A 72,089-nucleotide genomic window follows, 5' to 3' on the forward strand; every position below is an offset into this window, starting at 1 on the left:
TCTGTTGGGGAAAAAATAGAAGGGCTTCAACTGTTTTTCTGGCTAGGGAATTATGGTAGTTGAAGCCCACTGCTCTTAAAGTGGCCAAGGTTGAGAAACACTGATGTATGTCATTTTCTGCTCCTAGAAACATAATCTAATAAATACATAAATGTTATCATCATCATTATCATCATCCTAGGCCATATACCATCTTGCCTCTTTTTTTCCAGTGTTATGGAAGCTTATCTGCTCTGGAACTGAATTCAGAATTGGGATTAAGAGCCTATTCTTCAAATATTAGTAGAAATTTAGTGCTAATATGGATACTAGTATGGATTCTATTTCTAAGTTTCAGTTATTTCAGTATACAATGTATTATCTGTAGCTTTTCATCATTACACAGCAGCTGAGGGAAAACCAAACTTGAACCAGTTTACTTAATCATCCGCCATTATTGTTCCATTTTATCTTAAACCCATCATCTCAGTTGTGATGACCCAGGGTGGAATACAAAATAAACACAGTCCCAAAAAACAGGTGAAGCCCCTTTTATTCCTTCACTTTGCTTCCAAGCTCTAAATATCCTTGAATGGAGACAAAAAACTCCCACACAAGCAGTTACAAGAAGGAGGAAATGCCTTTTAAATTATAAAGAGTAAAAAACAACACAAACCAGGCAAGATAAGGGCTTGAAGATGTCCACAGATATCAGAACACACAATGGGAAGGACGCCAAACTCAGAGAGGAACAATAAACTAGAGATATTTCCATGCTTTGTTTCCAGCACTCGCCCCTACACATGTCCGTCCTCTTATCCAGTTTTCACAGCTGCAGCCCATGAAGAGGATCAAGGTCCTCTCCTCCCCAGTAGACAACATCTCTCCCTTATCCTCTCCTTTCTGTGTGCCCTAGGATGGAGAGAGGATGGGCCTGGGTCCTCCTCTGACTGCCCAGCTAGTCTCTGCCTTTCCCCAGCTTCTTCCACAACCTCCAGAGCCACACTTCCACTCCCTGTTGGCTGTTCCTCCTCTCCTTAGAGTCAGTCTCCACCAGGAGCATGACACCAGTTATAGTAGTGTGGATTATCAGACTAGCCTTAAATGTATCTGTAACATGAAACTAAACTTTGGTAAGGGCTGCCAAAGCCAGCCATATTACCTGTGATATGCTCAGAAACCATTTGTGGGATTCCTCAAAAATATACAATTAAAAGACTAAAAACTTGCATTTTGGCCAGGTTTTAACTATTTTAACTTCTTAATTGTTGTACTAGCACTTCTTGCAAATTATGCTATGGTGCCAGTTACCAGAAAATGATATGTGTTATGGAGTTAGTAACATAGTAATGCTGTTCTGAGTTTTGTTCATTCATACTGAAAATGTTTTGGTTCCCAGATTATGGAACAAGGCTTACTCTTCAAGAAAACTTCTGCATTTCTCAGAACGATGTGAATGTTCACCCACGCATGCCACTTGTGTGAAGAGAAATTACAGGGTATGCTTTGATGTTGCTTCTCTATAGTGCACATTCATGGATAAAACAATTTTCAGTTAAGAACATTTTATTTCACGGCCATAAAAGTATGTACAATACAGCCAGTTTTTGCTGGAAGGCTCCTTGAATGATTCAGAGATTGGATGTGAATGGTTCACACCCCTCATTCCAGCATCCTATCATTTATATTTTTTAAAAAAGTGGTGCTGGAAATGTTCACAATAGTTATAAAGGTATAATGTTCCTTCCTGTGAGGCTGATAAACTTCCTCTTAACAAATTTTCAGCCAGGTCCAAGCATATACCGTGAACGTTTAAAAGGGCCTTTTTTCACTTAAAGTTCAAGGAGAGAAAACCATGAAAAAAACTGTTATCTTTGGTCAAAAAATCAGCAGCTTATTTCCAAGCCACAGTGGTACTTTAATTATTCTACTAAGCTCACTGGCTTCAAGGAGAAAATTGGAATTCTTTTTAAGAAAAAACCCAGAAACAAATAATAAGACCTACATGAGATGATACACACAAGACAATTATTCTGCATATTTTCAACAAACTGCAATCAGTTGGTGAAGGAGAATATAGCTAAAATTCTCATGGATGGTGGGTACTGTTCTCACATTGAGATATATTATGGTCTAATGGCTTTCAGGATTTGAAAATAAGCTCAAAAACACCACACAGAGAAATTTGGGAGAAATTCTCAAGCATCCTGAAAAATGAGGCCTTTTTTTTCCCTCAGGGCAAGAATACTTCTCAAAAACTGGAGATTTGCTACAGTATTATACAAATCAAACTTCTTTATCAGATACTTTATTGTTATAAAGTAACATTTTTCATCAAGTATTTTAGTTGACATTAAATAAAAAACAGCTATTTAGCCGTGGTGTCACAGTGATTAGAATGCTGTATTGCCGGCTAACTCTGCCCACAGCCTGGAGTTCAATCCTGACCGGTTCAAGATTGACTCAGCTTTCCATTCTTCTGAGGTTGGTAAAACAAGGACCCAGATTGTTGGGGGCAATATGTTGATATTTGTAAACTGTTCGGAGAGTGCCGTAAAGCACTATGGAAAGTTATATAAGTCTAAATGCTATTGCTATTGCTATGCAAAATGTATTATTTCTTAAAAAGATGTTGGAAGACAATAAGCTGTTCTTATCTCCTGTTTCTCAAGCAGTATAAAAAATAATCAATAAATTTCCCAGGAAAATGTTTGTTCTATTTTTTGATGTGGAAAAATTGTTTACCATTATGTTCAAGATGAAAAATCTTCATTGGCATTGTAAGAGTGTGAAAAGATGAGTGTTTGAAGAGTAAAATAGTCAGATGATCTGGGCTTCATTGAAATATGGTTTGGGATCTGTGCTGTTGAAGCAGATATGATCAGAAACTCCCCAGGTTTGAAATGATTTCACAAATCACAGTTCCTGGCAAACCAGTTTTAAGGTTTAGACATCTCAGCAAGTAGTTAGTGCACTATCAGCTGAGATATAAAGCATTGAATAATTCAGGAAGAAGGAGGGAAGATGAAAAACATTTTTAAGTTGAGGAGTTGATATTTTAATGCAGATATTATGGATCTACAATTATTACTATGATGACTGTTACTATTTCCTCAGCTGAATATTATTGCATCAACAATTCAGATGAAACCAATTCAGTCTTGTTTTTCCTAGTGCTTATCTTTTGAGGCATCTGTGCTATGGAGTTCTGCTTCCTACTGTATATTTTTGAATAAATTTGACCTCTCCTTCTTGATTAGCTATATAAAGTTTATGAAGGAAGACAGTTGAAGTATGTTAACTAGGATTTATTCCCCAGAGTACTATATTAACATGCTAGAATATAGTGCTTAGCATACAGAAATAAGGATTCATAATCCATCTATTTGGTTGTCTCAGAGTCTTGTGGATTCCCTTATATTGGTTGCAAATATGTGCAAATTTAAGGACAATTAAACATTTAATTTGAGCTCAGTAAACATTATATAGCAATATCTAGAGATTACTGTATAAATAAGAATACTACATGTTTTATGTTAAGAGTTTATACAAAGCCTAAATAGCAAATAGTTAATAGGCTCAGAACAGAGCATTTGCTGCAGTAATGTATGCTTATTTGGAGAGATCACAACTGCTAGTTATTAAACCATGTTAACAATTACTTTAAGTGGACATTAATCTGGGTTCAATTATAATAGGATTACTTTTATTACTCTCGTTTTCTTCTCTAAAGACTTCCATTGGTTTAATGACATTGAAATAAAACCAGATTAATTAGCAATTTTGCAATTTATTTAAAAATTGCCTGAGTTGAAAAGAATTAACCAGCAATTACAGAAAAGTCTAATTATATTACCATATTACTATATAACAGATACATAAGATCTTAGCTCCTGCTGATATTAAGAGTTATGAGGAGCTATCCATCTTTCAAATGCAGTGTAACAATATCTATTGCAATGCAGTTATTCCTAACACAATATATTTCAAAACCATCTGCCTGTAAGTTCAAATCTTCAGTCATTGTCTATGTCTTTCATTCCTCTTTACACAGCCCATTGACAACTTGTGTTGTATTATCAAATCTTTGCAGAAGGCCAGGTCAGGAAATAGATAAAAGGATTCCAGGAATGTTACCTTATTGTTTAAGGATGTAATTACAGGCTATCAATGTTTGACTGTACCCTCAGTCAGTGTGGCATTATTTTGAATTCCTTTGTATTCTTCTACTTTTCTAAATTTGAATTGTCATTTTAACCAACCTTAATATAAAGATCATCTTTATATTTTAACCACTCTTTCAGGACCATATCTGCATTATTTTGTGTGTGTAATGTTTATATTGATTAATTAGGATAGAGGATAGAATCTAAATTCCAGTCCATGCTCAGCCATGGTACGGTACTAATTTCTATGGGCCAGTCAGTGCCTTTTAATCCAACTTATGCCACAGGGTTGCTGGATGTGTGGTAGTGGGAAAAATACATCCTGTATTCTGCTTTAGACTCCTGAAGTAAAAATAGTATATAAATCAAATATATTGATTCATTCTAATGGTTAATCTTCTCTAGGAACTCACCTGAAGGGCCACAACAAGTAAGAACAATCTGACAGAGAAATGGATGTGAAAATGTCAGAATTTGCCAAAATGGCACGACTAATCTGTCTGGCCAGAGAATAAACAACAAAAACATTTTTGAAAGACTGGAAAACTTATAAGGATTGTTTGCTGAAAGAAGAAAAAAAATGATTTATGGATTTGAATATTAAAAGAGATGTGGACTAAATGACTTAGTGATAGGATTTGTAGACTTAGAATAACTTTATTTTCACTTTAAATGTACACTAAAATGAAATTTCTTTGCATAAAGCTCTCAAAGAGGCATCATCTACATAAACATGACAGAATAAATAAATATGCATATACCCAGATATTATATGACACAGAGAAACAACAGTCAAGTTCGGATGTATACATGTACATGATGAGATAAACATTCTAAAACATTACAAAATAGTTAAGAGGAAGGAGGTGCAATAAAATTAGTATTATATGTTGAAAAGAAGATCAGAAGTTATATATTTTTTAGCTTTTTTGCAGTTTTGTTTTGGTTTTTTTCTTTTTTTCCTTTTGATTCATCTTCTATTATATGAAAATCTTTAATGAATATTAATAAATAGTATAGCCTTGCCAACCTCCACAGGTAGACTAGAGAGATTGAAAGGAAATGTATTTGTTTGGCCCTAAGTAAGTTCTCCATGTTTTTAAATGACTATGTTAAAGCAAGCAAATCTGAGAATAAATTTTCTTCACAACCTCTTCTAAGAGCATAAAATTTGAAGAGAAAAAGGAAGGGAGACAGCATGAACATTTCATTTCTATCTCTATTCAAGTTCTCATACATTCACAATAACTCCTGCAGAGAGATAATATAAGTTTTAAGTCCTACATGAATATATCCAACTATTTGGAACCTGCTAATAGATTTGTTTTCATGGGGCAGGGGCAGAAGTCAGTAGCAAAGGAAAGGCTTATAGTCACAATTCCTCATCTTGCTTCATTTCCAAGCTGAATAATGTAAAAAGGATGACCCTTTCTTATCACAGAAGCCAGGTAAGCTACTCACAGAGGAACTGAACATTCTCTTCTTCTACCTTATAAGCAGTTTGTTGTGTTTCCCTACTGGCCTTGAGAAAAAAAAAATCTACTTCTTTTAAAGGACCAATCATGTACTGTATTATGGTTCTGATGTGTAGGAATTATGTGTTTAATGGGATCTGTGGGAGAAGGAAATGTGTGTAAATATATGAATGAGTATGTGCATGTATACATGGACTCTCCCACTCCTGATAGGTGATTCTTAATCATGTCAAACTGAATGTTTCAGGATATAAAGTAAAAAATAAATAAGGTATTCTAGCATTTAGTTTCCAAAGCTTGTTTCCTCATGACCTTCCTCGTGACCCTGAGAATGGAAAGAAATGTGGTTAGTGAAAATAATCTTGTAATAAAAAAAAATCTCAAAGATATATAAAGCAGCTTCTTATATTCTGCTGTTTTATAATAGTATTCTTCTCAGGAACTCTGAAATATGTTTTGACCTATTAATTTGGAGTCTTCTTTTTTGACGGACTCCTGCTACTTTAAATTTCACAACAGCTTGGTCTGCTATGCAGAGATAGTAGATCTGTGCCCAGTTGGTCCAATTTAACCAAATCATGTAATATACAAAAGATAATGGCTGAAGTTTTACAAATTAAAAGGAAAATACAAATGATAAATCAAGAGAATAACCTGTAAAATGTTTTCTTATTGCATCTACAAAAGAGACTTGTAAAAGCCTTGAAGAAATCTGTGTGATGGGATAAAGAACAATTGGAGAGAAATCCATGAGGTGCACTGAGTGCTGGTTTGCTTCTGGGTCTAATTCAAGATATTGGTTATTACTTTTAAAGTTCTTCATAGTGTGTGGGACCAGGTTGTCTGAAGAACCAGCTTATCCCTATTATATCAACCTATATAAGACAGGAAGGCATGTTATGGACCTTTTCAGCAAAAAATAATAACTGGGGGTGGGTGGGTTATTAAATCGGTTTACAGTTGTTACAATGAAAGTAAGAGGTCTCTATATATTTATTTTCTCTTTATTATATTCTCCTTTTCTTTTCTTTTCTGTTTTTCCATTCTCTTTTCTTCTCTAAGTTTAGGTTGTAGTAATTTTTACTACCATAGTTAAAATTCTTGATCAAGTTTATATCTGAAAAAAGTGGACAGTTGTAGCCTAGGAATATCTGAATGGACAAAGTTTCTCCACCATTGTCTGAGAGATTGCTAATAATATTCACTTTAGTTTTGCACAACAAATTACAGAATTTAATAACATACTGATTTTCCACTGGTTACAAAAGCCTACCCAGGCCCAATTAAAAATATTACCTTGATCTCTACATTCTTAAATAGTTTTCTGAGTTATTTGAAAGGCTGTCTATATTTTTATAAAATATAGTTCATTATTCTTGTTTTTCAGAAGGTTTTAAAAATATTTTACTTTTCTTTGTTCTTAGCAAAATATGTTGCTCTAGATTTGTTAATTTATTTCAAACTTATTTATTTTTCTATGAACATAATATACTGAGGATGACCTTGATGTAATCATTTCTGTGAATGATCCTTGAAAAATGATGAAGAAAGAAAGCTATGGGAGAAGAGGGAAAGAAAAAGATATGAACAAATTAACACAATACAAAAAGTACACCGGAAGTAATTTTAAATAATACTTCCTTTCCTCATAAGAGTCCATCATCATGTCTACATTTGTCAAAATTACAGTACAATCTTAATTCAGAGATTAATTCTGCTGGTAGAGCTATCAAGGTGCCAACAAGAATGGGTCCAGCAGAATTCTAGTCCAAATTTCAATCAACCTTTTTTGTATGGTAGCTGACTGAGTGACTTTGGGCCAGCCATATTTCTCCCAATCCAATCTACAGATGATTACTTTAACGAGGAAAAAAAAGAAGAATGAGTGTTATGCACAACACCTTGACTTCCTGGAGGAAAAATTTACCAAATAAGTAAACAAAATCAAATTTAGCTCAATTTAATTTGTGCCAAATAAATGTAAACAGGACTGTAATCTGAGAGAACTTCTTGAAAAAGTGGTACAACATCTTAAAATCAGTCAGAATTAGACTTTACTAGTACTCAGTAGACTATTGATTTCTGAGTCTTAAGAGACAGTAAAAGAACTTTATGTTGCTGACTCATGCACTTCTTATGTATTATTTATTATTTTTTCAAAGTTCTATCTTGCATTGAGATCCTGTCTACTATCTCAGCAATATTATTTTTCTTCTTTGTTAGATGAAATTATGTTGCCACTATATTTGTAATTCTCAACATAGTCTGCTGCTCTATCCATTTTGATATTTTATGCATCCATTTGCTAACCTTGCCAGCTAGGAAGTTATCAAAGTTTCATCTTTTTTAGATGGAAGAGTAAATTTGAAGTCTGAAGTCTTTTTTTTTCTTTTTTTTCATCTTCAATTTAACAACGATTTCTTCTTTCATTACATAGTCACACACAATTAAAGTCAAATCCTGAAGAATGGCATCCTAGTTAATGAACTGTTGGATGTTATATTTTTAATTTATTTCCTGCCTTTATTATATTCATAAATAACAGCATATTTAATCCTCCTCCTTCTATTTTGCTCACAACAACAACTTTGTGAAGTGAGCTGGGCTGGGAGAGAGTGACTAATTCAATGTCACCCATTTGACTTTCATGCTTAATGTAAGTCTAGAACTCACAGTCTCTTGGTTTCTAAAATTGGCTGAGAAGTTGCAGCTTTGCAGCCAAATGCAACTGGATTTGTTAGTATTTGTGATATGGGGATAGCAATGGAATCCTTTACATTTCCAAGGAGTTTTTTTATATATATTCTTTGAACACTTAAGTCTTCTGGTTCAGCCTCATGATAGATGTTCACTATCTAGAAGCAGAATTTTGGCAGAAAAGGAAAGCCTGCTGACTGAGCATCAAGGAAATGGAAAATAGGAAGTGTGTTTCTCAGGACTCTATCGGTAGATAAACTACAGTCATGCTAACTAAAGTAATTTGGTAGTTGACCCATACTATAAACTGGGAATGAAGATGTAGTTAAAACCTCTTCTTATAAATCACTGTGAGGGCTTTTTTAAATTAAGCTAAACTTTTTAAAATATAGAATATTTTCTTAAGAGAAAACTATTGGCCTTTCGACCTCATGATTATTTTTCTAGGTTAACAATTTTTAGTACATCATAACTTGTTTAAAACCTATTTGTTGTGTGGCTAGGATATAATATTCTAAGCCTAAACCAAGTTATGTCATTACGGCAAGTCAGCTACTATACAGGTAGTTCTCAATTTACAACATTTCATCTAGTGATAGTTCAAAGTTACAACAGCACTGAAAAAAGTGACATGTCTATTTTTCAGTTATGACTGTTGCAGAATCCCCATGGCCATGCGATTTATCTTTGGATGCTTGGCAACTGACTCACATTTTTGATGATTGCAGTGTTCTGAGGTCATATGATCACTTTTTGCAACCTTTTGCAAAGTCAATGGGAAAACCAGATTCACTTAACAACCATGTTACTAATTTAAGACTTGCAGTGATTTGATTAACAAATGTGGTGAGAAAAGTCATAAAATGGGGGCAAAATTCACCTAACAAATGTCTCACTTAGCAACACTAATTTCAGGCTCAATTGTAGTCATAGGTCAGGGACACCTAGCACTCAGTAGTTGCAGGAAGAAATATCTCGAGATTTTCCAAAAGAGAGAGGGGGGGAGGGAGGGAGCGAGGGAGGGAGGGAGAGAGACAGAGAGAATTTTTTCTCAAGTTGTGCAGAAGTTATATTATGTCTTGCCCCTGTATGGTTTTTGCATGATTTCCATCATCTCCCCTGACCTGCAGTGTTATGAAATAGTCAATGTAACTTTTAAAAAATACTACACAGGATATTTAATGTATAAAACACAAAATTCCTCACTCAGGCAAGAGGTAGAAGTTATGTATACATAGTATATGGGGCATAACATCTGCTTCTTTGTCTTCTGAAAGCATAAGGGATGGTGACCTGTATATAGTGAGAGGTAGTAGCATGGAGCTACTACTAGCTCCATGCTACCATCTCTCAAAATTGTAGCACTAGTACAAATGGGTAGCATGGACGTCAGTGAGGTTTGCAGTTACTGATATACATACTTTTCATTTCAAACAGTTAGGAACATGGCATATCATTATTAGGAGAATTGCTACTAGCTTGGAAGGAATGCTAGGTTATTATAGTAGCAAGATACTACCATACTACATACTGTATGTAGCAACATACAATGTATAAAATGGAGAAAAAGCATTTTGAAAAAAATAGCAAAATGTTACTTTATGAGAACTGTATTATTTCAATTTTACATTCTATAAGAATTCCCCATCCATTTCTGCCTCTATCACACACACCTTTGCAAAATGCCTTAATCTAATTTTCTAAATCCCACACTTTCATTCCTATCTTTTCTTTCCACGTTCACGTAAATGCTGCCTTTTGAAAACTCTATCTCCAGCTGCGAAATATAGGAATATAGAAATGTTGTACATCTGCTACTCTTTAGCTTTGCCAACATTTTAGCCTGGGTCACCACAACCTTCTGTGTCCCATTTGTCTGACTCTGATTCTATTTTTGCTGATATAGAATTTGATGAATTATTTGCTTATGCTATCACAGAATCTGCACATGTATAAAGCCATTATTAATGCATGGGAGACTTTGTGTTTGATGTGCATATCACTGAATCAATAGCATTAATCCTACTGGCCATCACCTATTGGAGATGAGGTCAATTCTAAAGCAATTAGAACATATTGGGAGAAAAGCAGTTTGAGAGGGAAGTTGTCCAGATTCTTTACTTGTCTTTAATTTAACCTTCCTCTTTGAAGAATTTTACTGCCAGCAATGCTATAAATCAAATTATGTATGAGTAGAGTACTATGTCTGTGCAGCAGTTAGGTTCTGGACTCAAATTCAGGGCCACATTTAGCCAGAGTATATTACTGGGTCACTTTGATCCACAGTCTACTTCATACATTTACTCTTGGAATACATTTTAATGAGAGCACAGTATTCTTTGTACCATTTAGATATATAAATCAAATGAAAGAATACCCGTTCATTAAAGTACCAGAAACAGATAATCTGTTCAATTTGGAACACTAGCAGGTACTTGTGTAGAACTGTTATTTTGAGTGTAAAGAACTGTATGTGATTTAAATGATTTTATAATGTACTACAAAACAAATTACAGTTTTACACTATGTTTCCCATTCTAGCTTCAAATTTACCACTTTAAATTAGGACTTACATTCTTATTAAACAGAAGAAATTCATTTTGCTCCACCTCCACCTTGGTAATACAACATAAATGTATTAATCTCTTCATTTTCTCAATTTCTCCACCCACTTGAACACTTATAGTTTAAGTTGAAAAAATAGTTGGATAGCTGGGAATCTGCAGTTTGAAACCTGGAGCTTGCTAGTTACACAAGCAATTTTTGATGCGAACTGGCCTTTTTATTATTGCTTAATGAAGTTTAGTGATTTAATATAACTGATCATATGCATTTTTAGAACATTTGATTAATGAGTCTTTTGGCTTGGAGGAAATAAAATGCTTGTAACTAAATTATATCACACAGAGTGAGCACAGTGCTGTTATTTAGAGTTGGCCTGAGGCATTTAGCTGCCTAAAGGTAAAGACAAAATGGCACCTCTCTGAATCCCTCTTGTTGACTAGACAGACTGTTGATGCTTTGATGCTTCTGATAGAGATGGCCTTTTTTGTCTAACATAGAGGAATCACAACAAATTACACAGTTTTGTTCTTTCATATCTTCCTAACTTGTCTAGTTCCATGTGTCTCCTGAGATGGCTGTCTTACTCTGTCTATCACTACAACCAGCTCTGGATCTAGTGAGGTTTTCATTCAGGAAATATAGTGGAAATCTGGAAAGGTAAAGTCTGAATTTTCTCTACAAATGGTTTATTGAGTAGACATCTACCTAAAGCTCAGAAGAAAGTAATAAAGAGCAATAAAGAGATCTCAGTTTATTTTTGTATGCAAGTTTTGTGAAGGTAGATATTAAGAGATGAGTAGTACAAACCACTTCATATAATCTATTTGAGGAGTTTATGTTTGAAGTCATCATCTGTTAACTCAGTGCTGAAACAAAGTACAGTCCTATTCACAGAAAGCTGAGAAGAAACTCATTATAGCAAGTTGATTGCATTTATGAAGAGGATTAAATCAGTTTAATGGATAAACTATTGAACAATCATGTTGCTAAAAAGATACTGATTTTTTAGCCACAAGTTATTCCACAAATGTACAATAAGCATTTAAGACTCTTTGTTTTTATCGTTTCTACTTGTGTCTTTGTGGATCTAACCATGGGCCAGAAATAGCATCCTTACATTTTAATCTGAACCTGAAAATTTGTGACATTCAAATATTATATAATCCAACAATCATTTCTGAACTAAGCATAAAAATAGCCATATTTTAAACCTTAATATATGCTACAACTGTATGCTATACATTGCTGTAAAATAAGTATCATTCTATTCAAGCAAACCTGCTTCCAGGTGAATATCTGTAAGATTGCAACCTTAGCATTTTCAGTTTTCACAGCAATATCAAGGAAAAATTAATGTTATACATCTTCAAATCTTGACACTTTCAGAGGATTACTAGAACAACCGTACTCACTTAAATGCTATTGATAAGATAAATGCAAAGGCGGAGTAGCAATGATTTCATTTGTTTAAAGATCCAAAGCCAACTTTGTTGAAATGTAATTACTGTAAAACTAACTTTCTTGAAATCAATAAATGAAAAAACTAGTTTGTTAAATAGAAAATTGGTAAGTAGAAGGCAATTAATATGCTATTGTAACATTTTCAGATGGAACATGAGGAATAATTGTTCTGAGAAAGATTATTCTTTCTTTGAGAAGAGGAAAAAAAATTAGGTCTTCTTAGTGGCAGCGCTTCCCCTATGAAAAGATGCTCCTTCCAAAACTCAAATAACCCCCAGCCTGCTGGTTCATCACCCAGGCCTTTGAAGAGAATTATTGAAGCTTCTGTTTAAATTAGTTTCTTTTGTTTCCATATAGTTGGTTATCCTGGCATATTATACTCTTTTTTCTTGTTTTTTTTTCTTGTTTTGTTTTTCATGTGTCATGTTATTTGTGTAACCCACAGATTCATTGTAAGCATATAAATTTAATAAATAATAATAATCCCCTAGTGATACACTACCTTAACATAGTTATGAGGCTTGTGTGTTCTGAGGAAGTTGAGAACTATGTTAGTGATTCAGCCAGACTGGACAGGTCTCAACTGAGGAGCCTAAGGAGAAAAAGAGTGCCTATCCCATAAAGAATATGGTGAGACATAAAGATACCCATCCAAGATCGGTCATTGCATGGATCAACAAGAACCATGCTAAGTATTAGAGTTCCTGGACATCTGGTGACAAATGGATTACATTACAGGACTGTGGGTTGAGCAATCAGGATGAGCAGCTGCACACTATTGGACGGAAAGGTGTTTATCCATCACCAAAAGATGATTAAAAACAGAGAAATAATGATCTGTTTATTACAAATGAGTCCAACAAAAGAGAATATATGAAAAGAAAACACCAGTTCTAGAAAGAACATCCAAACCAGTGGTGGGATTGATTTTTTTTTACTACCAGTTCTGTGGGCGTGGCCTGGTGGGCATGGCGTGGCTTGGTGGGCATGGTAGGGGAAGAATACTGCAACATTTCCATTCTCTCCTCACCCCACTAACCTGTTCTCCTGTGCAGGGCAACAAAGAAGCTCAGCTGATTAGCTGGGACAGTATGCAAATAATAGATGGGGGTGGGGCCAATCAGAGGTGGTATTTTCTGGTTCTCTGAACTACTCAAAATTTCCGTACCAGTTCTCCAGAACTGGTCAGAACCTGCTGAATACCACCTCTGATCCAAACCCAGGAATAATAGAACAGGGACTAGCAGGTCAATAATGTTTTATAGTACACAATAAAATATTCACAGAAGCAGAATTGGATGAACTGCATATATCTACCCAGGACAAAGAAATCAAAACTTTGCCATAAGTAGCTCAGACTGTAGAGGTAAACCAGGGAAAGTCAGCAGTAGAGTAAATCAACATAGCTATTGAATCACTTTCATTCCAAGGCCACGTACCCTCTCCTCCATATTTTCTTCTGAAAGAACAACCCATCTAACCAAACAACAATAAGAATTAAAATAAATAATAACTGAGCATCTAGAAAGCACAAAAGCAACATAATAAAATTGCTTATATTGAAATGTGTTCCAAAGAAACAGCTACCACAAATATTGTAATATCAAATGGAAGCACCAGTTAATTACAAGAAATAAAACCTGCATGCAAAATTTACCAGAACAAACAACAAAAAAGCTGAAATGAAAGAACATGTAATAACAACAGAAATGGTGGATAAAAGAGCAAGGGAGGTCAGAAATTGCTCAATGCCAAGTGAAGATAAACTGCAAGGTTTTTGGCTGAAACATCTGACTGGTCTACTGCCACTCATAATAACAATGAATCCTGACTTTCATCCAAGCAAGATGCTAATAGACTCTACTTACTAAAGAAAAGAGACGAGCATGAAATATTGTAAGTATACCAGACAATTAAGAAAAAAGGCATTGGAAAATATCTAAAGAGGAAGCTAATTTATCATGGAGGCTATTGAATACTAGAGAGGCCAAACTGGTCTACTAGAAAGATCAATGAAGAATTAGTTCTAGGATGCTACTCACTAGTAAATCTGGCAATCAGGTTTGCCTGCATAAATTACAAACCTGGCAGAATATAGGAAAAAGTAAAAAGAATTTTAGAGGGTTTGAAACAGGTTTTGGCAGCCTTTCCATGAAGGCTGAAAGTACTTCACTGGGAAGATATTTCCTTTGGTGTTTGGCATTTGACCAGGAAAAACATTAGAAGTACTTGGTAACTAAAATAAAATATAAGGTATAAGGCAGAGACAAAAGAAGTCCACCCACTGCAGGAACTAATTAAAATCCCCAGTTATTTTTTGGTTCTGTATCAGAATAACATGGCTCCCCAATAAGTGCACCAACATGCCCATCCCTGTCCTAATGTTTCTTTTTATTCTATCCATTTCATGTATTCATAACCATGCTCTAATACTTGCTTGACAAATGAATAAAAAATAAATAAATACATTTGTACTGGTCATTAACTTGCTCAATGCTAGTTTTGTCATTGTGTGGGTTTATTTAAGTGAAGTTGGAAAGAGGAAAACAAGATTAATCTTGGACAGGGATCGCTCAGTCTGACATCCTCATAAAGTGGAAGTTGTACAGGCTGAGGTAGAAACTATAAATGCAAGAATAGTGTAGTGTGGCTAGTGGCACATTAGAAACCTCTTGACAGCTGGCATGGGAAGAACTTCAGCTTAAATCTGCATATGAAATAATAGGGACAAATCCTCATTTTTATGCAAAATGTTAGCTTGAAGCTCTAGATTCCTCTTGTGGAAATAAATGCATACTTTTCGAAATGTGTTCATGATATTTCTTCAACACTATGATGCTATCCAGTTAGTGTGCTTCTGAATTCAGTCCGTTGTGATTTCAAAACAGGTGGCAGCTTGGCCCACTCAAACAGAATCACTCAAATTTTCCTTGATTAACAAAAACAAATTTTATATTCCCAATGACTTGCATATGTTTTGCAAATGACCAATGGTAACAACTCCACTTCCAAGTAGTTAATTGTACTGCTGCCAAGCCCCCCAAAATCAGGTCCAACCATAAAGATCCATTTAAATGTATTTATTGCTATTCGTTTGTATGGACAAAAATCTTCTCCAATAACTGCTTGGGTTAGATAAGGGTCAATAGAATTCAACTGAAACTGGACTTAATTCAATTGTGGCTACATAAGAATTCTAAGTGGATCCCTCTTTTAACTCTGTTTTCTGGTTCTGCCACTCCTTTTCCTAAAACTTCTCAGCCCATAGATGAGAAGTTCTCTGTAGCTACTTGCCTACAGAATGTGGTTCAAAGATCCAATAACAATACCAAACTGCCTGAGCAGGCAACAGAATATTAGGTGAGAAAAACTGCTTTTAATAATTTTCCTTCAATGTAACCTGGGAGTAGAACCATATCCCTGATCACCATCCATTACCATTAAGATCTCTGTTATTTCTTGTCACGTGGTATCATCCTTTGCACAGTTGGAACAATTTCCCCTAACAAACTGAATGCAGAAATGTGAAACCATGACCAGCTGCCACTTTGACATTTGGAGCCTGATCTGTAAATTCAGTTTTCTTTCTTTTCCTGTATTGAGAGAGCAAGTATTTTCCTAAAGTAAGTGAGGACCAAGCTACCTTAAGTGTGCCAAGGGAAAAGAGGCACAAAGCAATTAACTTCCTTTTTCTTGGCAGAAATAAGTTTTGTGGGTATATATTTCACTTAGGGATTTTGAGTGAAAAATAGTTGACTGTTTTTTGTTGTTACCCTTATTTTTTTTACTGTTCTTTTCTGATTTACCCAGAGTGGTTTATAAAACTATAGAATCATAGAAGAAATCCTGGAGATCACCTAATCCAAACCTCATACAATGCAACAATCCACTACTGCTGCATACAAATTAAATAAACCATTACAATAAAATCAGCTGTAGCTCAAAGAAATAAAGTATTCAAATATTAAAATGAGATGAAAGAAAGGAAATATAAAGGTGTTTTACTGTTGCAGTAGTTATTATCCTACAAATACTTGGGTAAATAGCCATATTTTCAATTATATTCTGAAATCCTGGAGTATCAGGAGAGATTTTCTTGCAGCTATTGAGAAAGTTGTTATAACAAAACTGGTAGTTTTGATGTGTCACTAGTTATACTTTATCCATATGATTGATCTTTTCATGGAGAGCTACTCCTTTGTGTACCATGTCATTTGCAGTTGATTTATGAATGTTTATAAAACATCATTGTATTAGCAGATAAATTCCTGTTTTAGTTGAACCTGGGGTTCAGGTGGAGGATGATTAAAACTAAGATAAGTCATGGCACTGTATCAATGAACAGTAATGTGTTAGAAAGAAGAAAAGTCCCTGAACAATTAGATGGCACCCTACCAAGAAAAAGAGTTGGGCGTTCTGAAAATTCTAGAGGAAAGACTAAGCAGTATCCAGAAATAATAGGCCAGTGTTCAACTGTGAATGAATCCAAGGGACTTTGTCTGATAGATAACTTTGCATTCCTCTGCAAGAGGTTCTCAAAGCTCTCTACCAACTTAAGAGGGCTCATGTCACTTGAAATAGGGTTGAAGGGCAGCAATTTGCATATATATCTCTACCCCCTTCCCCCTCTCCCTCTCTTTTCTGTCTCCAGAGTCCATTTCTTTATCCAATATGTCTTGCATGTGATTTTTGTCTTAAAAGAAAAAACTCATATAATTCATGAATTTCAACTTACTATATATAAGTACAACAAGAAATTATCAGTTTTGTTTCATAATCTATAAATACAAATGGAAAGGGATCCAAATAAACAATTTAATTATAAACATCCTCAGGTGGAATTGCCCTCACTCATTCTTGTTTGAAAAAGGCCAATGGTAGTAGAAGAAATATCTTTACTTACTTTCTTCATTTCTTATTTGAAGTGTCTTGAAGCTTCTTTTATGAGGGAGTGGAAGAGAAAGAACAATTTAAAAAGTTAAATGTAATTCAACTGTGCAGACCTTCAAAGGAGAGCTTCTTCTTTTAGTAATCCAAGAAAGGTCTTTTTTTGCCTCTGATTATTGGAGTGATATAGCTGCTTTACTTTGTCCCATTACAATTTTACACATGGCTAGTAAATGCATAGAGATTTCTAGTCAATGAGCGAAATCTGCCTTAGAGATTTCTTGGGAAGAAATGGTGAACTGTGAATAGTTCAACTTTTGGAGGATCACAGTGGAATGAAGAGCTAGCAAGTGGACTGTCCTGTTGTAATTCCTTTCCAAAAATAAGAGGACTTGATATTACCCACAACTGCAGACAGTTTTTCCTCACAAGGAGACAGAAGACAGTGGTGTCTGATGAGGGAACATTATATTCACTCAAACCATGGTCAACATCTTTCCAAAGGACATTGGGTTCTCATGTTTCCTTTTCTAATCACTTTTGGAATTTGCTTGCTAATTACTTTAAAGCTATTAGGAACCTGGACTAAGGGTCCAAATGGATTTTAAATAAGATATTGAAACTAATTATAAGAATCCTTACCATGGGAAAATGCTATTGTTTTGAATTCTTAAAAAAATGATAGGATGGAATTTGAAGGTTGGACACTAGAAAGAGCAACAAGGAACTAAACATTACAATTAAAGGAGAAGAACACAAATTTGACTTACTAATTCAGAATGGAGCAAAATACTTTAGCATTGTATTGTACTGAAGGATATTTGTGAACAATAGTCCCAGAAGTATAATTTAATACTGTCTGCCATTATATACTGAATTTAGAAGATCTTATAGAAGAGGATCACGTTTTGTCAGACAAGACTGAAATTGTTGTGAAAGTGTATTTAAAGATGACAGGCTACAACACAGGTATCAAATTTGAGAGAAGGAAAGAGAGAAAGAATAAAGAAAGGAAAGAAAGGAGGTAGGAAAGAAAGAAGAAAAAGAAATTGAAATCAAGTGGATATTTTTCCTTTTCTAATTTGATAATAGCTTCCAAATGTTGTTGTCTCTTCAGAACAGTCTCTTCAGAACAGTCTCTTGATGCTATTTATTTAAATTGTTAATTTCATCAAGAATAACATTCCTTATGCCCAAAATGAAGCTTGATTATAGGTCAACAGAATACCACTTTAATTGGATTTAATTTAATGTCAGAATGTGCCAGAAATTTGCTGTTCAAATAAAATAGTTATGTAGATGAAAAATAAAGTATGTATAGCTTGTGTATCTGTTTATCTATTGGCTTATAAAGTGTACATATACTATATATTATATACACATATATTGCATAATATATCATCCATAGCTCAGATTTTTCTGTACAATTGCAATTATATGAGTTAAATTCAACAATTAGGTTCTTTGTGTTTAAATGTGACATTTATTTCAAATATTCACCATACTGTGGATGCAAGCATCTGTACTACTTTGTTTCTAATGGATTTTGTATCTGAATGTGTTTCTGAAAGTGTATTTCTATTAACAGTTTTGAGTCTTAGCCAAGCCAAAAGTACAAATGGATCAAGGCAATTACTCGCTAACATTTCTTGCTATTAAAATAATCTTTAAAATTATAAATGCATGATAAATTAATGATGCAAACCAACCTCAAGTATTAATAATTGAAACTAATAATTCAGAGCATATATTAAAGGCTATTCTATAAAATTACAAATATCATTGCCAAGATAGTGATATAAAATGCAATTTGCAATATGATTATGAACTGTCTGTTCCTCAGCAATATTACAGGGTGATATTATTGCCTTTCATGTTTTCTGACCCTGAACTATTCATTTCAGTGGCTCATGTTGCTTGTATGGATGAACTGTTTCTCAGTGGTTTTAGGATTTTAGTCAAAATCTGGAGCAGCAGATCATGGCCAAACCAGAATAAGTGTACATGGGGAATGAAGTAATTGATTTGGTCAGTCTTCAAGCTAGGAATCCAATGCAATGTAAGTCAGTACAACTTTTATTATAAAACTGTAGTAACAGAATGTTGAAAGTCTGAATATGCCTTCCTTTATCTTTGTGTGAACTATGGAGGAGGCTTGTTTGAGACATTCAGTTATGTAACTTTCTTGTCCAGATTCAGTCCCCTTCAGTTTTATTTCTAAATATATAATATTTTATTATTGGTAGCAACTCTTCCTCCTGTCCCTCAAGATCATTTTCTCTGTCTTCTACAAGTTTGGTTGGGATGGATAAAGGTTCTTTATAGGGGGATTCCGTAACTTCCATATAGATGGCACTCCATGTATAATGACATTGCTCACTTTACTTTCAGTTGATTCACAACAACTAAGTTATGTTCCAAGTTTTGTTGACAGTAGTTTGATATCTGAAATCCAACTCTAAGCTGGAACTAGCAAATTTATTCATTATTAGCAGAATGACACTAATAGTATCGGCTCAATGGAATTTAGTACATGAAAATTAGAAATGAGCAGTTTTTCTCTTGGTTTGAATTTAAAAGACAACAAAACTATTACTCAATGAAATTATGTCACATGAAGTGCAATCCCAAATGTTCTCAGAATTATGCTTAGTGGATTCAGGGACATTTTCTGTTGCATAAGGGAAATAGTATTGCACCTAATTTTCAACATATTAACAAGAGAAGCTTTCCATGATCAAATGCATACTTTAGAGCTATAAAACCAGGTGAATATTCCTCAAACATAAATATGTTCTACAGCAGTGGTTCTCAAACTTTTTCAGACCACTGCCCCCTTGGTGCTACAAACTCATCCTTGGTGCCCCCCACCCAGGGGTGGGATTCAAATTTCAGTGGGCGTGGCCTAATTTGAGGGTGTAACTTGCTGGTCATGTGACTGGGTGGGTGTGGCTTGCTGGTCACATGACTGGGTGGGTGTGATTTGGTGGTCATGTGACTGGGTGGGCATGGCCAGGTGACTGGCAAATCAAATACAAGGGATCCTCACTTAATGGCCAGTTGTTTAGAAAGTCTTCTAATTTATGACTGGCCTCCCCAAAGCTACTTGACCTGTTTTTGGAGTTTTGACAGCCATGCATACACACACATACATACACACTCCCTTCTAAACCTGCTGGAGCAGGTCATTGGACTAGAATCGGCAAAACATCTCTGATTAGATTCTAGTAGTGAATAGAATCTAATCAGAGATGCTTTGCCAATTCTTGTTGATTTGTTTTATTAGTATTTCTTTATGTTGCTGAATTGCATTGACATGTGTGTCCTTTCTTGTGCACAATCCAGAAACTTTTGTGATTCTTTGCAGCGAAAATTACCAACCTCTGGCTTTACTCTACTTTTCAAATGTGCCACCACTGCCGTATTCTAGCTGCCAGCCCCGCAGGTCCACTCCATTGAGCCCGCTGCACCAGAGGGAGGTGCCCAAGGAAGTCGGAGCAGAGCGGTGCATCAAGTCAATGGGGTGAGCCTGAAAGAGGGAAAGAGAGAGAAAAAAAGAAAGAGAGAGAGAAAGAGAGAAGGAAGAAAAGAAAAAGGGAAAGAAAGAAAAAGGGACAAAGAAAAGGGGGGATGGAAGGAAGGGAAAGAAAGAAAAAGAAATAAAGGAGGGAAGGAGGGAGGGAGGAGAAAGATAATGAGATATCTATTCTAGTCCAATCACCTGCTCCAGCAGGGTTAGAATGGAGTGTGTGTGTGTGTGTATTCTCCTTGTAATTTACCAGTACATTTTGGTTTTGCCTTCTTCAGAATTGGAACTGTAATACATTGGGGAAAAGTAATATTTTAGGGTGGAGATCTGGTCCAATGGATCCTGTTTAAAGGCTCAACAAAATGTGAGTGCTTCCTGATAGTCTTGACCATGTTTCATTCATAAAACCTTTAATAGAAGCCAAAGATATTTCAGTGTGCTGACAAAGATGTTTCAATATGGAAAAGGGCCTCAGTCTAAACTAGGCCTCATTTCAATCTGATGCATCAGGTCTCTCTCTCTCTCTCTCTCTCTCTCCCTCCCTCCCTCCTGAATAAATGGACCTGCAGGGAGAGAACAGAAGAAATGGAGAGAGAGAGAGAGGGATAAGTAGGTAGGTAGGTAAGTAGATAGATATATTGGTAGGTAGGTAGGCAGGCAGGCAGGCAGGCAGAAAGACCTTTTGGATGAATGTATGAATGGGTAGGTAGGCAGGCAGAAAGGCAGGCAGGCAGGAAGACAAACAGACCTTTTGGATGGATGGATGGATAGATAGGTAGATAGGTAAGTAGGTAGGTAAGTAGGTAGGTAGGTAGATAGATAAGTAGGTAGGTAGGTAGATGGTAGATAGATAAATAGATACATAGATAGATCTATATTGGTAGATAGATAGGTAGGTAGTGTTAGGAGTATAAGTCACCTAACAGGTATTTGGATTGGAAATATATAAACCAGGATAGACATTTTAATACTGTATCTTTAAGAAAATGCACAAATTGTACTTGGGTGTGGTTTCTCAAACGGCCATAAGATGAAGCCAGAAACCTGGGTTGTCTTAGTCTTAGTCTCAGAAGAGAATGTGAGTGAGTCTGTTTCCTTCTGTTGGAGAGTATTGCCGTTCTTTCTAATTGACTGATATTACTGGATTTGATGTAAGTCTGATACTGAACTGTTTTTCACTGGACTTTGTTACTGGATTATCCCTGGTTGAAAACTGACTGATTAACCTGTGAATGACTTTGGACTGCTTATTTTGGACTTTGCTTAAATGTTTCTGGAAGTAAAAACCTACATTTACTGTACAGTGAATCTTTGTGTTGTGTGTGTATTATTCAAACGCTACTCTCAAATACGTCTCCCTGTATGCGCTCATTCTCCTAATGGGGAATTAGCTCAACAGGTAGGTAGGTAGGTAGACAGAAAGACAGGCAGGCAGGCAGGCAGGCAGGCAGGTAGGTAGGTAGGTAGGCAGGAAGACAGACAGACAGACAGACAGACCTTTTGGATGGATGGATGGATAGATAGACAGACCGACAGATAGCAGTGGCAGTGATGTGGTCGACTTGACCCTCTTTGCTTTGACCCAAGGTTCACTTCCATTAGACCAAGCAGGGGGGGGTGCTCTGCACATGCTCAGAGACTCCCAACTTCAGGGAAGCACTCCACCCCTTTTTATGCTGTGCCCAGGGGGAGGAAGGTGCAGAAACAGCCCAGACCAGTGGAGGTGGAGGGAACAATCGCTTGGAAAGTAAGCAAGCAAGCAAGTCTAGGGCTCAGTTGGAAGAACTGGGCTGCAGAGGGAGGCTGGGTTTTAGGTCCAGGCTGGCCACATAGAGCTGAACCAAACCAAGCCACGCACCTTGGAGAGCTGCAGCTGCACCCACCTGCATCTTGTGTGCAAGCCTGGCTGGCTGGAGAGGCAGAGGCTGGGTGGGTGCTACGCGCTCTTGTTCTCCTCTGGGGAAGGGGGCCCTAACACCGGACCACCCACCCCTTCCACTGCACGCCTTGGGAGAGTTTTGCTTTGGGGCCTTCTGGCATGCCTCCACCACTTCCACCAGAGAGGGCAGTCTGCAAGTTAAGGTGCCCCCTTTTAGCCACCTCCCCTCTCCCCTCCAGGCTTGGCAAGGCTCGCCATGTACAGGTTCCACATTCGAGATGCTGGCTACAAAGCAGTGAAACAGTCAATGGAGTGAATCTGTGGGGCCAGCACCTCGAATACCCCCCTGCCACCTCTTAATGCCCCCCTGCCATCCCCCTTGCCTCTTAGCACCCCCCTAAGTCATCCCACTGCCCCTCAAGGGGGCAGTACCACCCACTTTGGGAACCACTGTTCTACAGTCTCCATTATTTCCTCATTAAAAAAATGTGTTTGACCCTCTGTGATCTTAAACAGAGAACTGTAATTTTCATGATCATGATGATACCAGTATGAGCTATATGTATTAACCGAAACCCAAACATCTTCCAGGTTGGGGAGGGGGGTATAATTGTTTGAAACACTAGTTCATGAATACTATTTGTGTTTTTCATTTTTGTAGACAGAGGTATAGTATCACCTTAGTAATACTGAAAAAGTTGAATTGCTCATTGATGCCCATAAAATTGAATCCTGCAAGAAGCAGAATTACCTTAATGTATAATATAAGGAGCCTCTGTAAAGATTTATTTAGCTGACACATTACTAGGTTTCATAAGTGCAAAATTGCTTTCCAATTATATAATTTTAAATCTTTTGCAAAACATATGGTTTATTTATATAGGAAGGAGAAAAAAATATTTACCTGCAGGAACTCAAGTTGGAATTGCAGGATACTCACAGGATTTTGATTTAAAAATAAATTTTCATGTATTTATATTAAATGCATTTTTTATTTTTAATATTTGTCTTTCTTAGAAGCTAAAGCATTTGGTCATAATAAATTTTGCTAGGGATGTAAAATAAATATGCTAAACATTCTCTGAAAGTAGTCTGTTAGATAAAAAGATAAAGCCTGCTGTAGCACAGAAAGTGGCACTGACTGAAGTCAGCAAGCTTACAACTTTTTCTAGTTAAAAATTTGCTATGAAAAATTGTCTTTATGCATGATGTGTTTCAAAAGGAAGCATATTTTAATTGTATATTTTTATTTTTATTGTATATGTCAATTGACTGATTTATTAGATGCCATCAATTCATTTTGAAGTCTTAAAAGATCACCAAGATTTTCTCTGTGATGTTCTCATGCTAACCCAGACCTTCAGATACACCCATCAACCACTGTACCTAAGTTCAGCCATCTTGTTGCTGGTTGTCCTTGTTCTTTACAACTTCCCTAGCATTAGAAACCTCTCTAGAGTTTTCACATAATGGTTTTCACATAATGTCTTCCAGTATGATTATCTGAGTCTGGTTATTTGTGCTTTGAATTAGAACTCTGATTATGAATATTGGAGTAGTTAAATGTTTAATGACAATAGATCAGGGAAATTTATAGCATTGGAAATGCCTACATATGGAAAATGTACATCAAAAGGACACTGAAATAATTTGCATGTCTATTAAGGACATATTCATAATGTACGCTTGAACTGTCATTTCCTGGGCTGTTGCCAGTTGGACTTTAAGCCAGTTAAAGAAAATTCTTTCTAGAACTAAACACTTTGGAAGTCATTTGCTACATATACTGGCCACACCATTGAACAATTACTTTGCTGCTTTATATTCTGAAACCAAGAATTTTTTTAGCCAAAAAGAAAAAAAAAGCAGTTGCTAATGTAGGTGATGTTACCTAACTGGTCATGAAATATCTGCAGGAAAAGAAACAAGCTCAGAGACTCCAGAATATAACACATACACACATTATCATATAAACATCCAATATACATGTGTGAAATACATGAATACAGAATTAAAATAGCACATACAACTAATCAGCCAAAATATTTCAGGGATGAAAAAAATGGACAATTGAAGAAAATAAATAGAAAACTGGAGAGAGCGGAGACAAAACAAAAGTGCCTGGAATCTTCAGCAAAGAGGACTCAATTGGGCCAAAAATTGTTGCCACTTGTATCCTGGTTCCACTTGTACCCGTGGAGCAACCTTTTTTCTTTTCCTCACAGTGTGAAAAGCCAATTATTTTCACAGATCTATGAAATGGTTGAAAATGGAACCAAGTAATTGCTGTGGCTATTTAAGGCAGACTGTGTATTAAATGCTGTGCTGGTGCCTTCATGCATGACTTCCTGAATAAACTAGATGTCTCTGCACACAAACTGATTCCTTGCTGCTTTCTGCCTCAGTTGAGCAACAGTGTTCCTGTGGAAATGCTTGACTTGATTTTCTAAACACTTTCAACTCTGAAAACATAACAAGAAAAGACTTCTGTTCCCCTTTCGAACTTTTCTATAGGAGTTGGAGCCTGTAGCTCTCAATTACTCTTCTTGCAACCTTGAAAGCTTCATCTGTGATTTCCACAGGGGGGAAAAGGCTGAGGAGATTTGGTGAGGGGCACAGTATATATGGAATTTGCTTCTAGGTTCTCTATTTCTTTCTTTTTTAAAGGTGGGAATGTGGTCTCTGTCTATAATATTATTTAACAAGCCTGACAACTAAATTTGTTTCAAGGTTAAAATGTACTTGGCTGTCTGACCATCTGCTGATTAGTAGTGAGGATGGTTTACCCAGAAACACAATCTTATTGCTAGAGACTTCTGGCTCAGTAACATTGGTCTGAATATCTAGATAATTAATAAGTATGAAATACGTAAGCATGACTATGGTCCAATGAATTACTTGCCACAGCTTATAAAATAGCAACTCCATCAGCTGCTTAAACTAATAATCAGAATGCCTCTTTTGTGTATCCCCTAGCCATCAAAATGCTTCCTACCCTCCATTAAAAATCAATTACGGACTACTTTGGCCAGATCAGTTCCATATAATACAGCTGCCTCAGCTGGCAAATGCTCTTCCAGGTGCCATTTTGGATTTGTGCAGCATCGACCTTAACCATATGTAAACAAGACTTAAAAATCTCACTTTCCCCCAGTTCTTAGGCTATAGAGTATTGGGGGGCTCTTTCGTCTGGATGTTTTTTTTAAATCCAGGTTCTATATTTTATTTCTCTCTCTAGGCTTTTATTCTTATTTTCTCATTGTTATATTGTTCTGAACTATTTTAAATATTGTACACCATCCAGAGTCGTTATGGAATTGGGCAGCCTTGTAAATGTGATTAAATAAATAAATATGACAGGAAATCAGCAGCAGTGAAAATCAGTCAACTATAGAATTTTTTAGTTCTCCCTGATCTAATCGTTGTCTTTACGTGAAATATAGGACTTAACTGTATTTAAAGTTTTAAAGAAAAATATATTTACCAATATATATGTTTGCTTACCTAAATGAAATTCTTTTGTATTTTGAGCTAGCTCCTTATGTCTTAGCAGAAATTTGAAATCCTACCACAAACTTAAATCTGCAGAAGCATCCTACAGAATAATTATTAATAATTATTATGTGTTAAATGTCTGTTTTTAAATATGATGAAATAACTGATACCTGAAGTACTTAAGCTTCACAATTGCTGTAACTGTTGACTTTGTTAACAATTGAAGTTTGTAAGACTTCAGTTGAATATTTCAAGAAGCTACAAATGTTTCATGTATATAACAACAATTATTGCTACACTGAGAACTTCAATTCTTTTGCATAAATTCTAATCACAGATTTTGGACTGGTATAGAAACTTATTTTCATTATATTACTTGGCATTACAGTATTTAATACCATCATTGATAAAAAAACAACTACCAGGAGAAACTGTTGATTTACATTTAATATTCTATGCAAATGAAATAGACTTTTAATGTCAATTTTATTCCCTTTTTCATTGCATAATTTGTGCATACATTTTTAGTCAAATTGTGAAACTTCAGTTTTCCAAGAGTTTTCAGACTTTCTTTGGTTTGATTTTCAACACTGAATATTGTTCTCTTTAAGAAAAAGCCTCCAGAGGCCTTGTTAGCAGGTGCAAGAATTTTAAAGCCAATAATTCACTTTCAGAATGTGTGACACATGACACACTTCAATTATTTAAGAAGGAAAACACTTTAAAACACACAAAATGAATGGACATCAGCCTGCCAATTAAAATAGATTAACTGATATTTTTTTAGGAGAAGTTCTGAACATTTTATTCTATCCTGCTTATGAGATATCTATTTTTCACTCACTCTTGAGGGGAAAATTTCTTTTAGAATGATTAACAATTGAGAATTAAAGAAATAATGTAAAAGTGATTCACAATATGTAACCAAATACAGAAAATGCATTCTAATCAAATATTTTTAAAAAGAACATTCCTTGAAGTTGAAAAAGAATATCTGACTTGATAATCAGATTATTTTTTCTGACAAAAACATTTCAGCAACTAAAAACAACCGTTTTGCTTCCTTCTGAATGGTGAAGAGCCCAAAGTCATCTTAACAGCCATCCACCTTTAAATGTTATTGATCTGTAAACGATACAAGTTCCACTATAATATTATAACTGTAGCACCTTCACCTTTATTTCACTGTGGATATAAAGTCAGAATAATACGAAGACATGCTGACTTCCCTGCTGCTTTTTAGGAAAATGTTAAAATCTGAATTATGTTGATTCCTACATAACTCTTGTTTTCTGTAAACATTTTTGTATTTTATGTCTAAAATTATATATTTTATAATATTTACAATACAACATCATATTTAAGAAAAATATCAGTTATGTATTTTTTGTCCAAAAGAATTAATATTGTCTGAGACTGTTTATACATTCTTGAATTTTTTTGCACTTTATTTAAAAAAGTAGTTTGGAAGTAGTTTTGAATCTTATATTTTCTGTAAATATGGCAGGGTTTCTCTTGTCCATCAGTATTGATTTCAGTTGCTGACTGTGTTGTTTTGCTGAAAAAAACAAACAAACATGGTTTTTGGTCAAACTTGCCCTAAATATTGTCCAGACTATATGTTCCATATGTAGAATTCCTTTCAAAGGGATTGTAAAAAATGTACTTAATCCCAAATGCAAGTCTGTATATTATCAAAAACATATTTGGTTTCATATTTGGTTGATAAAACTTTGAATCAGAAAATCTGCCAATTTCCCATTTATATAAATATATTAGTTTTGATTGCTTTTTCTTCTTATTTTATAAATCAATTTTCATTTCTCACCATTTCCAATTTTATACATCTAAATTCAGTTTGCCACATTGCCATATTAGTTTCAGATTTTAAAAAATGCAGTAAGGTGTTTGTATGCCTATTTGAACATCTAAACATGTACTTTTTTTGTGGAATATTATCTAATGCAAATGGTTTTGCAAACAAATTTCCCTACTATATGCACAGTTTCATGAATATTTTCATGAATATATGCATTTCAACAATTTTTTAAAAAAATATCTAAAAGCAAAGCATAAATTGAAGTTCGGCTGTCATAAATTAGCAAATGAACATTGATATAGTTTGTTTGTTAATTCAAAAATTGCAAAATTAGATGAATTTATATTCAACTTTCTGGACTGGCTGCATTGAAAGGCCTTGGATTTACATTTTCCAGCTTATTTAAATATAAGAGGAAAATGACAGATTTGTGCATTTTGCTCTCATAACATTCAGAGATAGAGAAACTCAAATTAAAATAGTAATAATAAGGGCAAAATCAAGAATTAGTGAGCACCAGGAAAAAATGAATTGTGTGAGTTTGGATGAAAATATCTGTATGGCCTATATCTACACATCACCAAGCAGTATTGTACGAAGATGAAATTGGTTAACATTTGGCAAAACCTACATGAAATGTAAGATCCCTCAAAAGACATAACTATAGGACAATTATCTGTTTACCAACAACTTTCAAATTGCTAACTGATTGAGTAGATGAAAAACGTCTTTCATCAAAGCAGAAAGGAAACTGCCCAAACAGCAGAAGAACAAAAGATCAACTCCTAATTGACAAAATGGTTTTGGAAAAATATCAGTGGGAAGATGAACTTGAACTATTAGTGGGAAGACTAACTTGGAATTAAATGCCTTATTACAAGAAGGCATTTAACTTGATGCCACATGATTGGGTATACCTAGAAATAACAAGAGTGAGTAAAAATATCAGAAGCTTTGTGGAAAGGGTACAATGGAAGACACAGTATTTGGTCAATGGTAATATACTGGAAGAGGTTAATATTAAGAAAGAAATCATTTAAGGATATTCATTATCACCACTACTGTTTGTTATTCTAATGATTCCTTTGTCAACAATACTGAACAAGTCAGGCCATGACTATCAAACATCAAAAATATCTGCCAGGCTATTCTGCCTCCTTTAGATGGATGATCTGAAGCTGTATGGAAAAACACTATCTGAAATAGAATTGCTGCTCAATACTGTCCCTGTATATAGATAGCCAAGATATTGCAATGGAGTTTGGATGCTACAAATGTATCACCCTAACTATCAACAGGAAAAAAAATAGTGAAAACTGAAGGAATCAAGATGCCCTATAGAAATAATACCAAGGGCCTGGATGAAAAAGATCAGTACAAATATTTGGGTATTCTTCAAGCTGACAGCATCAAACACACTGAAGTCAGCAAGAAGGATAGAAGTGAACACATCATGAGAATGAAGAAAATCTTCAAGTCGAAACTTGGTGGAAGAAATACCACCAAGACATTTAATACTTACACAATCACAGTCATTAAATTCAAAGCTGGAATAGAGAAAGACTAGACTCAAGAAGAGTTAAAAACCCTGGATGGAAAAAACAGAAAAATAATGACAATGAATCATGCTCTTCTTCCATGCAGCAATATTGACAGACATTCCATACTTACCATGGAAAACAGATGGGCAAGGAATGTTCCAAATATACCAGACAGTTTAAGAAGAAAAGGATATTGGAAGAATATCTGAAGGACAGTGAAGAAGATGCTCTGAAACATACCAGAAAAGCTTACTGGAGAGACCAAACTGGCCTACAAGAAAGGCCAAATGAAAACTAGAGAAGATACATGACAAGGCAAAAGCCAGTACATAAAAAATAGCAGGCCAAACAGAAATGAAAACAACTTGGCAATGGCTAAGAATAAGAACATTGAAGAAACAAGTTGTTAAAGTGCTCTGGAATTTTAAATTCCAACTATGCAAGTTACCTGCCATATAAAACCCAAGTTAACAACTGTTGATAACAAAGACAAAAGTTCTGCATAGTGGACATGGAGACAGCAGAATAGAAAAGAAAGAACTGGAGAAAATAACAAAATACAAAAACCTGCAAATAGAAAGAATGACTGTGGCAAAAGAAAGCAAAGATACTACAAATATTGCAGTGAACTTTGAGTACAATCCTAAAACATTTGCAGCACATTTGAATACTATCAACAGTGACAAAATCACAACCACTCAATTGCAAAAAGCAGCTTTACTTGGAACAACTTACAACTTGTGATGATATCTTTAATACCATCAAATAACAACTGCCTATCTCAGGGCTTTGAGAAAGACTCAATGGGTGGATAAAAATGCCAAAACCATTCTAAACATCTGATTGTGTGATGAACCATAATAATAAAAGAGGGTTAGTGAATAGCATGGAAATAAAAAGAAAATAAATTTGCTCCTATCCTTCTTGTTTTCTCCACAATCTTCTGCCTTCATTCCCACATGGCTAAAAAGAAAAAAGAAAGATTGCAGTATTTTATAATCCCTGAGATGTGCTGCCAGAGCCATGGAATAGAATAGATCCTTAAAAACTATAAAACAAAAACCAAATAACACACGAAATCAGGCAAGCTTACAAGATATAAAAACACAAGGCAATTGATTTTAATGGGAAAGAAATACATGCTTACATCTGTAGACTGTTAGACTACAGGTGAAACTCGAAAAATTAGAGTATGTGCAAAAGTTCATTTATTTCAGTAATGAAACTTAAAAGATGAACCTAATATATGAGATAGACATGCAAAGCAAGATAGTTCAAGCCGTGATGTGTCATAATTGAGATGATTATGGCTTACAGCTCATGAAAACCCCAAATCCCCAATCTCAGAAAATTAGAATATTGTGAAAAGGTTCAATATTCTAGGCTCAAAGTGTTCCACGCTAATCAGCTAATTAAGGCATAACACCTGCAAAGGGTTCCTGAGCCTTTAAATGGTCTCTCAGTCAATTCAGTAGGAATCACAATCATGGGAAAGACTGATGACCTTACAGTTGTGCAGAAAACCATCATGCACACCCTCCATAAGGAGGGAAAGCCTCAAAAGGTCATTGCAAAAGAATTTGGATGTTCCCAAAGTCCTGTATCAAAGCACATTAATAGAAAGTTATGTGGAAGGGAAGAGTGTAGAAGAAAAAGGTGTACAAGCAGCAGGAATGACCGCAGCCTGAAGAGGATTGTCAGGAAAAGACCATTCAAAAGTGTTGGGGACTTTCATAAGGGGTGGACTTAGGCTGGAGTCAGTGCATCAAGAGTCACCACACACAGACGGATCCTGGACATGGGCTTCAAATGTCATATTCCTCTTGTCAAGCCGCTCCTGAACAACAAACAACATCAGAAGCGTCTTACCTGGGCTAAAGAAAAACAGAACTGGTCCGTTGCTCAGTGGTCCAAAGTCCTCTTTTCTGATGAGAGCAACTTTTGCATCTCATTTGGAAACCAAGGACCCAGAGTCTGGAGGAAGAATGGAGAGGCACATACTGCAAGATGCTTGAAGTCCAATGTGAAGTTTCCACAGTCTGTGTTGATTTGTGGAGCCATGTCATCTGCTGGTGTTGGTCCACTGTGCTTCATTAAGTCCAGGGTCAATGCAGCCGTCTACCAGGAGATTTTGGAGAACTTCATGCTTCCTTCCACAGATGAGCTTTATGGGGATGCCGACTTCATTTTCCAGCAGGACTTGGCACCTGCCCACACTGCCAAAAGCACCAAAACCTGGTTCAATGACTATGGGATTACTGTGCTTGATTGGCCAGCAAACTTGCCTGACCTGAACCCCATAGAGAATCTATGGGGCATTGCCAAGAGAAAGATGAGAGACATGAGACCGAACAATGCAGAAGAGCTGAAGGCTGCTATTAAGGCATCCTGGTCTTCCATAACACCTCAGCAGTGCCACAGGCTGATAGCTTCCATGCTACGCCGCATCAAGACAGTAATTGCTGCAAAAGGGGCCCAAACCAAGTACTGAGTACATATGCATGCTTATACTTTTCAGAGGTCCGATATTGTTCAATGTACAACCCTTGTTTTATTGATTGCATGTAATATTATAATTTTCTGAGATTGTGGATTTGGAGTTTTCATGAGCTGTAAACCATAATCATCACAATTATGACAAATCATGGTTTGAACTATCTTGCTTCGCATGTAATGAGTCTATCTCATATATTAGTTTCACCTTTTAAGTTGCATTACTGAAATAAATGAACTTTTGCACGATATTCTAATTTTTCGAGTTTCACCTGTAGATAACTAGCACTGAAAGATTTCCCAGTTTGGAATAATTTGTGTCTATTCTTGGCAAGTAAATCATGTTTGCTGCATGCAACATCTTGTAGCATGTAAATATCCATATTTTGGCCATATTTACAATTAGTTCTAGAAATGGTGCTGAAAATCAAATTGGAAAAGCAACAGTCACATTTAATTAATAATTATTAGTTCTAAGGGAGGACTATTCCAAAGATTGCCACATATTATTTCCAAATGTTATGTGCTTGTACAAATCTGGTAACTAAAACAGATAGTGTGGATAATTTCTTATTTAACATAGTTTTCTCATTGTATAGTCTTTTGCTGCAGACTTAGTTGAGATATATCCGCAACTGCTTCTTTTTAACATATTTAAAAATAGGAGAAGCAGTGAAATGCATTTGCTGTGATCTTGAATAAGTAACAGTGGTACTAAGCAGTGGCAGATTATAAACGCTGTCCAATCTGATGCTTTTCAGATGTGTTGCATTTAATCCCAGAGTTCATAATATTTGGGAATTGTGAAATACGGATTGCAACCCATATGGAATGTGTCAGCTTCTGTAAGTTGTACACTAAAGTTTCTTTTCTTTTTTAATAAAAGTTTTATTTAAGTTTTCACAAAACATACAAATACAAATAAAATATCTTTTTTTGAGAACAGAGTGGCCCCGGGTTATCACTTCTCCATACAGACATAAGCTCAATACATACTTATCTTATACATTCTAATCCATATCTTATAACTATTTTTGCATTTTTTTCAATAGCTTTTCCCTTTCTTTACTTCCTATAGCCTTATTTTAAATTATCTCACTCCTTTCTTAATTCTTTCTTTATCTTTTTCTAATTTTTAAAATCTTTCTAATCAATGTTTTTATACTTTTGTCTGTCCTGTTTACAATTTCATATTATCTTTTCTCATAAAACAAATTTTCCCCTGTAATTACTAGATTGAAGTGTAATACCTTTGTATCTTTTTTCAAATCTTGTTTAAAAATTTAAGTTACACCTTTACAGTTATAACATTCATTTTCTAACCTCTATTTTATAACACATACCTATTTTCAATCGCATTCTGCTTGGTACAGTCCCTTAAAATATATGCTTCTCTGTGCTTCTCTGAGAAGCACAGAGCTGAATATATATGCTTCTCTGTGCTTCTCTGAGAAGCACAGAGCTGAAGACACAAGCCTGAAGATGATGAATGAGACTTCATCGAAACGTTGCCTAGATACTTCCAATCTTACGTGGGAGAAAACCTGAATAACCAAAGATCCACATACTAATACCTGCGAGAACCTCAGAAAATATATATATATATAAAACAATAATAAATGGAATAATTATTCTATTCAAGTACAGCTCTGCCATTAATATTAATAACAGACTTTTACATTTCTATTTCTTTTAACAAACATTACCTAGTAATATCAGTTGTCTTTCACTTTAATCATATTCATATTTTACTTATTACTGTCTTTAAATAAAAAATCAAACAATAGTTATTAACAGTAGTCAATAAAGTTATTATTCTTATTCAAGTTCATCTTGTCAACTGATACAAATCTTCCACGTTTCTTTTCAGTTTTTTTAAAACTTTCTTTTTAAATCATTGAGAGCCTTATTCTCTTTACAAACTAATATTCCACTATACATCAATAGAATTTTTTTCTATCACTTTAATCATCTAACCTATTTTCTAACCTTTTTCTGTTTCTAATATAACAATGCTATCCCATGCACCCTTGCAGAATCTTCTCCTTAAGTTAAATTTTAACCATTGTCTCTGTGTCTTTTAAATAGGTTTATACCTTTAATTCTTGTACGCTTTTCCTGTACATCTATATCTTGTTTCTGTCCTTTGTAGCTTCTATTCCTTTCCCTCTTCCCTCTCTTCTTCTCCCTCCCCTTTTTATTCCCTTTTCTATCTGATTCTCCCTTCTGTGATCCTCCCTTCTGCTTCTTCCTGATATTATGATTACTTCTCAAATTACTCTTTTGTTTTGGTAGTTGCTTCATTGCTTAAGTTTTTAACTCCCTTTTCCCCCTTTCCCTTTTTTACCCCACTTAAAATTGCTTGGTCATTAAAGATGGCTTCTTTGTGGTCCCGCCCTTCTTGTTCTGCCAGCGTTTCTTATTGTTTTTCATAGTTCAAGGTCTCAATTTCTAAAAATTGAAATATGAAGTCAAAAAATCCTCTTCCTTCTTGTGTTTCTTCTTTTTGTTCTTTAAGTCTCATTTTAACTCTTCAAGGAATGATGCCATTTTAAAAAAATTTAAACAACCCCCAATTGATTTTATTTTGTTTCATTAGTATCCTCCATCCAAAGTTCCAGGAATCATCCAATAATCCAAAACTGTTTCTTGCTTCTTTTCTCACTTTCTCTTTCCAGGGGCTTTATTGTCTTGTAACAAAGTTTCAGCTACAATGTATCTTTTGCAAGCCTTGTTAAAATTCCACTATCGATTTTTCTTTAAGTTCTAGGTGGTCTCCTCCATTTTCCAGATTCCACCCTCTTTTTTCTTTTTCCCCTCTGCTGCTTTCTTTCTTTTTTTAAAGAAAAATTTTAAATTATCCAAGAATCTTTATCCCTTTGACACTTTATTTTCAGCTAAAAATAGCCTATTAATGTCAAAGTGGATTAGTATCAATTTCTTATTCGAATCTCTTCTTCTTAATGTTCCAAGTCAATTAAAACTGTCAATGTGATAGGAAAAAAAGCCAATTCCATTTCCTTTCCCTTTCTCTTTCGCTGCTTAAAATCTTTTTTAGGAATAGTATTAGTCTTCAAAATTCAGGTTCCAGGTACCTTAAATAGATGTTCTCCATTCAACCCGGTCAGTCAAACTTTCTCCTTGAAACTTCCTCCTGCACAATCGTGTCCAGTCGGGTTCTTCTTTGAGGAGGTCATTTCTGACCGCTGCTGCAACCGCCTTTGGGAAAGGGAGTAATGTCCAGCTGAGGAGGAGAGATGCGGCTTTCCTTAACCCTACTGACAGCTCCCCCTTCTTCATCACCTCTATGAGGTGGCTTCAGCCCCAAATCCAGGCAGCTCAGGGCGCTCCAGTGGAGAGCACAGATCAAAACTGTGCACAATCGTGATTTTGGTCCGTCGCCAAAGAAGCGCAAACTGGAAGTCAGTTGTACACTAAAGTTTCTAATCCTGCCTTAGGCATGAAGCTTCATGGATCACATTGGTTCAGTCTCTCTCAGCTCTAGGCAATGGCAAACCAATTTGGAAAAAGGTGCCAAGAAAATTTCAGGGAGTAGTTCAGACAGTTTCCACAAGTCAAGACTGACTTGACAGCACACATATATATTACTGTTAATTCAATTTATGAAAATGACTATTTGTTGACATAGGGTTAATAAGCTGTAATAAAATGTTATTCTAAACTTATATAATATTTATGATAAAAAAATTACATGGCTAAATAACTCTATATAATAATAAACAGTAATATGGATATATAGATTACCTTTGCTTTAGTTATCTTTTAATAGGAGTCAGCAGTATACTTCCTCTGACAGCAAGAATGCTTCTAATAATCAGGCTATTAACATGAGCTTCACATGTGTGTTTTAAAAACTGCTTTAAAAGCACTACATAAGCAAACTTCATCCATATTTCAATGTTTTCAATGTTTCTAGTTACACCATCAACACCTTCCAATTTACCATTTATCACTATTCTCAAGGAATTTATTATTTCTATTTCATCATTATATTTCTTGAACATTAATATTTATAGCCTTCATTTTAATTCGACTCTTCAGCTGTCTATGCTATCATTCCTGTATGTATAAAAATACATTCAATTCCATCAGTTTTATCCCAAGTCATTTAATTACATTAATGCTGGTGGATTTATATATTTTCACCCATTCCAATACATTTTTAAAATTTCCATTCAGATTGCTGTACATGCACCATAGTAGAGATAGAATGGATGTTTATTGTCTTTAAAAATATCTCCATTCATTCTGAATGACTTGTGAAGGAACTAAGCTGAGGCTGCTATCTGGATTTGGAAAAAGCAGCTGCAGCCAGGCAGAAATGCTTCCATACCCACTTCTCCAAGGATCGGCTCAGGTTATAACTTCTTCCAAACAATAGTAAAAGTTTACAGCTCCAGAAATTTGAAAGAAGATGGAATCATTCATTCCACCCCATTTTACTCATAAGCATACAACCTGACATTTCCAGGTATTGTCTACTTGAATTACAACTTGGAGTTCTTAGGAATGAGCCAACATCTAGAGGCAACCTCATTCCACCCAGCCTCTTAGCCTAGTGTGGATGAGTAGGAGGAAAACATAAGAAAACAACAAGCAGATGAGAAAATGGAAAGCAACATCTGAAAATTTACATTTTTTTTACAGTCAAGCAAGGGAGCTACTGGTCAACTGCCAGAACCACAGCCTTGGTAAGCAGGCCACTGTAGTATGATTCCTGCCTGCACCTTGGCTTTGAACTTGGCCTGGAGTTCAGTAACAACCAGAAGAGGAGCAACTATGCTGAGATGGCACCAGCAAGTGCAATAATTTTTGAAGGGAAGCAAAGGTTGTGTGCCACTTTTACAAACTTCAAGACCTTTATTTGTTTTAAGGATAACTATCAAAAGATCTATTTAATGGATATCATCATCATCACATCAATTTGCAAAACCTAGAGGGGGTAGTTAATTCAGGACAGCAGGCTATTGTTAGGAAAGGTATGTATTACAGTAAGTTATTTTGTACAATTATCTTTTACCCTGTTGTGTGTCCACAAGAAAAACAATGAACCCTCAGACCCTCCTCTTCCCGCTCCCCAAAAACCCTTCTGTGGGAGGTCACATATTCAACAAAAATAGAAGAAAGATATTTGTTCAGTTTACGTTAGTCGTAAATATACTTCGTATATCTAGTGATAATGGGAGTGAGGGTGGAAATAGCAACTTTAGAACTCAAGTTGTCAAAATATTAATTCAAATATAGAAGATGTCATGATGTTCCCTTCTCCCATAAACTGCAACCAGAAGCAAAGAACTATACTTCAGACTAAACAACAACATACATTTTATACTGCATAAGCACTAGAACTAATAAATGCTGCTGCATTTGACAACTGCAGTATGAGATCATGAAATTTTTCCTCCTCATAGAACTGATTGTGGCTTTCTATTCTGTTTATATGAATGTCTAAGCAAAACTGTATCCTACTGAAAAAAATAAAAGTAATATACAGAGAGGAGATAATGGGTTCCTTAGGAAGTTTAATTTGTAATCCTAACAAAGTCAGATGTTAGTGGGAGATGGTATTCCCCAAACATATTCTTCAGTTTATCTTTTAAAAATTGGAGGTTCTCAAGCTTTTGTAGTAGCACAGTAACAGAAGTTAGAGGCATAATTTAGAACTGGCAATTTATACAATTCCAGGATATTGTGAAATAGGATAGATCAAGAGTGAGAGATCAAGAGATCAAGAATGAAATCTGAATTTGAGAAATAATTATAACAATTACAATAGCAATAGCACTTAGATTTATATGCCATTTTACAGTGCTTTAGAGTTCTTTCTAAGCAGTTTGCAGAGTCAGCATATTGGCCCCACCAATTTGGGTCCTCATTTTACTCACCTCAGAAGGATGGAAGGCTGAGTCAACCTTGAGCTTGGTGAGATTTGAACTGCCAAATTGCAGGCAGCTCACAGGCAGCACAAGTAGCCTGTGGAACTGTACTGTAACCACTGTGCCATTACGGCTCAAACAAAAGATTTTGTAAATTATAAAACTTTTTGTGATCATATGCATAATATTTCTTCTCTGACTGTTTTATTTATTTATTTGGGGAATTTATATGGCTCCCTGTTCACACACAGAGACTTTAGGTGGCTTACAAACAGTAAAAATGGTTTAAAAAATAGAAAATAAAAAAACCAATATCCTCTCCCAGCAACTACACACAGTCAGGTGAGCCATTTGGTGGGCTCCATCCCACTCTGGGTTTCCAAGTCTTCAGGACCTTATGAAAGAGTGTCAGAGCAGGGGGCCAGTTTAACTGGTAGGATACTGGTAGGACATTATCAGTAATAGTAGTACTTATACTAAGAATAATTAATGACTATACTTTAGTTAAAATTCTGACAGATTATGAAATTGTTGAATCAGAGAATCCCAGAAAGTGAAGGCTTCAATGGATATAGGAAATCCATTATAAATGGAAACATTGTTCTCATATACAAAATGACATAATATATGGCATAATAATTTTGTTTATTGCTTATTATTCTGGTTTGCAATTGAATGGAAGACTACCAGGAAATTTCAGGTCTCTAAGCTAGACTGAGAAAAAAAAATCTCAGAAGTGGCAAACTACAGTTCTGTATTGTTGCCCTTATCCATGTAACAACTAGGATTTGAACTTGATTCAAAAGAGACTTTATCTTTCTTTCACTGTTCTCCAACAACATCATTTTGTTGCTACTGTTTCCCCTAGGCTGCCATCATGGCACCAAGTCAAAGTACATGAGAAGATTCTAAAATGATTAGTTTTGTGTTGCCAGAAGGAGCTGAGGTTATGCTGCTCTCTTAGCTGGAATCAAACCTTGTCCAAAATATAAGGAACAGAGAGTTCTAGGGAATGAGACAAAAGCACCTGAACTATTCCAGAACAAATCCAATGAACACAGTGTCAAACAAAATAGGTTTAGCAAGAAAATGGATGCAATCTTTCCTTACTTTATAACTCCTTGTTTGCATAAAGATTATATTAAATCTCTCATCCCAGTGCTTTCTAGATAGATTGGATTGTGTGTTTCAGAATCACCAGTCAAGGTTTGGGGAGAGTTGTGAAAATGAGCTTACTGTCATGGTTACACTCTTTCCCACTTTAATTTATAGTACAGAGATTTTGGTCAATGAATTTTATCCTTATTCCACTGTACCTCTTTAGCAGTATTAATTGGCTTTTCTCCCCTCCTTCCCAAAAGGGAATCCCAACTTCACAAAGCATATTAAAATATGGCACAATAATATTCTCATACTGGACAGAAATTCTTATATTAGACATTCACTATCAAGCAAGCTTTTTTTAGACAATGAAGGGCATTGAGTGTTATAGGTACAGAGTAAAGCTATGTTTAAAGAATATCACACATTATTGAAAAAAAAAATTCATACACCCTATTATTTTTGTGCAAAATGCCATTTTCTATCACAAGCTTCTGATATACGTTAATTATGACCTTTTGCAAGTGAATATTCTCATTATATTTAGCACAGTCTATGAAGAGGAAGGGTATATAATTAAGATGTTCTTCTGGCAAGGCTGTACAGGGAACTTGCAAGGAAAAGCAGATGGTGGAGAGGAGAAAGAAATATTCTTGTTGTAAACTGAAATAGCAAAAGGAAGCCCTGGACCATTTTTTCTTGATCATTTTGTTTCTCAATCAATGAGAATTTGTCTTCCATTTCCCAAGGACAGTCTTCATAACTTTTCTTGATAAAAGCATCTTGTTAAAATGATACAGCATAATCTGAAAGCTCAAATTTCAATATTCTCTACTTGGTAAAATGCAGCACAATGCAGATGGCAGATCTATTGCTATTATGATTTGCAGGTAGGATATGGTTGAGCCATAGTTTGTGAGGTAAATACTGAGCAAACTTTAATGGAATTTGGAGTTGAAGTGAGGGATGGAGCTAAAAGCCTTGCTAGCTTTGAATTGCTGAGGGGGAGGAAGAGATAGAAAGCAGACCCTGAATGAGATTGGAAATTAATATCAGTGAGGCCATTGTTGATGACCAGAGCCCATGGAGGATAGTGATATTCATCAACAAATACAAATGGAAGGAAGGAAGGAAGAAAAGAAGGAAGGAAAGAAGGAAACAAGGAAGGACATTACAACTGTCATAAGTAGAAGCCAGTCACCAAGTGTCCAGATCTCAATCATGAGACTGCAGGGATGCTATGATGGTTTCAAGTATGAGGACCAGTTATAAGTTACTTTTTTCAGTGCTGTTGTAACTATAAATGGTTGCTAAACCAAAGATCATAAATCAAAGACTACTTGTATTGAAAACAGCCCAGTAGGATAAATCCCTTTTAGATTTAACCAAAATATGAAAAGTCAAGGAAGCTCCAGACTGCTGGGAGAAGGATTGTACAGTGAAAGGGAGCACACTCGTGGAAACCCCTTGGCCACGATAGAAACAAAAAGGACATGAACACCATATTTCATCTTTGAGATTTTTTTTCCAAATGCTCTTTTCTTTAGAAGGAAATTGTAGACCTCTTTCTTAAAGTTGAAGAAGAAAAACTAAATAGAAACATTTCTCTGCCTGGCAGTAATCCTAAACTGTCAGAGAGCTATTGTGGTAAAATAGAGAGGCATTATGATTATCGCAATTGGAAAGGAAGAGTCTCTACAAAGTAGCATTGAATATTGATTGACTGAGACTATTGCTGAAACTGGTTACAGATAGGAAAGTAGTAATTAAAACATACATAATTGTTTTAACAGCAGGCACAAAAAATAATAATTCAGCAATACCTGGGAAAAAGGCCGTTTGAAAGTAAAGTTTTAGAAATATAACCAGAAAATAAGCATAATTTGGAGTGCTTAATCTGGAGGATTACAAGATCCTTTGCTTTAATGCAAATAATAAAAAATTATTTGTTACTGAATATTGTCAAGTGACATAGAAAAAGTTATAGTGTAAAGGTGGACAACACAAATAAAGCATGAGGAAGAACAAGGGGCATTGAGCAAGTATTGATCTGGTTATGCTGTGTTGGACAGATAAAGGGTGGCCAACAGTGTAGGATTACTCAAACAAAGCAATAACTTCTCAGAAATCATGGCAAATACAACATCCATTATAGATATAGATATAAATATATACAGTATATAAATAGCAAGCTGCACATGGAATATGGGAAGTATAATTCATCAGCTAGTAAAATAACTCCATCATGATAACTCTAATATACAAGCTTAGATATCCTGACACATAAAAGTGAAGTATGAGCATTTAAGTGATTAAAGTGGACAATGGCTTAAGCTACATTAAATCAATAAAGTCAAGAGATATTCGTCTTTTTGCTTCTGACATGTTAAATGCCACTATAGGAATGTCTTACATATACAGGGGAAAAAAGGATAAGAATTGGTCAACATTTTATTAGCATTCAGAATAAAGCCATTTTGAAATATTATATTAGAGGACTGAACATGCTGTATAGTCTACTGTGAAAAGTCATATGGGCTTACTGAGGAAGTGATGAAGTAAGATAGAAAAAAACAGACATGGGCTAACTTTCATAAATGTGCTCATCAGTGGTAAAAGTGCTTGTGACTAAGTTGCTTTTCAATAGTTTCTTGCTACCATATTTTCTCTTTGCTAACACTCTTGTTCACCAGCAGTGATGTCATTATGCAACAAATCCAGATTGGATCTCTCCTAATAATGATGGACACGGTAGATGAAGCCAGTTACAAAACAAATATAGCTTTGGATTGGAACCATCAGCCATTTGATTTTCTAAGTATTGTTCTGAGGCTATGGGATTTATCACTTATATCTTTTATGTACACTGAAAGCTTATGCACCAAAGACAAATACCTGTGTGTCCAATCATATTTGGCCAATAAAGAATTCTATTCTGTTTAATTACTGGATTTACCTAGCAATTCTTCTGGATTTGAATCAGACATTTTTCCTAGGCCCCAAGTAGGTTAAACCTGATGTTTACTTTGATAACAGAGTGTTTTACTACTATCCCCAATAGCTGTTTGTTTATTGTCTTTTTAAATTTGAAAGTTAAATGTTAAAGTGAGGGAAAAATTAGTGTTCATGTTCCTCCTAAATGCATTACATATATTAAATGATTTTTATGATGAGAAAGATATGCATGTATGCACACACATACACATAAGCACGCACACTAGTTAGTCCTTCACATTCATGAGCAATTGCTTCCAGCTTCTTTACATTTTCTGGTTAATTCAAAAAGTACTGGTTGCGGAGCTTCCTGGAGAATAGGATCATACTGTTTAAGATTAATTATTTCAAGTTATCCTCTTTTATTTTGAACTTACACAATGTTCTTTTATAATTAATGAAGAACAAGTAAGAAACTAGTGGAGTGGGGTACTATATTGCTTCTTCCAAATAACTGGATAGCCAATAACTAAAAAAAAAATACTGTTTGTGGTTAGCTTTATATTAAAAGAACATACCTGCTGATCAGATATGGAACTCTTTATGCCAATTCCAATTTCATAAATTCTCTAGCATTTAAATACTTACATATCTGTCTTCAGTTAATTTTACTTCACTATATCTAGTATTTTAAGTATGGTACTTTGAATATTTTGGGGTGGAATGGAATGATGTGTTCTCATATTGCACCCAAGAGTTAAGGCAGAATGAATTTGAAACAGAATGAAACTCCATCAAAGAGAAGACATTTTTCTCCACAATATATTTTTCCTCATTTATAAAGAATCAGATTTCATAACCTGATTTCTGGTACTTTTATTTTTTTTAAAAGTTGCAAAATCATTGGTTTCAAGTGTAAGTACCAGAAAATAAAAACAAATCTGGCTTTGGGAAAAAAAAGGAAAATAAATAGAATATTATAAAAATAGGCAAAAGAAATACCAAAAATTATTTATGTTCACTATTTTTTTTCTTCTCCTGTGTATCTCATAATAATTCTCTGAAGTAAGTTGGGTTGAGAAAGAATAATTAGCCAAAAACACCAGTAGCTTTTGTAGTTGAGGATGAAAATAGGTCTTCTGATTCTAGTCCAACATCTTAACCCTCTGCCACACTGACTTTCCACTTTAGTCTCAGTTTCTGAAAGATTTTGAGAGTAGAAGAGAATTACTTTGATCTCTGGTAAAGAAATTGGCATCGTAATGCAATTTTATTGTTCAGCAATCCCGTGAGGAATTTCAAAGGAAAGCAAAACTGTTTTAATAGTCTAGTGCTATTTCTCAAGAGAGTTCCCCAGGGCTCTTGATTAAAATGATGGTTTTGAAAAAAAAAAGTTCACTCTATCAGATACACTTTTATTCTGTGAAATATAAAGCTTTTAAAAAATTAATCTTTCCCAGTTTAAATCCTAGTAGTTCCAGATAGATGAAGTTACAGCATGTAAAATGAGACTTCTTGGAAAAATTGAGAAGAGAGCAAAACATATGTAGAGATTGCAGTTTTTAAAATCTGGCATGGCAATGGCTGAAGAAAATTCTTCTGAATTTTTTCAATAATATGTAAATAGGAGATAAGGAATGAAGGAATCAGTCAAACCACATGGAGAAAAACAACAAAATGTGGACCACTCTTTGATAGGAATACCTAGAAGAAAGGAATAAGGCAAATTGTGTAATGTTTGACAACATGGATTCTCTAATAGTCCTTCACAGACAATCATGCCTGAATAATGTCTCAGATACTTTATCTCAAAAATCACTGATTAATTGACAACACTGTAAAGTACTACTTAATCTTTGGGATTGAAATCCATATCCTCTTTGAGATATATGGAATACAATGGAACACAATGGATTTAGGACAGTTTGAGTTTGAGGTCTTCATATGACCCTTAAACATATAGGCAGAGGCATAGGGGATGTCGAAAAAAAGAGATGGTAGATTTGTTTAAGTAACCAAAACCCTGTATCTTTATAAAAGTAGCATGACTTCCTTCACATGGTAATGGTCCCCATTTTGGATATCTTTGGCTATATCTCACAAAATAACTGCAAAGGTTTCCACCAAACTGTCATTTTAAATGTAACAGGTAGAAAAAATTTCAATGAGTTGTAGTTAATTAATGTCCCTTAGTTAAATATACTGTTTATTTTTTTATTTTGGTTCCTGATTCCAAAGATCATAAGGACAACATCGATCTATGCTGATCGTAAAATTACCTCCATCTGTTAAGAACTGCAGAGAGTAAGGTACTAGTGAATAATAACAGTGAGTGAAACTATACCCATCAGAATTCAAAGTAGACAAAATATGTTCTGAAGCAAACAATGATCAAAGTCTGAACTTTGGACAAAGCTCACAACTTTCTCTCTTTGAATGCAATGTTTTAAAAATCCTACTTTGATAAAACTCTCGCCAGTAACCAAGCACATAGGAGAAATATTTTAATTGTTTAATGATAATCACTGCATGATTAAAATGATGATTCATATCTCAGCAAACCACAATTCGCTCAAATTGATCTGAAGTCTAGAAGGAGTATTATTGATAGAAGTAGAGATTTCATAATCAGTCAGTCCTAAAGGAAATCAATCCTGACTGTTCTTTGGAAGGGCAGATATTGAAGCTGAAGCTCAAAAACTTTGTCCCCCAAATGAGAAAAAAGGACTCATCGGAAAAGACCCTAATCCTGGGAAAGATTGAAGGCAAAAGGACAAAGGGATGGCAGAGGATGAGATGGGAAGATAGTGTCATCGATGCAATGAACATGAATTTAACCAAACTCATAGAGACCATGGAGACAGGGGAGCCTGGTACACTATGGTCCGTGGAATCACAAAGAGTCAGACATGGCTTAGAACTGTACAACAACAAAGAGATTTCATAGATTTTTATTACTAGGTTGGAATCTGTAGAAAATGAAAAAGAGTTTAACATAGAGCACCCAGAAGGTTGAATAAAAAGATATGAAGGTATGAATTATTTGGGATCCTTAAAAAGGAAGTTTCTGTCATGCTAAATGCTGGTGTAACTATTTTTCTAGATACGCGTTCTCTATAACAGTACCTGCATTCTGGAAGGAAGTTTCCCTCATATCTGGTTGTCTTCCATCCTGCTGATGTTTTCATGGGCCTTGAAATGTGATGCGGATTTGTTTTCTTTTGTTCTCATCCACATTTTTGTCATCCTCCCCATCTTCCCTTTTCAATTATGTCTACATTTTTTCTTGTTTTAAACTTTATTTTTTCTGTCTCTGCCCAGAATAGTTGGGAATCAGGCAATATAAAATTTTAGTAAATCTTCATCAACAAAAACTCTCTAATGCCCAATACCACCCAGTCTGCTTCAAAGCTCAATACTTGCAACTAGCAGCTTTTGCAGGGAGTTAAAAAGTCTCCCACTTTTAATTATTTTTCTGGAAGGTGACTCCAAAAAGAAGTGAAACTTATTATCTTAAAAATAAATCAGGATTCAGGATACAGATTTATAGAAGTTTGGTGCTACTGCAGACAGGTCTTATTTGCATTGGTCTGATTGATACTCTGAAGGCCTAGACAACAACAGCTGCAAAAACAGTAGCCCTCTCATTCTTCAATTTTGCAGACACTCGGGGGAGGGCGGAGCTGGTGTTGCAATGATACGGCATGCGATCTTGGAGGTCTGAGATCGCTGCCGATATCTTTGCTCCTGGGCGGTCCAAGTGGATCTAAACCATCCCGAAGAGATGGTGAATGTAAAGAGCGCATCCTGTTGATCCCAGGGATACCACAAAGTCCCTGGTAGATCCAGGAGAAGCTCTTTTTGCCAGAGGCAAAGAGGCAGCCATTAAAGCTGCTGAAGTTGGGGCAGCTCCGAAACGAAAGAGAACGGAAAGAAAGATTGTGCCGGTTTGGTGAGAACTTTTTCTTTATTCTAAGATTTGAAAGGACACCCTAAGGAAAAGAAAGAATCTGTAAAAGTTTTGACAGAAGTGATTAAGCAGTGATTTTAAACAGGAATGTCAAAGTAATATTTTTAATTTTTTTCCTCATTGCTGGATTTTCTACACATAATCTTATATTTTGAAACTGGACTGGTTTTTTTTCTAATTTCATCTATTCTTTTTCTCCTTTTTGATTTTATAATATTTTAGGCTATTTCTTTTTTTAATTAATTCTTATTATATTTTGCTTGGAAAAGGAGGGGGAAAGTGAAAGCAAAAGAAACTTTGTAACACTGCCAACTAGAGGCTTGGAAATATTCTATTTCTCTTTTGACCAGACAAAGCTGAGAAAGAACTGAGACTTCTTTTCAAGGACATTGCCTGTTTGATAAGATAGAGGGAAGAGCATGGGAGAGTATTATTGCAGGTGCTCTTCTGGGTTTCTATCAACAGCTGGAGTGTGGTGTTGAAGCTTATAGGAAAAGAAAAGGTGATAAGTCTCTGGAGAAGAGAGTTATAACAAGAGCCTTGGATAATTAAACAAAGTGCAGTGTGCTCTTTTTATTTTTTCTAAGCTGCACTACCCCTCCTCATCAGTTTACTTTTTGTAATAGCTATTTGGATTTTTGGCTCTTTGGAACTTGTCCTTGTTATTTTCTTGTCGTTGGAAATTAAATTTCTATGCTTGCTTTTTATTTTAAAGGAAAAGCTTTAGTACTAATGATTCCCTTCCTTTTCTTTTTAAGGGGGTAGTCTTTTTCTTCCTCCCTCTTCCTGGTATTTTTGTCTTTCCATCTACCTTCCATATTGGCTTTTTTCTTTTTTCTTTTTGTTTATTTTTCTGGCCTTCTTTTTTCTTCTTCTTATGCATCCTTTTATATTTGAGACCTGTTAATTGGATTAAGGTGTTGAAGAACCTGAAGAATTTTTCTTTTCTTTTTTTAGCTTTTTATTCTTCACTTTTCTGCCTTTTTTAGGATTTTACAACTTTTTCTTTTTTGTGTGTGTTTATGGTCTTTTCCTTATTTCTTTAGAAAAATTTCTAATTTTTTTTTGAATTTTTCCTATTATCTAACCAATTGATTGGATTAAGGTATACAAGAACCTGAAGAAATTTTTTTTATTATTATTATTATTATTATTATTATTATTATTATTATTATTATTACTACTACTACTACTACTACTACTACTACTACTACTACTACTACTATTTGGCTTCTTTTTTCCTGCTATTTTTATTTGGAACTGCAATTGGTTATTTCACAATTGGATTAAGGTCTAGAAGAACCTGAAGATTCTGAATTGCTCAAAATGAGTAGGAAATTAACAGCTCCTGGTTCCTCAACTTCTACTTCTTCCTCTCTACCATCTGGAGGACAACGTTCAATACAGACAATGTTAACGCAAGAAAAAGAACAAGAAAAAGTGACCCTGCAGATGATTATGCAAGGAATTCAAAATATTCAAACAAGATCAGAGAATATTGAAAAGAGAATAGAGAACATTAAACAAAGATCAGGGAAAACCAATGAAAAAGTGGAGAACATCCAACAAATGATGATGAAGTACGATGAGAGACTCCAAAAAATTGAAGAAGAAGAAGATAAACAAAGAGACAAGAAGATTGGAGACATCAATAACAGATTAACTGTGGTTGAACAAGATAAAAGTGGTATGCTGAGATGGGAGATGGACAGATCAGAATTTTATCTTGGATTCCAAAACATAGAGTAAGAAAAAGGACAAAATCTAGCTGAGATAATGATAGAAATATTGGCTGTAGCTTTGGAAATAACTGAAGAGAAGATGATGGATGGAATAGATGAGGTCTATTGAGTCTTCACAAGATATGTAATGAGAAATAGCTTACCAAGAGAAGTTCATATCAGATTTACAAAGAAAGCCATTAAAATGCAAATATTGCAAGTGGCAAGAGAGAAAATATTGAAATACAAAGATAAGGAGATTATAGTCTTGAAACAAGTACCCAGAAGAATGAGAGAGATGAGAAGAGAATACCGATTCTTGACCAAATTGCTACTTAAAAAAGACGTGAATTATAGATGACTGATTCCAGAAGGTTTAATATTCACATGGCAAGAACAGAGATATAGAATTGACTCAGTTGAGAAAGCTGAATCATTTTACACAGAATTTGTCAGAGGGAAAGAGAAAGAGGCAGAAATTTTTTTTCACTAATTGAATTCCAAGAGGACTGCCAAATGATGACTGAAAAAGAAGAAGGTGCAGTAGGTAGAAAGGAGGAAGCCAAAGAACAACGTGAACCAAGATCCATGAGAGCTATCAAACCTAACTACAAAATATAACTATGGAAGAGAAAAAATTGATTACAATTAATATAAATGGACTTAATTCAGCTGTTAAAAGAAGGAAAACCTTCCATAAATTAGAGAAATTAAAATTTGATATAATCTGCCTACAAGAAGTACATATTAAAAAACAATATGAACAATTGTTGATACAGTCAAAATTAGGGAAAACATTTACTTCCTTTACACAATGCAAGAAAAAAGAAGTGGTTTTATACATTAAAGATATTATCCCAGCGAAATTGATTTATACTGATGACGACAGAAGAATATTAATGGTGGAAATAATGGACAATAATACAAAAACACTCCTGATTGCAATCTATGCCCTGAATGACAATCAAGAAGAATTTTATAAAAAATTACATATGAAAATAATTGAACTGGACTATGCTAATATAGTTATGATGGGAGATTTTAATGGAATTGTAGACAATAAACTGGACTATACAGCACAGAAAACAATAAAGCAAAACAGAAAGACCCTCCCTAAATCTTTTTTTAAAATGGTAGATGAAATAAACTTAAAAGATACATGGAGAGAAAGAAATGCTAAAACCAAACAATACACCTTCTACTCAAATAGACATTTATCATGGTCCAGAATAGATATGATATGGATGTCAACAGAATTGTTAACTAATATTCAAGAAATAAATATTGAAACAAGTACTTGGACAGATCACAATCCAATGACAATTAAATGGAAAGGACAAAGAAGAAGATCTAGATGGACGTTAAATAATACTATTTTAAAGGAAAAAGACTTCCCACAGTGGATGGAAAAAGAACTGGCTTTTTTCTTTAGAGAAAACAAAAAAGAAGATACATCAATCCAGAACATATGGGATACAATGAAGGCATATGCCAGAGGCTTGATAATAGACTATAAAAGGAAAAGAAATACCATGAAAAGATCAGCCTCTAAGGCATCAGAGGATGAGTATAAAGGACTTGAAAAAGAGCTACAGAAAATGCCACAGAAAAAGGACATTAAGTTAAAAATGGATATAACCAAACATAAAATGGGTCTAATAGAAAAAGAAGAATTAGCACAGAAAATTAGAGGTGCTAAACAGAACTACTTTGAAGATGCAAATAAACCAGGTAAATGGTTAGCATACAAATTGAGAAAGGAGAAAGAATCAAGGAAAATATTGCAATTAATAGATGACCAAGGTCAAGTTTGCTATGGTAGTAAAGAGAAGAAGGAAATCATTTGAGATTATTATGGGGAACTATACACACAAGAAAATATTGATGAGGAAAGAGTTAAACAGTATTTACAGAATGCTAATCTATCCCAGATACCTAAAGAGATTGAAACAATGTTAGAAAGCAATATAATGATGATGGAGTTAACTGAAGCACTCAAGAAGCAAAATAATAGAAAGACACCAGGCCCAGATGGACTTCTGGCAGAATTTTACAAAACATTACAAGAATCATTGAATCTTCCATTGCTAGAAGTTATGAATGAAGTTATGTTAAAGAAGTGGATATCCAAATCATGGTCAGAAGCTTATATCACATTTGTTCCAAAAGAGGAGACCGATCCATTACAAATCAAGAACTGTAGACCTATTTCCTTACTAAACACAGATTATAAAATTTTTGCTTCAATATTGGCAGAAAGACTTAAAAAAATATTTAAATAATTTTATCCATCCTGATCAAAATGGATTTCTGCTAAAGAGACCAATTAAAGACAATATGAGAGTAATCTTGGACACTTTGGAATACTATGAGGCACATCCTGAAAAATAAATGGCTCTGATATTTCTAGATGCACAGAAGGCATTTGATAATGTGAATTGGCGATTCATGTTATTACTGCTGGAACAGATGAGCTTTGCTAGAAAATTTATTCAAGCAATAGAAGCTATATATCATAAGCAAATGGCAAAGTTAATGATAGAGGGAGAACTGACAGACTCTATCAGTATAAGAAAAGGAACAAGACAAGGGTGCTCACTATCACCTCTGTTGTTTGTGTTAACTTTGGAAGTGCGAAATAGAAATATTAGAGATGAAAAGAATATAAAAGGGATGAAAATTAAAAAGGAAGAATTCAAGTTGCAAGCATTTGCAGATGATCTGGTTTTTATTTTAGAAGACCCACTAGAAACAGCATCAAAATTGATAGAAAAGATAGAGACATATGGAAAGGTGGCTGGTTTGAAAATAAATAAAGATAAGACAAAGATCTTGACAAATATGCAATCAAGACAAAAGGAAGAACTGGCAGACCTATTGAAAATCAAGTACTTGGGGATATACTTGACAGCAAGATGCAGTGCATTAAAAGAGAATAATTATATCAAACTTAAACAGCAGATAGTGCTCGATTTGGCGAAACGGGAAAATTTACAACTGTCTTTAATAGGGAGAATATCAACAATCAAGATGAATATATTACACAGAATTTTATATTTGTTTCAAACTATTCCAATTAGGCTTGGAAAACACTCCTTTGAAGATTTAAATAAAATTGTGTTGAAATATATATGGCAAGGTAAGAAAGCGAGAATAAAGTTAAAACTTTTGCAAGATGCTAGAATAAGAGGAGGATTTGGCTTGCCTAATTGGGAGTTGTAATATCAAGCTACAAATTTGATGTGGGTTAAGGAATGGATAACATTAAGAAATACTAGATTGTTGACACTAGAAGGACAGGGTCTGTTGTTGGGGTGGCATGCTTTTCTATGGTATAAAGGAACTAAAACACAGGGGTATTTTAGAAGACATTATATATGGGAGTCTCTGTGGTTAAACTGGGAGAAGATTAAAAGACAACGTTTTTTGAAAATTCCAGTCTGGTTATCGACTATTGAAGCATTTTCTTATCCTATAATATACAAAAAGGAACAAACAGTTAGATATGGTGAAATATTGAATGAAAAGGGTGAACTTAAATCTATAGAAAAACTAGAGGAACAAGGTATAATGATGAATTGGTTTTCATATGCGCAAATACATTCAAGGTATGATAAAGATTCTAAAACAGAAGGTTTCTATGATAAACTGACTGACTTAAACTGAGTAAAATTTTGACAGGTACTGATGAAAAGGTGATTAAAAAATTGTATGGATATTTATTATAAATTAAACTAGAACAAGAACAAGTTAAAGAAACTATGATTGCCTGGGGGAAGAATTTTAGATATGGGATTGATTTAGAGAAATGGCAAAAACTGTGGTCTCAAAATTATAAAATGACAATGTCAACAGCATATAAAGAAAATTTGTATAAGATGTTTTACAGGTGGCATTTTTCCCTGACAAGAATAGCAAGAATGTTCAAGAATAAATCCGAAAAACGTTGGAAATGTCATCAGACACCTGGCTCATATTACTATATGTGGTGGACTTGTGCAGACGCTAAAAAATATTGGACTAAAATCCACATGTTGTTGGAAAAAATGACAAAAAAGCATATAGATTTGAAACCAGAGATATTTTTATGGGGAATTTTACCTGAAAAATATAGTAAAGACTTGAAATAACTGATTTTAAATGTATTAACAGTGGTTAGGATTGTATTTGCTAAAAACTGGAAAAATGAGAAAACACCATCACAGGAGGAAATAATTAAGAAAATATAGGAATGTGCTGAAATGAGTAGATTGACATTTGAAATTAGAGAACAAGATGATAAACAATTTTATAAAATTTGGGATCTATTCTATCAATGGTTAGAGAATAAAATATAGTAATGAAATATGTAGACTTTTAGAAAATAATAAATATATAAAGATGTATTATTTTCTTATTATATCTACAAAATGATTCTAGGATAGATTTGGGATGATAATATAAACTGTCATAAAACAAATTAAGTAAAATATAATTATTTTGTAAAACATGAATGAATAAAAGTATAGTCAAATGATTGATTAATAATGATATTAATGTATTTAATATTTGATTGAAAATACGAGATTATATACAATGTAATTGTAATTGAAGACTACGAAATGAAAGCACAAAACAATTTGTAAACCAACCGGCACACTGTATCTATATATATGGAAGATGCCTTGATGTTTTTATGTTTTGTTTGTTTTAAAAACCAATAAAAATTTAAAAAAATTTTTTTTTGCAGACACTCAAACCAAGGAAAACCACACTTTTTCCTCCCACCTCCCACCAGTAAAAGCAGTGAGGTACAAATAGTATTCCATTTATTCCAAATGGTCTTGTTTTTGCAGTCAGATTTGATATTTGATATTGTGACAATATTTGCAGGAGGGTTTATTTTTGTCCCCAATCACTGAAAAAGATAAGGGGGAGGAGGTGAATGAATAGGAGGTGCATAATTCAAGAAGGGGAGAGAGTGTTGAGGGAATGTTGCAAGAATGCTAAATGACTTTTGTGCTTTGAAAATATTTCCTGAGAGTGTTTGACATAACATAGTACAAAACTGCCAAATATGTAAGTACATTATTATTGTCACTGACTCAGCAACCATATATATGCTCCATGAGTATTATATAAAAACATGGTTTATTTCTCATTTGTTACAGAACAACCCTCTGTTGCTATTTGGTGGCTAAAAGTGGACACCAGCATGTGAACTGATGCATTCTGAGGTAGATACCTAAATAGAAAGGCTTCAATACACACACTCTTTGGCATAAAATCATTCATCTATAATCAGCCTGCATTTAAGGACAAATATCAGATTGAAGAAAAATAATGCATAGATACTACATACACACCAGTTAATAGATATAAGTCTTCTATTCCAAGTTCATTCCACATCAGTAAAAGAATAATGATATTGAATAATGATATTTGACCACAGTTACACAGAGCTGGATTATGGATGTTACATGCTCTCATTTTCGTGACTTCCCTTCCCTCTTTTTTATAATTGGTTGAAGGAGAATTTTTACTCTCCCTGAAAGATCTGCAAACAGAGATAACTAAGGCAGACAAGATACAATCCTGGAAGAGGTCACTCAAACTCCTGCCTAGGTTTTCCTAGTGACTTCTTCCTGGTTGTTATGTAAGCTGGATTTTATGAACAGTCAGTGTGCTGTGTTTTCATAGCTTTTGTCCTATCGCCAGACAAAGCAGACTCGAATACCGGAGTTGAAATCAGCTCTTTATTAGCAACCAGTAACTTCAATTGAAGTCGAGCCGCGGCAGCCCTTTTTATAGCGGCTGCTCGCAGCTCGCAACCAATGGCATGTGTTTAAACTTCCCGCCGCTTATGCAGCCAATCGGAACCCGTTGTTCTTAACCAATCGTTACTCTGTGTTAACTAACCAATAGGAATATAGTATTAGAAGTCTATATTTGAATACACTACACCCCTCCCCTCTTGGTTCGCTCCAACGTTACGTGACGTAATCGCGCAGGTAGGCGGGGCTTTTGTGAGTCCTAGTTGACCTGCGCAGTTCAGTCTCTGTGTTGGTCTCCACCGGTTCGGACAGGCCTGCTGTCCTTCCCGCTCTTCTCCTAGGAACCTCCTGGAAGGGTGGCTCAGCCATGCTGCTCCTGCCATGCATTGTTGGGTTGATTGGACAGTCGGCGTGGTCTCCTTGCATTGTGTGCAGGCAGGTAAGGTCGGCTTGGCTGCTTCTTTCCTGGGGTTCCTTCAGTTCTCTTTTCTCAGAGTCTTCTAATCGTAAGTAATTTTTATTTTTTTCTGGGTTCTCAGTTTCTGGTTGGTGGTTTGTAACCAGACTATTTTCATTCCCCTTATTATTTAAGGGTCCCTGCCCCTCTGGTTTTTTTATTACTATCTGGGGGTGCTTGGGGAAGTGTTTGTTCCATGTTTTGGGGAACGTCAGTGTTTCGTTTGACGTGTCGTGACTGTAGTTGAGTGATGTGTCTTTTCCACGATCTGCCGTCAGCTGTTTCTAGTCAGTATGAACGAGGGCCTGTGATTTGTGTGATTGTTGCCGGTAACCACAATGGTTCTCCGGTAAGATTTTTTGCATATACTAAGTCGCCTGGTAAGAAAGAGCGGTACTTACTGGAAGAGTCTGGTGGCTTTTCGGGGTTGTAAGTGGGGTGCAGTCTGTCCAAGTAGGAACGCAACTTTCTTCCCATCAATAGTTCAGCCGGGCTCTTGTTTGTTGCCGTGCATGGTGTTATATGTTGGATGGTGAGCATGGTATTGACTTTTTCTTGCATGTCATTTCCTTCAAGCTTTTCTAATGCTTCTTTCGTGTAACGAACCATGCGTTCCGCCCTTCCGTTCGCCGCCAGATGAGCTGGTGCTGTCAAAGCGTGTCTTATTCCTTGTTCTGCTAGGAATTGTTCAAAAGCCAAAGCTGTAAACTGTGGCCCATTGTCCGATACTACTACATCTGGTAGACCGTGGGTGGCAAAAAGTTTTTTAGTTGTTTGGTGACAGCTTCTATTGCTGTTGAATTCATGATAATGATTTCTAACCAGTTGGAATAGGCATCTACAATGATTAGATAAGTATATCCTTTTGTGGGGCCGGCGAAGTCCATATGGATTCTTGACCAGGGGCCTCTGGGTGTCTCCCAGTCAAGAACCTGTCCTGAGGGGGGAGTGGGACTGGATGATTGGCATTTGTTACCTGCTTTGACCCAGGTTTCAATGTCTTTATCTATTTCTGGCCACCAAAAAATACCTTCTGGCCAGGGACTTCATCTTTACCATCCCTGGGTGTCCTTCATGTAACATGTTTAGCATGTCTTCTTGTAATTTTTTTGGAACAACCACCTGATCTTCCCACAAGATGCACTCTTTTTCAATTGATAGTTCAGTTTGACAGTGTTTAAAGGGTTTAAAAGTCTCAGTTTTTATGTTTTCCAGCCAACCCCATCCCACCCAGTTCAGTATTTGGGCCATCAGTGCATCTTGAGCCATTTCCCTTGCGATGTCTGATGTGGTGATGGGCCAATTTGGAATCATTTCAATTTGTAGAGTATGCGTGGTGGGAGCTGGATTGCCATTGTGACCTCGTATTGGTGAACAGCTTAATGCGTCTGTGTGGGGTATGGCTTTCCCTGGATGATAAATGAGTTTGTAATTGTAGGGTGTAAGAAATTCTGACCATCTTGTCATTCTTGGAGACAGGATGTTGGGGGTGGCCCTGTCTCCGGCTAGGATTCCCAATAGCGGTTTGTGGTCGGTGATTAAAGCAAATGTCCTACCGTATAGGTATTCATGGAAACGTTTCATCCCCGAGATGGCTGCCAAGGCTTCCCTGTCCAGTTGGTTGTAGTTCCTTTCGGTCTTGGACAGCGTCTTGGAATAAAAGGCGATCGGTGCTTCTCTGACGTCTGGTAGTGTGTGGCTAAGTATTGCGTCTATGCCGAAGGGTGAAGTGTCGCAAGTGACAGTCAGAGGTAGTGTGTCACTGTATTGGATCAATACAGATTTTGATGTGATTAAGTCTTTGATTTTTTGTTTCTTCTTGGTGGCCCCATTTCCAATTGGCTTTTTTGTTGAGGAGTCTATGCAGTGGTTCTGCTACTGTTGCCTTCTGCAGCAGAAAGACATGATAAAAATTAATGAGTCCCAAAAATGCTTGTAAATCCGTTTTGTTTTTGGGTCTGGGAGCTTCCTTTATTGCTCGTATTTTTTTGTGTGTGGGGTGGATTCCCGCTTCATCAATAAGGTATCCCAGGAACTCGACCTGATTTGTGGCAAGTTGGCATTTTTCTTTTTTAACTTTGAGTCCTGCTTCTCTAAATTTTGCCAAAATTGCCCTTAATTGGTCTTTTATTGTTTTTTGTTTTTGGCTGATATTAGTACATCATCAAATTAGGGAACCACCCCTTTAACTTCCGGGTATTCCTTGCAGGAGCTGGTTCCTTCAGGCCTTGAAGAAAATGCCATTAGGCTTATCTTCTGACAGCTGGTCACGTAATCCTTCTTCTGGCTTCTTTAATAGCCTGCCGTCTCGGTTACTGATAAATGTCTTTGGCATATAGTCGCAATCATCATAGCTCGATCCAAAGAAGACAGATGGTAACTTGTTGACTCATATGCCTAAGCTTTCTTGTAATTCTTGAAAAAGCTTTTCATACAGTTAAAATCCTTAACATGTCCCCAATGCTTCTCAAGAGGTGTTGGAAAGCTTCCGAGAATATGGCCCATGCACTGTCTCGAAATAAATCCCTGCAGACTCCCCAGCAGTAGCAGCATTCCCAGATATGGATCAGTTGCTGGTCAGAGACAGTCCACAGATGATGCAAAGCCTCATTCTTCAGGTTTCATAGCAGGGTCTTTTGGCATCCTTTACCCATTAGGATCTGGCATGCAGTCAGTTGGCTATAGCACCCCCTGAGCAATGAGCTTGTTTAGTTGCTCGTCAATTTTTGGTCTTAGTGCAAATGGTACCTGTCTGGCTTTAAGCCTGATGGGGGCTACGTTCAGGTTTAAACTAAACGATATAGGGGTCCCACGGTACTTGCCTAAAGTCCCATCGAATACGTCATGGAATTCCTCCATCAGGTCTTTCTCCCAGTCCATCATGGTGATGCTGTTGATCCCTGTCACTTCGATTCTGAGTGATTTGAACCATTCTAAACCAAGCAGGCTGGGGTGATTTCTGTCAACGATGGTTAATGGCAGAATCTTGGTGTGTTTTTTAAAGTTTACTTTGAAATGTCCCAGTCCAACTACTGGTATCTTGTTACCCTGGTAGTCCTTGATGATCAGGCTTTGCTCTTTAAGTTCTCTATGTTTTATGTCTGGTATCAAACTTTTTATTGTGTTCCATGATACCATTGATAAATACGAACCAGAGTCTACTTCCATTTCACATGGTTCGCCTTCTATCAGGACGTTGATTCGAACCTTCTTAGTGTTTGTTGTTCTGGCCATCCCAATAGTGATTGTCTGATGTGTCTCTTCCTTCTTGTTGAGCCGTTGATTTCTATGATCTCGGCTCCAGCGACTTCTGGTTGGTCTTTCTTTGTTTCTGGGGGGCTACTGCCGCATCTCTTTGGGCTATAGCTCTTTTTGTTTTGGCAGACCCTTGCAATGTGCCCCCGTTTTTCACAATGCCGGCATGTGGCATCCAAGAATCGACATTCAGACCTCGAGTGGTTTCCACCACATCCCGCACACTGAAATTCAGGTTTTCTTCCTCGTCTCTCTCTCTCTGGCTTCTTTCTGATTGGAGTCTGTTTACCTCCTCGTCTTCATCTTCAGAGTCGGTTGATGATTTGATATCTTCATGGTGAGAGGTTGTGGCAGCGTGCTTTTGGGCTCCCTCTGTTTTCTTTTCTTTATTCAGACTCGGACTGTTTGTTGTATTCATCTGCTTCATTTTTGCTGCAGACTTCTTTGCTGCTTCAGTGGCAGTTGCTTCAGCAATGGCTTCGTTTGCGGTGAAGTTGGGTCGGTTTAACAGTTTGCTCTGTAGGGTTACGTCTCTTAGTCCAAGGACTATATGATCCTTCATGGCTTCATCCATGTTGAGGAACTTGCATGCCCCCCCCAATGTCTCTTAACGCTGCTACAAAGTCTCCAATACTCTTGCCTTCTAGTTGGTCACGCTTGTAAAATTCGTGTCTTCTAAAGAGATTGGGCATGACTGGTGCGTAATGGTTTCTCAGCATCCGATTTAGGTCTGGCCAGGCCATTTGTTTAACATCATTGGGTCTTGCTAATGCCTTGGCCATTTTGAAAATAGTCGGGCCGCAATGCGTCAGGAATACGGCTCTCTTTCTCTGGTCAGTGATTCCTTGCAGTTCGTTGCTTTCTAAAAACATCAGGAACCTGTCAATGTATGACTCCCAGTCTTCTTCAGCTGGGTTGAACAGTGCGGGTGGCGAATTGTTGCCGGCCATCTCGTTGGTCTTTCAGCTTTCATTGCCACGTGCTTACGGTCTTTGTCCCTTCGATCACATCCTCGTCGCCAGTGTTCTATCGCCAGGACAAAGCAGACTCGAATATTGGAGTTGAAATCAGCTCTTTATTAGCAATCAGTAACTTCATCTGAAGTCGAGCCGTGGCAGCCCTTTTTATAGTGGCTGCTCGCAGCTCGCAACCAATGGCATGTGTTTAAACTTCCCGCTGCTTATGCAGCCAATCAGAACCCGTTGTTCTTAACCAATCATTACTCTGTGTTAACTAACCAATAGGAATGTAGTATTAGAAATCTATATTTGAATACACTACACCTTTCTTATCAGAAAGATCCACAGATCTGCTTTTGATGAAAGCTACCCTCTCAATTTAGCTGGTGCTTTGGAAAATGATTGAGGACTTGTCTTGTTGAGAAATATATTGACATCATTTATTTTTTTTAAAAAAACATGGAGATAAGGTAATTGTAGCAACAGTTCCAAATGATGATTATAACAGTCACTACCATGATCATCAAGAATAAGCTGTGCTGCAATTTTCCTTCCTTCCTTCCTTCCTTCCTTCCTTCCTTCCTTCCTTCCTTCCTTCCTTCCTTCCTTCCTTCCTTCCTTCCTTCCTTCCTTCCTTCCTTCCTTCCTCTGACATCCCCCTCCCCAGAATAGATTCAAATCCAATCCTTTGTGTGTTGGTAAAATCGCACTGCCTATTCATACAAGATGCTATGGCATTGCTCTGGGTAATGAGAAATAAAGTCGTCAAATAGGGATGTCCAGGTAATAAAATAGCTCATTTCCCATGTCAACTTGGTGTTTGTCCTACTTATGCCCACTGACCTGGAACATTATTTGCAGTTGCAGAGGCAATATGTTCTCTGGGCAAATTGCCATGTCTGCAGCGGTGAATATCAAGATTTCTATCCTAACTTTGTTTGTTCTCCTTCTAACAAATTTCAGTAGCATTCTGGATGTCATCTTTGGAATTCAAGCATTTTAGCTTAAAGTATCCCAAAATGTGACAATAGTACCTATCCTATGAGAGGAATAAAAAAAATGTTTGGGGAAGGGAATAAAAGTGAAAAATGACTTTTACTATTGGAGAAAATGACTTTTACTATTTAAAAAAAAATCTGTACAATAAATCTAAGGGTCACCTCTGTTGCTAATGCCATCTGTCAAGCCAGAGAAAGCAGCCTGTTGTATTAAGTGTGCATGCTAAGACAGCAGAGACCTAAGCTGCTTGTTGATAAATTCAAATGGGTTACAAGTTTTTCAGAACTGCTGATTAGCTTACTGGCAATGAATCAACCAGGGAGCTACACCCATCAAATCTTTTTATGCTCTTTCTTCAGCTGCCTAATGGCACCCAGGACGCATGAAAATAATTACAACATTGTCATATGTATTGCCGATTTACAATAACAGCTACATTCTAAACACAAGCTTGCACTCCATGTGGGGAAAAGCTTATGCCACCAGAGAAAATATTTGCATAATTAATGCTGCTGTAACGAAGGGGGGAATTTTTCCAAAGATAAGAAGAATGGCAGAGGTATTCGTGCTGTTTTTCCTCTCCCTTGGTCACATTTTGCAAGATGCCGTGGCAGCTAATAGAGTTGCTAGAAAGAATTCTGTTTTCTCATTTCTTGCTTGGTTGAAGAGTATGAAGTCTTGAAGGTACTTTGTAGGACTTCACAGACTTTCCAAAGGTGCTTCTCTGTGATGAAAGCTCAGGTAAAACCCTTATGAAGCTGCTTTCGATCAAAGCAGGTATACTTCTTAGGGTGAAGTGAAGGACTTATTTCTGGAAATATTAGAAGAAGCTTCTGTGCATGCACAGAAACTTCTTCCACCTAATGCCCAAGTGCTGGAAATGGGACTAGAGATTGAATAGTCTTTGGGGGTAATTTTTTAGAAAGTAGATAAATGAAGTGTATGATTTCAATATTACTTTGCAACTGACTGACTTTGATAGGTGGATGGGAAAGAGAAGGTCTGTGGAGATGGAATCAAAATATTGTTCAATTCCTGGATATCTTTTTTCCCTTTTTGCCAAGCACCTGACAGAATAGTAAATTTAGTTTTCTTCTTTTTGCACAAATCCCTTTGGAACCAAATATTCATTTCAGTGCTGTTTCTTTACACAGTAGCATGCCAGTTGGATTTGAAATTCTTTTGCTTCAAGAAGGAGGTTTGGATTGTATCAACATATACACCTCATCTACACCCAGGTTTTTATTGATACCTTTTTGAAGCAATAGAAGTATGTAAATAGAAACTTAGATGGCTGTGATAAATTTAAAAGCTAAGATTATTTTGAGTTGATTTGTGAATATGTTCCTTGTGTATCAGATTATAATTTAAATAAAATGTGAAAAACATTTGGTCTGTTTCTAAAAAGTTGATGTCCTTAAAGAAAAAAGCATCCATAGCTTAATTAAATTGCTTTGCATGGCTTAGTCTACAGTTTAGTTAGGAAGAACAGTTACTCGAGTGGTGCCATCAAGCTGTTAATAACACTCTGTGTGCAACCAGTGTGGTCCTGCTATGACAGATTGTGTGCGCTACTGTCAGAAATTGCTGATCACTATCCCCTCATGTTTTGCTCATCACTTTAGAGTCTTATAAAAATGCTGCTAACAAGAATCTGCAAACTACTAAGCCATGTCATTTCAGCTTCTCAATGAAGGACCTACTGGACCAAGAATATGCAGCTTAACTCTTGGCTACATAAGATATAACTTTTTTTTTCTTATCTCAGACTTTATGAAGACTTCCAGAATTTTGTTGTATTTCTGTTTTCCAGTTATGATGCTTGGTTGGTTCCTCAGTCATGTCTTCCAGTTGTCAGCTGGCCACAATCTTCTTTAATTGGGATTCTTGGTGATGGCCAAATGAAAATGTTTCCTCTCTGTCCTTGAAGCTGGATGGATTTTATAATGTTATTTTTGCTTTTGCTTAAGCCATTGATCTACAGTACTTAGCTTAGTAGTATATACAGTGAATTGGAGCTATTTTCCAAGAATCATTCAGTCCTCTTTCGAGATCTAGGGACTGAAACTAGATGTTTGTTATTTACTTATCTCCACTTGACACATTTGTGTGTTCAGTGATTGAGCAATCCTTCCATTAAGCAATGTGTTATCATCATCATCTTCAGCCATTCAGTCATGTCTGACCATTGGCCACTCTATGGATCAGCACTCTCCATGACCCTCTGTCTCATACTTCAGATCTGCCATGGTTATCTCAGTGTCATCTTTTATAGTGTCCAATCAGTGGGTGCTTCTCCTTTTTTTGTTGATCACTCACAGCATGATTGATTTTCTTTGAGTAAGTCAGCTCTCATAACATGACCAAAGTATGACAGCCTCTGTTTGGCAATCTTGTTTTCAAGTGATACTTTGGTAAGAAGTAAACTTCTTTGTTATTTTTGCAGACCATGGGATGCATAATAGTCACCTTAATTTAATTTAATTTAAGCAATGCACTTTCTGTTAAATTCGTGACTGAGATTTTACTTTTTGTCTCATATGTGACTTTTACTGCACAGGGATTCAAAGGATGTCTGGTATTTTTTTCTCTACTATTTATTTTTTGTTCATGAGATTTATAGGCTGTCCCAAGTGATTATGACTCTGGGCAGCCTTTGACTCTATTTTAATTTCAAGACTTGAACTCATGTCTCCTATTCCCTAATCTTTGTTATTTACAGTCACTAAATACAAGCTGCCCTTCTGAGAATGCAGATGAGGTAGTGCTTGTTCAGCCATTTTAAAGGCAAATATCTTACTAGATCTATAATGTTAACTGGCTTTATAGTGCATATGATTACTAAACAGAGCAATAACTTCATTTGATAATTAAATTATGTCAATGATAAAATCCACATTCACAGGAAGACTAATAGGATTGACCTTACCTCCCTACATTTCCTTCAACATTTTCTTTAGAAAAGATTAGCTATCCACAGAAACCAACTGCACAGGAACTATTATTCTAAGTTGCCTCCTTTATATAAACACAGAAATACATGTGCACACATTTTAATTGCTGTTCCTTTTTTCTTTATTGGAACAGTGCCTCATTATTCTAGTTAATTACCCTCATTTTCTGCCTTTACAAGGGAGGAGTATATACTACATACCTTTTTCACAAGGCAAAAAAGAGTTAGAGATTATACATCTATATAATTATTGTTCAGAAAACAGAAAAAATGATTTCTGAACAGCTATTCTGATTCAAGAATAAATTTAAATTAAAGATGGCTTTTATTACCACTTTCTGAAAATCATGCTTGCTTTGTGCATGCAGAATGTCATTCACATTGCAAATTTCACATGAGATGAAGCAAAATACAATACTGCCTATTGTTTCAGTTCAAATTTAAAGTTCTATTTATGTTTTATTTGGCTTTTCCTATTGCATATGTGTGTTTTTTCTTTTCTATAATAATTTTATTAAAGTTTAAAAATACAAAGGTAAAAAACGAATGCAGCCTAAGGAAAGTATAAAAAGAAAAAGTGTACAAAAAAAAGGGTAAAGAAAGAAAAAAGAAATATAAATAATGACTTCCTCCTTCATTAAAATATACAATTTCAGTAACTTATCACATTCTCTACCATTTCAAAAAAGTATTTCTTCTTCCCATATTCATTTTTTTAATTTATTTTGATTTGTCAATCGCTTACAAGTTAATAGGTATAACTATAGACATAGTTATGAATACATGAAATGGGTACATATAAGAAATATAAAAGAAACAAGAGTTCTGGTTGCAACGCTGCAGCGGGGTGGGGAGAGAAGAGCAAGCTCTGCTCTGTCATCCCCAATCTGCATATTTGGAGGCCCCGGTGAGGAGCACGTAGACCCTGGAGGGGAAGACAAAGATGTGAGGAAGCCCGAGGAAAAGTTTGACAGCGGCGGCTGTTGACAGTTTCGAGGAAGACCTCATTTGCTCCGACGTGTGAGTGATCGGCCATCTCAATGGCAGACCAAACTTGCAGCACTTTAGCCCAATGAGAAGATACCAGAGCATGAAGAGTGTTTTTGGCATCAATTGATGGATTGAACTTGGAGTGAAGGAGGCGGAAAGTGAAAGTCGAGGAGAGAAACGGCAGAGAGAGATGGCAGAACTGTGAGTCTTAAATAAGAGGATGGAAGTCCAAAGGGAAATGGCAATCCAGCAGTGAAAGCAAGGAACTCTTAAGACAGAGATCAAAGCCAATTTAGTTGATTAAAGATTGACTAGTTTTTGGACTTGTTCTGAAAAATTTGGAGTTGATTTAGACTGATTATCTAGGAATTTGGAGTTTAACCTGATGGATCTGTGACTTGTAAAGGAAGAACAGTGGAAAAAAAGTAAGAGACAGAACTAAACCCGAGAACGGAAGTGACATTTTGAGATTATACAGAGAGAAGAGAAGCTGATGTAACAGACTGTGACTAAACAAAACATGAACGGACAAGGAAAGGAAAGTGATTGAATATTACTGGACTTCTTTTCATAGCATATAATTAATGAAATAACATTTTGATTGAGGTTTGATTGAATTTATTAAGAATTTAAAAGTTTAAATGATATGAAACTGTGAAAACTGGTGAAATACTATTTTGATGATTATTGATTAATTGATTACTAACAACTAATGAAATACGTAAGGTCAAATATATAAGAAGTAGAATATAGAATTGTTTAAAGGAAACCGAACTTTACAGTTAAAAATAAAGAATACAGTTGATATACCATAATATACTAATACAAAATAGTTGTATAAGAACAATTTACAGGAAGTATATTTTAGGATATTATATTACACTCTTTTTCTCTTTTTTCTCTCATTTTGATATTATCCTGTCATCCCTTTAGCTCTCTCCCTTCTCTATCTTCTTTAATTTTGGTGATTCAGTCAGTTTCAGATTCTATAAAAGATTGAATCAAATCTGAATAATTTAGAATATCATAAGTGGGAAAAGATATTTATATTCTAAGGGAAACTACTGAATAGAACTAATAACAAAAGAAAAATTAAACAGTGAATGATAAAGTGGGAAGATATTTACAATAAGGTTAGGAATATGACCAGTACTACAACAGTGAACCTGAAAGGGAAAAAAATGATGTCTGGTTTATCAATGTCTATTGTATCTCCAGCGGGCCAAAAAACAATAGAAGGAATGTTGAATACAGAAAAGATGAGCAACGCAGCCAACATGCAGATGATGCAAGCAACATTAACAGCTATTCAGGAAATGATGCTTAAAATGCAGGAGACAATGGTTAATAACCATACAGATATGAAGATGGAAATGGGAGAAATGAAGGGTAAGATTCAAAATTTAGAGGAGAAGATGGGAACGCTCCAACAGACACTGGAGAAGAATGAACAAAGAATAAAGCATATCAAAACTAAAGCTGAACAAACAGATGAGAGATTGGAAGGGATGGACAGGAAAGTAATAGAGATGAACAGAGACTTAGAAGATTTGATTATTCATCTCAAAATGGAATGTTCAGCATTCTATTTGAGGTTCCAAAATGTAGTGGAATCCAAAAATGAAGACCTGGGAGACATAATGTCCCACTTAATAGCAGAGGCATTGCAAAGGGACCTGCAGGAAATAGTGAAAGAATTAGATGAGGTCTACTGAATTCATACAAACTACGCCAGATGAAACAAGCTGCCTAGAGAGGTCCACATCAGGTTCGCCAGGAAAAATGTAAGAGACACTGTATATAGAATCACAAAGGATGAGCTGGTGGTGTATAAAGAAAAAGAGATCACGACCTTGAAACAAATTCCGAGGTGGGTAAGAGAGTTGAGGAAGGAGTACAGATCTCTAGCTATACTACTGAATAAATGAAACATCTGGTTCCAATGGCTGGTTCCTGAAGGAATGCTGGTGACGTGGCCAGAAAGAAGAGTAAAAATTGATAGTATTGAAAAGGCTCAAGGACTTTATGATCATTTGATGGAAACAGAGGAAGAGGGGAGCAGTAAAGAAGAGTCAAAAAGCAAGAGTCAGGAGGACCAACAAGAAGATCACCAATAGGAAATACAGGAAATGGACCAAGAAGAGAGAGGCAAAGAGAAGAGAGAATACCCAAGGAGAGAAGGACTAAGAACAAGACCCCAAAGAGAAGCAAGAACAAACAAAAGATTTAGGTAGACTCAGAATTAACAATGGAAGAAGAGATTAAATTACTCTTAATAAACATCAATGGATTAAGCTCCCAGATCAAGAGGAAACAAATGTTAACCAAATTAACTAAACAAAATGTTGATATTATATGCCTACAGGAGGTACATATCGAAAAACAGCATAAAAAATATCTAGAATATCCCAAGTTGGGTGTATTATTTACAGCATTGGCAGATCAAAAGAAAAGTGGGGTAGCAATTTGTTATGTCCCACCTTCCAAAATAAACAGATAAGGCTGAAAGCAGCAGTCCTCGCAAATAAAGGCAGCAAACAGGAATCTTCACTGATAACAGCTGTAGATAGCCTCCACAAGATAGTCCAAGTTAATAGTTCCAACGAAATAAATCCAAGTCCCAACAAGATATTTCAGGTTTTAAATCCTCCAAGCCAAAATCTTCGGTTCTCCTTGCAAACAAACACTTTGTTCCGGACAAAGTGCAAAGTCATCTCTCTCCCTTTATAAAGCAGCAGCTAATTAGTCTAATTACTGATCTGCCCTCCTCCTGTGCTCCCGTTGGTTTCTTCTCGTAAGGAGACGCCTGCTTCTGACATCCACCCAGCAATCATCTAAATTATTATCTTCACCTGAAGTCTCCATAAGTTCTCATTGTCAGCCGTTCCCGGCTGATAACCTGATTGAGAAGCAGAGGAGGTTGAAGGTTCAGGCCGGTCCTGCAAATCAAATGTGTCCTCATTCAAAATATTTATTATCACTGCTGACAGGAACTGTTAGGACTCCTCTTGAAATTCAAACAGACAGAGCTCTTTGCAGTAACGTCCTCATTCAAAACTGCAGGCAAAACTGTTAGGACTCCTCTTGAAATTCAAACAGACAGAGCTCTTTGCCGTAACGTCCTCATTCAAAACTGCAGGCAAAACTGTTAGGACTCCCCTTTGAAATTCAAACAGACAGAGCTCTTTGCAGTAACGTCCTCATTCAAAACTGCAAGCAAAACTGTTAGGACTCCCCTTTGAAATTCAAACAGACAGAGCTCTTTGCAGTAACGTGCTAATTAACTGGCTTGCCCATCAGATTAACGTTTCCTGGTTCTGATGTCAATCCACGATCTAACAGTCATCAGATTCAAACAGGATTGGTCCTTCCAATCACAACAGCAATTTATGTAAAAAAAGGGATAAATGCAAAATGTATATATGCAGATGAATAAGGCAGAATTTTAATGATACAAATTAATTTACATCAAAAACAATACTATTAATGGGGATATATGCCTGTAATGATAACCAGAAGAAGTTTTATGAGGGACTGTATGATAAAATAATTAGTGTAGGTGAAGAAAATATTTGCTTGATAGGGGACTTTTATGCCATTGTTGATGTTAAAAAAGACTATATTAGAATGGAAGGGACTAGGAAGAAAAAAAGAGAGAATTTTACTAAAAATTTTTTTTGATTTAACACATGAGACCAATTTGGAAGATATATGGAGGAAAAGGAATCCAAATGAGAAGAAATATACGTTTTATTCTAGTCCACAAAAATCATGGTCCAGAATCGATACGGTATGGGTTAATGGGGCAATCGAGAAAGACATTAGTGAAGTAGAGATAATGCCTAATATATGGTCTGACCATAGCCCACTTAAAATTACATGGAAAGGACGTAGTAAAAGGAAAAGGAGATAGATATTAAATTCGCAAATAACAAAGGAAAAAGAATATATCTCAAGAATGAAAAATGAGTTAGAAACATTCCTTAAGGTTAATCTAAAACAACACACTAGTTTACAAAATTTATGGGACACTACAAAGGCCTTCGTGAGAGGCATATCAATAGCCTATATAGCTAAGAAAAATAAAGAAAAATGGAAGAAACAGAACGAATTACAAGAAAGGATTATTTTTTAAAAAAACAAATTTTATTAATTTTACAAAACAATATACAGACAAACAAAGCATAGGATATAATAACATAAGAGATCTTTTTCTGAAAAAAACAATAAGACATCTTATTTAAAGACAGAATAATTCCAAATTATCACATTTCCATATGAACACAATTTAATATATATATTTACCTTATCTCTTCAACTTCATATCTTATCCCAACTTCTCTTTATTACTCCCTTTCCTTCTATTTATTCAAATTATATTTCTTTTACTTTAGATTATATACATTTTTATATCCATCTGTCTTATTTACAATTTCATTATTCTCTTCCAACATTCTTCTTACATTCTTCTAAAATTTTATTAATTCAAACGTAGACGTACAAAACACAAAACATAAATACCTAAAACTTCTTTTGGAAAGCGGCTTACCCCGGGTTACCTCTTTTTATGCAGACATAAATCAAATTCATACTCACTTAATATACTGTTTCATATCTTAATTAACATTCTGTATTTTCTATATATTTTCTCTCCTCTATTCACTCTCATAATTCTATTATATTTATTTCATCTCATTTTAAATAATTATACTTGTATCTTTTGTCTGTTCTCTTCAATTATCTATTTATCTTTTCTTTCTAATACAATATTTCTCCTGTAATCACTGGTTGAAGTATGACAACTTTTTATCTTTCCCCTAAATTTGACACTTGAAATAATACATACTTTCCATACTGATTCTGCTTAGCACAAAGTACTACATTTTGAAATAGTGAAACAACAATAACAAAGGGATTGAATTTATAGTATAATCAAAACAATATTCCATAGAGAAATAAACACTTACTTTTAAACATTTTGTATATTCCCTTTAATACATTATTAACTCATAATATTTCAATTTTCTAACTCAATTTCAAGTACTAATATCTACAATACAATCTTATATACTTTTGCAGAATCATATATTAAATTATAATTTACCCTTTGTCTCTGAAAAAAAACTTTTTTTAATATCTTGTTTTAAACCTTTATGGCTTCTCTTCCCCTTTTCCCTTCCTTTCTTATCAATTCTAGTCTTTTTACCTTCCCATCTCTCAAATTCCACTTTTTTGATTTTCCCTCTCTGTAGTGTTTCTCTTTTCTGTTGCTTTCTGGCATTGTATTGAGTTTTCATCTTATTTTCCCCTTTCTTGGTTGCTTTTTTAGGTTCTGAATTCTGCATTTTCTTTCCCCCCTTATTCTTTTCAGCTATGAAACCGGAACTTCCAGTTTGCAAGGCTTCGGCAGCAGCAGGGATTTGCAATTCCACGCGATCCCTGCTGCGCTCGCTGCTGAGGTGCCCCCAATCTGGGTGGATTTGGGGGATATAGCTGCCCCGTAGAGGCAGCTGAAGACAGGGGGGATCCGGACAGCAAAAACCCCTTTTCCCAAGGCGATGGAGCGGCGGTCAGCAATGGTGGCCACAAAGAAGTCTGCAGCTGGATAATAAAGTGCAGGAGGAAGAAAGTGAAAGTTTTTTCTTTGGCTGAGCCAGGACAAAGAGGAGCCCTTAAAACCTGGAATTTGCCTTTCTATTGCTACATTGTTCCCAGAAAGACTGTGTAAGTGGAAAAAGAAAGTGAAAGGGAAAGTTATTTCTTTTCACTCTCCTTCCCTACAGAAGTAGCTGATGGAAATCTGGAAAACCTACTTGGGCTAAGAAGGTAACTAAACCTAAAAATTAAAGCCAAGGGGATAAAAGATTTTGGAACATTGGAATTAAAAATTAAAAGTTTATTGCTATAAGTGGGAAGGAAGAGGTAAAAAATTTTATCCTAAGACTTTATTGAAGAAGACTGCTTGAAGTTTATAAGATTAGAAATTAATGACAATAAGGCTTCTAAAAAATTATTTGAAACGGTCTAATTGAATTTCACCCCAGGAGGAAGGAGGGAAAAAAAGAAGAAGAAGAAGAAGAAAGTGTTAATGGAACAGTCTGCTTTGTTTTGGATTGCTTTGTGACTTTGTGACTTTTGGGGAACTATTTCTTGAAAGACTAGAAACATTTGGGTTGCTCTTTTTAAAAATAATAATAATAATAAAAATTGGCATTATCTATGCAAGAATTACAAATGGAATTTCAAAAGGTACAACAAGATAAACAAGAAGGCAAGGACTCTCCTGGATCTATCTTTCGTTTTTTGGAAATGGCGATTTCTACTTACCAAGAAATACAAGAACAAGAGGATTGGGATGAAGAAGGAGAAGCCATCTTTAATGGACAATACATTCAAGAGGAAGTATTTAATGGAAGAAAGGATTAAATTTTTTTGAATATGAGCTCCAAAAAGACCCAAAGAATATGGAAGTTAAGAAAGAAATAGGGATGATTAGACAGGAACTAAATTTGATAGATATTGAGGAAAATGCACGTAACTTAAAAACTCTTAAACATAATTTCTTTGAATCAGCAAATAAACCAGGAAGGTGGTTGTCCCATAAATTAAAAATAGAGAAAGAGAAAAGACTAATTCATCAACTCAAGGATGAGGAAGGGACAGTGTATTATCAGATGGAGGAGAAAAAGAGAATTGCACAAAGGCATTTTGGTGAGCTTTATAAGCAAGAAGATGTTAGGGAAGAAAACATTAGATACTACTTGGAGGGAAATGGTCTGAGCCCAATCTCAGAAGAAAACAGAGAAGTACTTAATAAAGAAATAACATTAACAGAGTTACAAAAGGCAATACAAAAACAAAAAAATAATAAAACACCAGGCCCGGATGGTCTACCAGGCAAACTATATAAAAATTTATCTGAAATATTTGAACCAATATTACTGGAACTATATAATGAGGCATTAATGCAAACTAGACTTCTGAGGTCCTGGTATTTAGCCCCAACAAGATTGGCAAAAATCTACTCCAATATGAGTCCTAAATGTTGCAAAAAAAATTTTGTCCTAAAAGAGCAAAAAAGTTGATGGTACATTTTATCACATGTGGTGGATGTGCACCGAGGCCAGGACATATTGGATTCAAATTAAAAATTGGTTAAAAGAGATTACTGGCTATCAGATTGAGCTCAGACCGGAATCCTTCCTATTAGGAATTATTAAAGAAAGACTACCGAAAGAAGTAAAATACCTAGTGTTACATATTATAACAGCTGCCAGAATAGCCTTTGTGCAGGTATGGAAAACACCAAATACCCCTAATGAAGAACTAATAATACACAAAGTAACAGAAAGTGCTGAGATGAATATGCTAACAATGAAATTGAAAGAAAAAGATGACTCTGAATTCTTTACAATTTGGAACAATTGGTATAAATGGCTAAAAAACAGAACCAAGAAGTGAGACAAAAATGTTAATTGAAACAACCCTTAAGAAAGTAAAATAAAATTTTGTAAACTATATAAAGATATAAGAATAATAATTACAGCTAAAGATATTATTTAATAGTAGATAAACACAATATAATGTATTATATTTAAATCAAAATCTTGTATAGATGCCAAGAACGTTTTTGATACCATGATGTTTTACAATGTAAAAAAAAGAAAATTAATAAAAATTATTTAATTTAAAAAAAGAAATATAAAAAAAAACAATAGGACAGGGACAGTAAGCCTCATCATTTAATTTTAATAAAAAAAATTCTATGAATATTTACCAGAAATAACAACATATATATTTTAATCTTAATCAAATAATTCAATTTCCTTTGCTTTTAACACCATAACTTAATCATTTTTTTAAAAAAATGAAACAATTCTTATTCTTCCCCTATCTTATCTCTGATCTATAAACAAATCTTTAATGCCTCATCATTCAAACTTAGTCAAGAGCAACCAGAAACAGCAACAAATGCATCTTTCTTTTCTTCTTTTTACTTTTTATATATTTGTTAATTTGTTATCTTTAAACTTTAATAAAAATGCTTATTGATAAATATAATCATTGGTTACTTTTTTATGCTTGAACTTTTCTATGCTGGCCTAACTGAAACTAGCTGAAATGAAAACATTGTAAGGGAAGTTTATTTTAAATAATTTAAAATTATTGTCCTCCAGAGAGAGTAAAGAAAAGCAATTTATCTGGATATAAGCAAACTCAGTGGTTCTCAACCTATGATCTGTGGAACCTTGGGGGCCTGTGATGTCATTACAGGGGGTCTGCAAAGGCTTTAAGAAATGTTATGATTAAAATCGAGAGGTAAGTCTTGGGAGTTCATGACAAGGTTTCATGGTCACAAAAGGTATTTAAAGGGATCTATGGTGAAAAAAAGTTTGACAACCACTGTCTCAGCCAGTCCTTGAGTATTGAAGATTTGTCCTGAAATGAATACAAACACTAGCTTCTTTGTAATGCAATGGTGGTTTATTCAGCAAACAACAAATACTCTTCTCTGACAAGAAAGGTGAAAAGCCAGGCAAGGTTAGAGTTGGGTTTGAGTTTCCTTCCTTTCCCTTATTACCATTATCATGAGATAACCCCACCACCACCACACCCAGGCCTATACACAGTTCTAATTCTGACCATGCCTAACCCATTACCCCTAAATGTTATTAACCCTATAACATCATGTATTAACCTAAGGCTTAATTACCACCTATATGTGCCCCAACCCCCTTTAATAATATATTCCACATCAATACATGAAAAGAGACATTTTCAGCAGCCCTGCAGTTGTTTTAGAATCCACCCTGCTTTCCTGCAGTTGTTGCAGAATCCATCTTCAGCTCTGCTGAGTCATTCCAAAGCCATCGACCAACATACAATCAAAAATACAGATCCGGCAGCAGAAGAGATAAGGTGACATGGCCAGCTGACTTGCTGCATATTGTTGACATAATTCCCCATTAGGAGAATGAGCGCAACAGGAAGGCATAGTGAGAGTGGTGAAGAATAACACACAAACAGCACACAGCTACACTGTATAGTAAAATGTAGGTTTTTACTTCCAGTAAAATGATTAAGCAAAGTTCAACAAACACTTCAAGTCATTCA

The sequence above is a fragment of the Pseudonaja textilis genome, chromosome 3, assembly GCF_049901715.1.
Source record: "Pseudonaja textilis isolate UNSWEBS1 chromosome 3, rPseTex1.2, whole genome shotgun sequence".
NCBI classification, from domain to species: Eukaryota; Metazoa; Chordata; class Lepidosauria; order Squamata; family Elapidae; genus Pseudonaja; species Pseudonaja textilis.